The sequence below is a fragment of the Homalodisca vitripennis genome, chromosome 1, assembly GCF_021130785.1.
Source record: "Homalodisca vitripennis isolate AUS2020 chromosome 1, UT_GWSS_2.1, whole genome shotgun sequence".
NCBI classification, from domain to species: domain Eukaryota; kingdom Metazoa; phylum Arthropoda; class Insecta; order Hemiptera; family Cicadellidae; genus Homalodisca; species Homalodisca vitripennis.
The window spans coordinates 86,588,254-86,660,342 of NC_060207.1; the positions used below are offsets into that span (position 1 = coordinate 86,588,254).

A 72,089-nucleotide genomic window follows, 5' to 3' on the forward strand; every position below is an offset into this window, starting at 1 on the left:
AATGTATTTAATTCAAGAATAATTAGGTTTTATGTCAAGTATTGTTTGTTTCACTATATTATAAAAAACTTTAATTTTATGGTATTCCAGAATAATGAAATTTCACTATACAGTACTTTATTTGACTAAAAAAAAAAAAAAATAAAAACAGTTGTTACAAATGCACTGATGACATATAATCTACTTTAGTGCTTATGAATAAAATATTAGCAGCTGTTCTTATTTAAGAGGAAAAGAATTTGAGGTAATACAACTTCTTTGCAAAGTTAATAAATTAAACTACTACTATATATTATATAAGGCCACAAGACTAGTTAGGAAAAATCCATAACACAAATCTTGTAATGTTTATTCTATACAAAAATATTGTTTCAACCTCCATTTAGATACAAAATATATTTAAGTTTGTTAATTCTTATTTGTAATATACTAATATAAAAAATTGCCAGGACTGATGAAGATGTTTACCAACGTAAGGTTCACTACTAGGAGTAATGAATCCCTTAGATAAAAATTAAAATAAAGCAATAGAAAAAACATATAAATATTAGCTTTTTAGCTTTTTTGTAAAGGACCGTTAGTACAGCCTTAATGGCCAAAGTGATTTAGCAATGCAATAGCTTGTGCTCTTGCATTTTGTTAACAAAATAGAATTGATGACTGCTAATTGGTTAACCTATCAATAAAACACAACCACTGAGACAAGGAATGAAAATAGTTGTCTGTAACTTACATTGTCTGATAATAGGAGCAGAGGACTGGATAATATGACAGCAAGATTATGGCTAAGGGAGAAGGGTTAATATTTAATTAAGGAGCAATTAGGGAGTGGGATGCCTTTTTTAGTGATTTTGTACCAATTTAAGCAATAATTATCAAAAATATAGAGTAAATGAAAGGAAATAAAATTACACTAACAAAACAGAATATTTAATATTTTTTACGCTATTATGATATTTAGCTTCAACATGAAAATATCAAAAACAGCATTAGTACTTGCAATATTTTACAATAATTCTGTGTATCTTCTGAAGTAGCAAGCAATTGTATTTATGGTACAAATGCTTCTCCTCAACACAAATACTTGATCTCAAACCCCAGGTGGACAGTCCTATTTCCCTTAGCTTCTGACCTTACTTACAGAAAAACTCATTATTCATTAGAGTTACAGAAACATAACATCACACTTATTATTGGTATCAAATAATTTTACTATGCTCATGCTTTCAATTCACTTTCTTGTATTTTTAATAGGAATCAAATCAATCAAGAATTTTATTGCCATTGACAACTTTAGATTGAATAGGCAAAGTCAACTTATTAAATAAAGATGCTCTACTCTTATGGTTTTAAATTGTTTTGACGCTATAAGTGTTCAAGAGTTATAAGAACTTAAAGATAATGTTGTATTATATACTGATGATTTCATAATTTGTTCAATGATGACACCAACTAGGAAAATGCAGAATTATAGCAGTAGGATTATTACATGAAGAGGAAAGGGTCTGAAAATTGGTTTAACTGATGTCATAATTTACAAACAATCTCAAAGGTGCAGGTTTGAGAATCAATTGTATTTAAACATGAACAAATAGTCTTACAATGTAATTTTGGTGGTGTAATTGTGTGTACACAACATTAGAACATATTAACTTGTGTTGCAGAAAATGATTTTGTCACTCACAGGAAAATTATTTACTCAGGTGATGAAGATGGTATATCTCTAAACAACCTCTTAAAAATATTTAAAAAGAAATAAATTATATTATGGTAGATAGCACCTATCCTTGTCATGGACTTAATTTGTTGTTCTGAAACTAAATTATTATTGTCAAGGCATATCAGTAACTACGGTGAGCTATATATCTCTGCTTTCAACTATTATGTCATTTAATTCACTCAAACACAAAAATTATATTACAATATAAAGGTTATATCAAATGTTATCACAGCTCTTTAATAATTTAAATATTTACTCAATATATTACCAAGATTAACAATGGGTATTATAAAATTAATAATAACTAAACAAATGTGTAATGATTTCTAAGAAATCTAATACACTGTATGAAGGCACAGACGAAAGTCTATGAAAGTATGGCCTGAGTTACACTTGCATTAGTGCATTAGGCTCATAAAGTAATACACAGACATGTTTTCTTTGGAAGTGGTACCCAATGAATTATTTGCATGCATTGTAAAAACAAAAATGTTATATTTAAAAAACTATATACCGATTTTAAAAATTGTACATAACTTCTTCAGCAACCTACCTAGAATGCTGAATAAACTATAGAAAATTTTATTTTAAATCTACTATATCCATAACACTGAACCATTAGACCAATATGCTACTTGTATTTGTTATTCTTTAAATCATTACATGTTATAAAATATCAATACACAAAAACATGGTGTAATTTAATTAATAATGATGAAGGGAAATAACCAAAGAATTGATCTGTCATAAAGTTTTATTACAGAATGTATGTTCTTCTTAAATAGAAGTACGAGGCATGTTTTTAAAGTAAGTACCGTTTTTAAATTACGCCGCCGCAGCGCTGCAGTTGCCATTTAGCGCATGCACGTAGTGTAGCTACATCAGTTGGGAAGCCACAGACGCCATTACAACGCCGTTTGATCGAGTCTTCGTTTGTTTATTTTAAAATGCTGCCGACTATCGAGAATCCCGCCGACTCTGAAGTGCGTGCTGTGATTAGTTTTCTCTGTGCTAAAGGCTTAAAAGCAATTGACATTCATCGTCAAATCAGTAAAGTTTATGGTAAAAACATTATGAATGAAGGAATGGTGCGAAAATGGGTTAGGGCCTTCAAAGATGGCCGCACAAACGTTCATGATGAGGAACGAAGTGGGTGACCTTCAGTCATTACCGATGATCTCATTCAAAAAGTGGACTGTAAAGTGAAAGAGAACAGATGGTTCACAATTTGGTCCTTAGCTGAAAAATTTCCTGCTGTATCAAGAAGTGCTCTCTACAAAATTGTGTCTGAACGTTTAAATTATCGGAAACTGTGTTCACGGTGGGTACCGAAAATGTTGAATGATGAGCACAAAACCAAACGATTGGGTAGTTCATTGAGCTTTCTCGAGCGTTACAGTAACGTGGGCGATTATTTTTTAAGCCATATCGTTACAGGCGATGAAACGTGGGTAGCCTATGTTACACCAGAATCAAAACAACAGTCAATGGAATGGCGGCATTAAACATCTCCTAGGAAAGTCAAATTCAAGCAAGCAATTTCTGCCCAGAAAATCATGTGCACTGTCTTTTGGGACAGACAGGATGTGTTGTTGGTCAATTTTCTGCCTCGCGGTGAAACGATTAATGCAGCCGCGTACTGTAAAACTTTAAAAAAACTGTGCCGCACAATTCAAAACAAAAGGCTTGGCATGCTGAGTGCAGGCATCGTTTTGCTCCACGATAATGCTCGTCCAAATTCAGCAAATCGAATGCTAGAGCTCATCACTTCATTTGGCTGGGAACAATTGGACCATCCTCCATACAGTCCCAATCTAGCGCCTAGCGACTACCATTTGTTTCTGCACTTTTGACGCATTTGGCAGGGAAGTGTCATTCCAATGATAAAGAAGTAAAAACGTCTGTGCAACAGAGGTTGTCCAGTCAGACGGCAAGCTCCTTTGATGACGGCATACAAGAGCTGGTCCCAAGATACGACAAGTGCCTTAATAATAATGTAGAGAGAATGGAAATTATGTAGAGAAGTAGAGGAAAGAATTCTCTTTCAGGTAAATAAAGTTTTGTTTGAAAAATTTACTTGTTTTTTTTATATCAAAACCGTACTTACTTTAAAAACATGCCTCGTATTTAGTATGATTATGTAAGGTATTTTAACATTGCCAGGAATTTAATTGTAAATAAGCAGGGAGAAGGAAGAAAATTAGATAATAATGGAATGATATAGTAACAAGACTGAACCTTTTCAATAAAACAACTCCCAAATTAGAGGAGTACGGGCAACTCTGATAAATTGCAGTAAGTTTCTTCACCAATTTAAGTTCACACACCTACTAATGGATTGTTCTAAAACACTTTTAAATAGTTGTGTATGATAAAGTAAATAAGAAAGACCATTTTCAACTCGAAAAATATGTATTTTTGAATGCAACCAACAATAAAGAGGTATGAGTTACGTTTCATTTTTGTCATAATTCTAAAAACTGAATGAACAGCATGCATTGGTATATGTGCTACTTATGAAATGTTACAAACCATAATATGATTTAAGAATCTTAAGATCAGGTTTGCATAGTAGAGGGAGGATTTGAAAGCCCAAAAAACTTTTCAAATTGAAAAATGTTTCAAATTTTATTTTTATAAATACCCTATAATATATTCACTTTTATACAACTATGGCATATTTAATCAGAACCAGAAAGATGTGACATTATAGACTGCTGAAAGAAGTTACATACAATTTGTAAAAGGTATGTTCGCAATTCAAGGTATTAAAATGATTTTAACAAGACTTGTGAATTTTAATCTTAACTTGTGCTTGTAACAATAACATCAAGTACAAGTCATACCTAGAAAAAATATATAGAATGTTTTTAAAAAAACCTATATTTAATACTAAGCAACACATTTATATAAAGTGGCTAAAGCTTTTCTGGGTGTTTGACATATTCTGTAAGACTAAAAAAATACCTCTTTCATACATAATCAATTAAGACCAGTAACAGGGCCTTGTGATGGAATCTGCAGAAAAGATGGAGTTGATGGCACTATACGTGGAGAAGGTTCCCCCCACCACACCTACCACTATCAGCTCCCACATATACACCCTCATGTGCAGGGGGATCGTCCTGTCAACAGTACACAATCAATTACAACAGAGATAGTTTGTGTGATCAAATCTGTAGCAAATACGAACTTAACTATATTGTGATTGATTTTTATTCCAATGTCAAATATTTACAAAATTATACCAGTTATCCATGGTATTGCATGCAAATTCCTGCTTACTAACTGGAACATTATAGGCATACCGTTTTTAAATTACATGTCAAACACTCCTTATATAACTGATAGTCTCTGGAAGGTATTCCAACATATTGATCTGTTTTAGAATAAAATTGGCCTTGAACTTTAAGAAGGTATGTATGGGGCCTTGAAGTTGGAGAGTGAAACAGTTTTTATAATAACCAGTGAAATAAATTTAATTTCTCTGCAATATACTATGATATTAGGACTGAATAGCTACAATGATTTCAGTTACATGAACTATTTTAGGTCAATGTGAAGGAATACTAAATTCAAAGTTTGTAGCTATCTTGGTCAAAGCATTAATGGTGTTACATGATGGAGCCCTATGATCCGTTTTCAAATGGGAAAAGGCACATATCACATATATTAGGTACATACTAACATACTATTTCAGATTTTATAGTTAAGAGACATAAGTTAAGCAAAATTGTAACTGGCTTTTATTTTAGGATTGTCACATATAGGAATACTTCTGGTTCAAATTAATTATATTTCTGACACTACAGTTGAGTTTGCCTTTCATAACTGTTCAGGAAAATATATAACTTAGAATCCTACTTTAGTTAAAAAGCATCTACTTCCGGCACTTGTAAATCTGCTTCTAGTGTAAGGATTAGTGTAAAAATCTTGTGCCTATGCCTTATGAAACAATGAGAACACCTCTTCATCTATATTACACTGGATGGTTAATGTGTAAACAAGGCAGACTTCTTTTATAGTCTAGGTGTCTCTGATCTCAAAACAATACAAAGAATTTGTTTTGAACGTCTTTGTCTGCAACTTTTTCTTATTAAACATCCAAAATAAACCATATGGTTTGAATGCATCAGTGATACCATCTAAAGTATAATTGGATAACATTTTAAAATTAGTTTTAGAGTATTTATAGGTGGCATTTTGAGATAAAAATACGTCTATATTTTATATTTATATCTAATAGTGCAGGCGTCAAGACAAATCTAGTAGACAACTTTAAATCGATAACTGAAATTGACCCAAGATAGAAATATATCGTCAGGCACACGAGTTTTGTTGGAGGTTGAAATGGGAGGATCAAAATGGTTAAAAAGTTGAAATGGCTCTATTTCAGGAGGTTAACACTCATTACAGCACACTAATGGGCAAATGAGATTTATTCTAGACAAAAAAAAATCTATATACTTAACATGTAAGCGTTGTTTTAAAAATCATTAATATGAAAAAAAAATGCGGAAATTGTGGGAGGGAGAGGAAATAAATTATAATAAATCCTAATTATATTGTCACTTGCTAATTAGGATTTACTTTAGCAGGAAAAAATCCTGTGTGGTGAAAAACAACCTAATTAATACTACTTAAAATTACCTTTCAGGCCAATCCAAGCTTTTCTGGTCACAAAGTTTCATATAAAAATAGTTAGGCAACACAAATGTAGTGAGAGTGATGGTTGAGCCTCCCACCAAAGCTAGAATCTTGCCAAACTTAGGAATGGTTTCTCCCACCACAACCATGAGCAGGACCATCAGTGAACGTGCCACACACCTCTTCGTGCAGAACTCTGGAAACATTCAATACGGATCCAATAAGAAAAATGTAGTAGTGTGTAGCTTCCTCTTAGTCTCACAATTTTTCCCAAATTAGGAACGGTTTCTCCCATCACTAATGTGAGCAGGACCATCAGTGAACGTGCTATTAGTACAGTCTTATACCTGTGAAAAGTCCAGAAATAAGACTAGGAGCTAAATAATGAGTTAGGAGCTAGATCTTCCCATATCTTTTGTGTCAATTAGATAGCTAAATAGATTCACTAGGGCAGTGCATGTACTGAGGCTTTTCCTAAAGCCAGATTGTCTGTCTAGTAACACATTTTCATCTTTTATACAAGTTTCTATTTGGCACAAGGCATCTTTTTCCAAAATATTAGACATGGCTTGGAGTATCGATATGAGCCGAAACTGATGGACACTTTTAGGGATACTCACCTTTGGATATAGATGAACAATACTAGATGTATAGCTAGTACACAATACAGACTCACAGCTTTTACCATCTGTAGCGACAGATCATCAATACCAACTGCTGTCTTAATATCATTCACTGATACTGATGAAAGTTTAAAGAAAATGCCATGTGCATTTCTTATAGGTTTTGAAATTATTTATTATGGCTTCGTCAACTTTACATAAATTTCCCATTTCTATCAAATATTTATTTATATTATAATCTATTTTTAAATTATGTGGAACACATTCATTGTCTTAGACAAGCCCATAAGTATCTTAGATTTATATTTGAACTTATATTTTCTGCAAAGTAATTCTTTTTTGTAAGCCAAATAGTGGATTTTAATTGGTTTCTTATTATTCTATATTTATTCCTCTTCACTGCTCGCGGTGTTCCAGTACTTTCTTAAGAGTTTATTCTTAAGAATAATTTCTTCAATTATCAAAATAATTTTCTGAGGTGATGTCTTTCTAGTAATTCGTTCCCAAACAATTGGTGCATGTTCATCACAAATTTTATTTTTGAAGATTAGAACTGTTCAATTATATCCATATCTTGGACTTGTTTAATTGTACGCTACACCAAATGTAATACAGCAAATAATAAAATTTATGATCAAGTATAAAAGTATTTGAACAAGTACAGTCACTGCTAGTTCCATGTAAATCTATGCATTCCGATTAATTCAGGCTGTATTGCTATAAACAGTTAAAACTTCTTCAAATCAGTTCAGATATAAACCTAAAATTAACTAAATTAAAATTTGAAAAGTCATTGACTCTAAGAAAATATAGACAAGAATGTTACTAAAAGTCTAAAAACAAATACTTATAAAAGAACAATTAAGACAAACATTTACAAGTCAATTTATTAAATATTTTGGATAGACTTTTAAGAACTTAATTCTGAGAAATCTCTGCAGGTTATAAACTTCTCTACTGTTTTCTCTTTCTTGCACAGCACACTATGGTATATAAGCTTGTGGTCCATTATCTTCATCCCCCTATGGTCTAAGACGCTAGGGGCATCAATGACACTAGTCCTCGATCTCGCCTGTCAAAATGTGATCTAACAAGGAAGAATGCAATGACTCTCATTGATCATTCATACTGTGTTTGTCTCCTTCAAGAGTCAGTGTAGGTATTTACATTTACTACAGCCATTCAGTACAAAATTAATATTTTTCACCTAAAAGGATGACTGAATTGACTTCAACACCCAGATTTACAAAGAGAGAGTGGAACAGAGACAAGAGAGAAGTGTACCACTTGGAGATCTGTACACAATCCAAACCCTTTCCCTTTACTCTCGCAACTACACACAGAGTCTCTAAACCTGGGTTTAATTCATGAGTGAGCGAGTATTTTTAATGGGCAATGTCATCTTTTATGTACAAGGCCACACCCCTCCCGTGTATGACCCTGCCTGTTGACAACAGGTCTCCTTAACAATTTATACCCTCGTGTTATGTAGTACTATAGTCTGAAGTGGTTGGGATGGAGCCACGTCTCAGAAACTGCAAAGAAATCAAACTCACTCACAAGGGAGCTCGTTTCATTGAAACCCCGTGTTCAGTAACCTCATGTTAATGTGCGCGACTTTTAGATGTCTATTGCCGCCCTCATATTATTTCTTATAACTGGAATTCAAACCAGAACAATAACATGTTAACAATTATTCAATTGTACAGAAGTTAATTCAAACCTGTTTCTGAGTTTGGTTATTATTGGTTATTATGGGTATTATTGGTTATTATATGGTTGTTATATGTCAGTTCGTTTTTCCTATTTTTATAGTTCAACTTTTTTTGTGAAAAGATTTATTGTATTTACAAATTTTAAAAGATATTTAAGACACAGTTACTAAAAACATTCTATTGGTATCATGATTTTTGGGTGTTGGCGAAATCCAAACAAGGTCTGCGATGAGGTATCTGGGTGTGATGCTCGATTGCCACATGCAAGACTGGAAATACATCCAGATGGTGTGTGTGACCAGGCAGCAATGGTTGCAACGTCACTCAGCTGGTTGATAATGTACGCAACCCTATAATAAGCCAGAGACGACTCCTTATGACAACCGTAAATGCCACACTTCTGTATGGCGCACAATTGTGGGCAGGTGTCATGAGGACCAAAAGGTGTAGTAAGCGCATGCTGGGAGTCCCCTAAGTGGAGATCAGCACTTAGGGGCACCTGCACGTCTGTATGGTATAGGGAGCGACGGTCATGGTTGTGGTGCAGTCATTGCCCTCGCCGTTGAGACAAATGATCTTTTGTCTTGCCTCCGAGCGGGGGAGAAAAGGAATGTTGGGAACAATGAGGAGAGAAACCATGCAGGTTTGGCACCAAAAGTGGGACGAGAGTACTGATGGTCATTGGACCTTTTGTTTCATCAGAGACCTGAATGCCTGGATAAACTACGGCCATAGGAAGATTAACTTCTACCTGTGTCAGTTCCTGACAGGGAATGGCTACTTTAGGAAGTCACCAGATGGGAAAGGTCGGGTTCTCTGCTGTGTGTGTACTGTGGAAGGGATAATGCTGCGAAGCGAGGGCATGTGGAACGCCATTTCTCCGTTCGTCCATGTTGTCCTTAACGTGACATGACAAGAGGGAAGCCTGACTGATTCTTAGGCTACTGGAAAAGTGGCACGGCTCTACTAGGGCACAAGGCACATGGCCAGGCATGATGCAATCATGAGAAGTTTTATGGCTTGGATCCCCGTGGCCCTTAGGGGATTTAGTTAGTGGGTATTCCCCGTGTTGAACGGGACGAGTACCACACTCTGTGTGTAAATGCATTCCCCCGAAGTAAAAAATCATGACATTTTATTTAATTTTGGGATTACTCACAGGAAGAGATGATCAGTACAACTCATAAAACATATTACTAAAGACACAATGGAGTATTTATTCTGTAGCATATTTTGGTCAAAAGTTGGCGGAAACCAATAGTTAAATAACCTAAAATGAAATATCGTAGTATTATAATATTTTCCTTGAAATTTATATTTTTCATGTTTGTGCACAGCTGTGGATATGCTGTGTACATCAGATCTTCAGCAGTACAATCACTAATCTTTTGTTTGTTCTCTTAGTACAAGAAACTTAGAAATTGCACTTAGTCTTAAAAGGACCTTTGCACTGCTTCCAGAGTTACAGGATATTCTGGAAGGGTAAGGCAGGGAATAAGAGCCGTCTCCTGTCGAGAACCATGAGGAAGGATTTTGGGCATTAATCTCAGTTATGTGTATCACTTGTAAGAAGGGGAGGCCAGCACTGTACCAACCTCTCCAGTCAAAGCGGACAGGGATGGTACTTCCTTATGCTAAGGATGGTAGTTGCCTCGAACACTTACGGAGCCCCACTAACGCCAACAGTCATCTCCCACAGTAGACTAGACATCAATCTACCCTTGCACCTCAGAATCTCAACATTTGCTGTTAGTGATGTGTAGCTCCTGGACATCCATAGGGGTTGTCCAAATTTAAGTGACACATCAGCTTTTGCTGTACCCAGTGTAGGTTTTAACTAAAAGGTATAAACCAGCCAGAAGTGGCTACAATATAAATTTGATCAAATTTTACGAAAATTTCTAACTTACCTGGAATCTATGAAATTTTGAAATATTCTTAAGGAAATGCTCCTTAGATATTTTCAGAAATGTATCTTACCAACAATTTACATCAATAGGTGGGATATGATTTAGCAAGACAACTGACCGTGGGGAATCTGGAATATTTCCTCCACTTGCTGACACACAGGGTTCACAATTATGAAGAATGCGAAGATGAGATGGACAGCCATCAGAATGTTGGCGAATGAGACGATCATCCCTCGACTTAGCGAAATCACGACGTTGGCGTCGATGTTGTCTCCATAGACAAAGTAGCCGCCCACCACCACCGGCAAGTACAAGCCTAACACAACTGCAACAAACGCTCACTATTATTGTTGACCACTAAAACAATTTTTTAACAAGAAATTTTTTCTCATCAATCAAGCCTATTTAACTATGCAATCATTTTTTACATAAAAGTTTTTGTAGGATAGGAAGAGTTTAACTTTATCAGGTTGGAAAGTTATTCCTCTTCTTCTACGAAAAGTCATAATAATAAACACAAATAAATGGGATATTTCATGCCCACTTGGCCCTTTTTAAACGGAGATTCAATTTCAAGTGTCCAGTTTTATCTAATTGCAAATTACAATAAAGAGGTTGCAGACATAAAGAAGTCACACTTTCACTGAGTATTTTACATACTATGTTTTTTTTATATGATACAATACTGTGGCTCTCAACGTGAAAATAGATATGACTATTTTTTAATATCAAAACATCACTTGGTTTTTGCTCAAATCTTTTCCATGCGCAACACAAAATTTAAAATAAATTTCAATTGGTTTTTGGGTTTTATCAACAAAACCTAAACAGAATACATCACACAAATGGTAGGATGTTCTTTTGCAGCACAAAGATTAACATGTTATGGACAACAAAATAGGACGGGGTACAATCCGCAGACATATTGAATGTATAAACAATTTGATGCCACAATGGCGGCTCTAGCACTAGCCACAACCACGACTGGTGTATATGTCTGACAGACTACTTTCTGCATAAACCTAATAGAAGGTAGGATAAAACTTGAAGGTCAGATAACAGTAAACTGTGAACCTTTCTTCTCTTACCTACTCCAAGAATGCATTAGTAAAACAGATATTAGAGATTATTCTGTTTATTTTATTTATGGATGTCTCTAGAAGCTTCATTTAGATTAATCTTACTTGTTTCCTAAAGATCTGTCATAGAGAGTAATCAATATTTTAAGTCTACAATTAGTAATTTTTATATTTTGTCCTATTATAAGTTCGATAAAAGGGTAAATGTAACAGTTCAGCCCAGAAATTGTTTTGTTTCAAAGTTTTTATTAGAAAACAATCTGAAAGGAAATTGTGTTATCAGCACACAGCTCAGATTTAATATGCTACAACAATAATCCAGTATAATCAACATAGTATGTTTGTTGCTCAAACATGATAAAAGTTACAAATAGTATAACTAATATTTTATGATTCGATTTTTAAGGTATAATACATTAAAGTATATTCCATATAATCTAATGCTTGCTTTTATCCTATTTACTTTCACAACTAGATCTATTACATTATTTATTGCATTTATTATTAATTTTCCTGAACTGAAACCAAATTTGTTTAAAAATAAAACTGTTTCCTAGAAATGTTTAATCGATTCAGAAATAGATTTATAAAAATCATCCTCAAAATAAGAAGAATCGGTTGATTGATGTTGATTGTAATTTATTAAGCTCTCACCTTTCTTGAAAGAAGTTGAAAGTCATTTTACATATTTCAAGCGGTTGGGAAACACTACCACAAATATGTTTTTTATAAATACATAGTGAAAGGGTTCATACAAGCTAAAAGCTTATTCCAATCTTTTATCAGTCTTCTAGACACAGTGCCTTTATTGATTGTTTGGTTTTGTTTTTAATTTTGAGGTACTGAACTACAATAGAATCATATTGTTTGAAATTGTTATATTGCTTTACAAGTATTCTTTAAAGAAGCTGTTGAAAATAAGATTGACTGACTTTCTTGTAAGTTGTTTTGTAATTTTAAAAAATAAATTCAAGTTGACATAATGAAACCATTTCTTTATTTTAGTTGTAAACCAATGTAAATGAGTAAGTTATTAATTGTTCACATGATTTATATGTGTGAATCTACTTACCCATAAACCCAATGGTTGCACTGACCGAGAACTTGTCCCGGCGGACCATATCGTTCTGAATGGTGGGAAAGGTGGAGGCTCCTCCATAGGCAAACAGTATTGTGCCAAAGGAGAAGAAAAAGTCTTGGAATGTGTGAGGATTATGTGGTACTGGCTCAGTGAGACGGAGGCCATCCATTACTATCTGGGTGAAGATGAGAACACAAGCCAATGCAGTAGTAAGCAGAGCTCCTACCCCCACAATCCTGATGATACCATTAAGTCAATAAATGGGAGTCCATGACATGTATACAAATCAAATTCTGATATTATCTATACAGGAAATGTTGAAATTCTTACTTGGAACTGTAAGCAGAACATTTTGTAGATATTTACACTTTTTTTACCCTTGAATACGACAGTTTTCTCACAAGGGTTTTCATGGTTTGGTACTATTACTGTTTAAATGGCTTTTAACCCTTAAAAGCTATTATTATGGTCATGATATAATAATAAATTCCTTTCCAAACATAAGATATCACAAATTGAGTAGTTATTTTTAATAGTAAAAACAAAAATACAAACAGGTGTTTTGAGTCTAGTTGGGTAACTTTACCACAAACTAGTGACTCTTATAAATGTAAACCAGACAGACCGCAAAAACCCCAAACGTCGAGTTCAGGAATCAAACCTGTGACTCCAAAGGCCGACTTCCACGTCCTAGAAAAGCACCTTACTAGCAACCATCCTGACTTGATTTCACTATACCCTGATTCTCTGTCAAACCGCCACTGGTTCTATGGTTCAATGACATTGAGCATTAAAACCATTAGAAGGGTTAATGATTGAAGGGTGGTTGATGATCCGCCAACACTAATAAATATTTCTAGTATTCAAGAGACTATAACACAAAAGCATCTGGCAATTTATGCTGATCTGTAAGGTAATTCAAAACTACTACTATGTAGAAACATTCCCAATAGTTCTTTTTAATGTTTAAGTTAAATCAGTTAGAACATTTTCACTTCATTGCTGTTATTTTGAAAGAGACTCACACATTTTTACAACGAAAAATATTCTCATATGGTGATGACCCATACTTCCAACACCAGATATCACAGTTCTTTGAACCTTTAATAAAGTATCAGCTGTAAGTAGTAGTAAATCACACAATGATGCCAATGACCTTGAACCTGCAACTGCATAGCAGCTCAGCAATAATTTCTCCGCAACAATTCAGTTTATTTTATAATGCAATTTTAAATATCTTAACAAACCAATATTTTCAAAGAATAACAGAATCTGTGAGTTACAAGTACCACACATTTTAACTCAGTGAAGTGAATTAATAAGTTCTAATAATGTTATTTAAAGCCTGGAGTTATTGTGACTGGGAATGTTAAATTACAATATACGTACACACCACAACAATTTTATAACATTATAGACAAATAACGCAGAAATAGCATTTAAACACATACCAGAAGTCTTTAGGTGATCCAAGCCACATTGGAGGTGTGATGACAATCGCAAAGAGGAAGAACCAGAGGCAGTAGCCCACCTGCGGTAAGAGATCCTTCAGCAGCTCTTGTACTATTTGAGCTGAGAGCAGAAGATACACTATGGAGGCTCCAAACAGGGTGAACTGCATACACCCTGAGACCAGCAGACTGAAACAGCACTTGGTTAAGTGAGACTGAGTAGGGAATATGAACAACCATTAGAATCCTGCTTAATATTTTACTTGGACATACTGAATGTTGGATTAGGCCTACATTTGCTACTGGGGTTAAAAAGGAAGTATCTGATGTATCACTGAGCAACTTTATCATCAGTGATCAGATCAGGAGGCAGGAGTCCTGATACTGTGAGTCACAAAAACCATCTGAAAACTCTGATTCATTCAATGTGAAAAAGCTAGTGCTCAGGCCTCATAATCGTTAACATTTTATAGTTTTTCTTTTACAATGGAAGATAATTAAATGCCATACTTGCTGGAAAATATTTTACCTTTTAAAAGTATTAAAATAGCTTAGATTTTCTATTAACATTAAATTTTAAACCTTTTACAACCTTTTAGCAGGCAACTAACAGATGATTAGTATGTTTTCAATCAATCTGATGTGACAAATACGTGAGGAATATACAGTCAGCGGGATGGATTTTTTAATATAGCGACTGGTGGTGGGGATCAGCACTCCGTCCTGTACTATTTATATATAGTCTGGCTTTGATCTGATTAACCCTTACTTTCTGATTATTACGTCAGCTTAGGAGGAGAACTTGTTCTAAGTAACCCTTAAAAGAATCTATATAGTTAGAGTAATCTGGCTTGAAAAAAGTCTAGGACAAATAGCTGCCTGGAATTAAACTGATCGGTTAAAGATTCTATGAACCAGTGATTAAAGCGTACATATCCAGCTGTATAACGAAGCTGGGTAGAAGGGAAGTTCCTTTTGTGAAACAGTCACCTGGCAAGAATCCAACAAGTACTATAGAAACTATACAACAGAACCAAGAAAAATCAGGACCAGTGTAATTACAAAGAAGAATTAACTAAGAAAATAAGGAGAGGCAAAAAAGAAAGCTTTAGAAAATTCTGTGAGGAAATAATTTTTATCTCTACCACAGCCAGGTTACATAAGCCATTGATAGAGAAGGGGTAGAGGGGCCCATACACTTTGGAAACTGGAAGATTGGGGTTTACAGAGGATGAGAAGCAAAGAACTCTAATTCATCTGGAAACTCACTTTCTGAGAAGTAAACTCATCCTACTGGGAGAGCCTGGAATTAAAAGACCTCAAAACAAGATTGGGGATAGCAAAAACATAATGAAACCACAAATAGTGGAGTGTGAAATAGGAACTTCCACCTTATTATCAAGAGTTTAACTCAAGGCATATTTTGGGATTGACTCACAAGAAATGGCAGAGATATGGGACAGAGAGAGAATGCAGGATAATAAGGGAACTGGAGCAGCTGTGTTTCGGCTGTGAACCATGTATTGTTAATTATAGATTCACTGAATATTTGTTGGACAGAGGTAAAAGCCATAAAAAACATACTCACGTTTAAACTTTTATAAAATGAAAAACAGACATTACTAGATTGTTTGATAGTCAAGCAGCAATCAAGCATTAAATTCTTCTATCATTTACATGTTTTTTGTTTTTTTTTAAGGAAAGGCCAATCCTCTTTTAAGCCTTAATCTGCATGTCTTCATGAGCAACTGGCAAGTGTTAGGATCTATCAAACAGAAATGGTATGGAACTTTAGGTAGACCCCCAATGATGTGGATGAAACAATAAACTTTCTCCCCTGCATAATGGGACAAGTAGGAGTTACAGGGAATGAAGCTAACCAAATAGTCACAGAAAAAGAAGACAACCAAAGAATCTAACCTAAAGAGAAGACGACCTTTGTGACAGTAATCCAAGGTCAAGACAAGCCAAGAACCTACTCGGAAACTACAACCACGGGTGAGTTGAGAAGCTCATTAGACTCAACAGGACCAAGCTAAAAGTTTGATGGACTTCTTTACAGCGCATTATAATATATATATATATATATATATATATATATATATATATATATATATGGTGTTGTCAATAATTGTAGTTTTCTTTTAAAACTGCTCTAAGTGAATATATATATATATATATATATATATATATATATATATATATATATATATATATACATACATCAGATTTAAAACTTTAAAATTTTCCCATTTCTATTTTGATAATATACTCGTACCTCATTTTCAATACACATTAGCATCAAAGTCAAATGTTTCAACATAAGAAAGTGATTAGCTTACATACCTGCCCCATCTGCCTACAGCCTTGTTAGCTATAGTGGGGTAAGGATTTCGAGTCTGCCCTCGGAATTCCGGGTATCTCTCCTCGATTATAGCCCAGCAGTGACCCAGCCTAGTGCCACCGTAGCCAGCGTTCAGACAGAACACAACCACCAACACCAACCCTATCCACCCTGCAAAATCACAGCTGTGTAAGCTATAGGGGTAAGGGTTTCGAGTCTGCCCTCAGAATTCTGAGTTTTTTCTTCAGAATGGGGGCCTGTAAGATTCAATACCCCTAAGTTTGCTGATTATTAGCCTTTTTATTCTCCTCAACTTAGTTTAAACATTGTTAATAGGTGCGCAATACAACCGTGATGTTCGAGCCCATAAACTAATGTGAGATGGTTTAAGGAGAATTTAGTCTTTGTTCCTTAATAAAAACAGTGAAAAGCATAATAATGTATACCAAACGTATACGTGTAGGCTAATTGAACAAGTACAAGAAGAGCTTACGAACAAAGTGGATTTTGTAAGATATTATGATTTACTGTTTAAAAAAATGAGAAGCTATTTGATAAGTTTAGACATTTTAAATTCACAATCCAATAAGGACATTTTCAATCAAGTTTTTGGCACAGGAGTAACATATGGTATAAATGTTGCTTAATATTAAATGTGCTATTTGATACTGAATATGGCCTCTACTAAATGTAGAGAAAAACTGCAAAACAAATGCTTCCATATAGCTTTACTTTTAATCATGTAAATTAAGTTCAAGACTATGTGTTTAGTTTGGAAAACATGAAAAAAACTTCCCCAAAATGTTTAAAGAGCTTTTCTACCAGGATATGTCTCTCTGAAATGTCAGCGAAACAGTCAACAATATTGTAAGTGACCATGTCGTTTGAAACATATTCTCATAAGCTCCTCAAAAGTCCAGTGACGAGTTATAGCGATATCAGGCAACTCAAAAGCTTTACAAAAATGGTATTTTTTGTACACACCTCCTTCAAAATATGTTAATATTGCTATATTTGTTGAAGATTCCAAAGTTCCTAGTGACAAAAGTTTAATTATATCTTGAAAATTTAGTATCTTTACGATCAGTACACTAAAAAGGAACAATGAGTTTCATCAAACTGTACGAATACCAAAAATATAATTTCGATTCCATCCTTCCCCTTTTAGCCACAAAACCACTCACTACCAGATTTATTGCAACCTTGCAAAGGGAAGAAAATTGTAGTGGAATTTTTAAATTATATTCCTGTAGGATCAAAGAGGTGTAGTGCTAAGTAAGACAAAGGAGAAAAATAAACACATATTAAACCGTCTATTATCATTATTGAACATTTCAAACTCAATATTTTCAACTTTTAAAATTCATGTAAGCTAATCTTAAAAAAATATGTAGCCAAACGCCAAAAAACACTTTGATAGTTTTCCGTTGCTATTATTAAAACAATTACTGTTGGTGAATTAATTTAGCAATATACAGATAATAAAAATGTTATATAACTACAAGTTTACATGTATTTTGTATTGCAAACAGTAATATTTATTCATGGAGTTCCAATATAAAGTATGGATTGTTATAGAAGTAGGAGACATGTTATTCACACATTCTTAGCAAACCTACAGAGACCCCTTGCATGGGCATGGTGAATAGTGTTACATGAAATGAATACTTTTTATAACTCAAGTAAAATAAAATATTGCTTATAGATTTACTTTATATTGACTCAAAATATATCTATCAACAAATAAAGGTCATATTATTGGGTTGTGAATCACTTTAATACATTTTTCACCCTCTTACAGCTAATCTGCACTGCTGGTTTATTACATTTTGAATTTTTACATAATAGTTTACTATTAAAACCTTTTACTGAACATAAAATTTAGGTAGTATTATATTATCATTTACAATTTAAAAAATAGAGTATTGCTCTATCATGAATAATAAGCAAGATACATGCGGTAATCCGAACAATTTATGAATGTGTAACTAAATTAACATAATTCTTATAAAAGAATAAAATTTTAAAAATTAGAATTACTCCTATCTAAAACAGTTTGGGACACCAGTTTTTCCATGATGTTGTACCCCATATTCTGTTTGCGATTTTTAAGCATTTTCTTAAACAGATGCCATCAGTTTAACTATTACGAGTATTAAAATAAAATTTACTTTTTGTATTTACTTTTGTGATGTGTCTGAAGAAGATATCCTTGATATCGAAAGGCCTCACAAAATAATAAAAGTATTAAATATTGGTTTTATGTTTTAATGTAAGTAAGATGCCATCAGCCATAACGTCTTCTAGCTTACTTTTATGTAATCCAGCGCTTTCTCACATCAAGGCTCTAAGAATGAAGACATTTTTGTCCCCTTTCACTTTGTTTGGGTTGTCACATGACAATGTCATCTGTGATTTCTTACTCCATTCCCTGTATAACACCTACATGGTGACATGACTCATGCGCCGACTTTAAGACAGTAGGAGTAGTAGTAACACACATCTGCTGCAGTCAATGTCTTATAACAATCGTATTGTTTTTATATCACAGCACTAAAGAGAAATTTGGCATCATTTCCATCCTTCATACAATTTCCACAAAGGGTTCTACAAAAATAGTGTGGAAATAGTGAAATACAACGTCCAGTATCTGAAGTATCTATATACTTAAATATGGTTTTTCAGGAGAACCTACCAGGCACTAAATGTTCATAGAATATTCATCATTAAAACAAAATTTTCTTTTTTCAAGATGAGATTATAGTGCTCATCATGAATCTTTTGTTAAAATAGTTTTAAATGTATATTTATGTTGTCATACAGATGATATTAAACTGAAAAGTGTCAGGTTTACTAACACACACAACACTGTTAATCCACTGTTTGAAACATACTTTTTTATACTGGATTAAGTTCTAAGTGTCAATTTGATGAACGTCAAAAAAGCATTATACAATTTCATAAACATGTAAACCGTAGTACCTATTTGTATTTCTAACAAAATTTTAATTTTTTTCATTTTAAGATATTTAAATTCAACCCAATACAATACAATGTAACATAATTAAATGAAAATGTGATCAGATGTATATATTTCATTTCAAATAAACAAAATTTGTGAACATTTCAAATTTTACAACAATACTAATGTAAACCTACAAATTGAGAGGTTACCTAAGCATATACTTGTTTAATATTTGTTTTATCTTCCTGCCGTAATTGTTTTAAGAATGAAATCCAAAACTAAAGGAATAATTGAAAAGTTCATGGTAAACAGAATAATTCCAAGATATACTATCAGAATTATAAGAGGAAGTAGTGGAACATTTATTGTATAGAAAGTTTTCAGTTGGACTTTGATGCATGAGTGGTATTCTATGATAACTTACACAAGGCAATCTCTTGTTTCAATTTATAAAAGTATAATTTGTCTTGTGTACATGCAGTGATAAGACGTAGATTACACACTGCTTTCACTAAAAATAAGTTTTATTCACGTACACTGTGGAAGAAAGATATATGACCCCATGACCTTAGAATATTTTATAGTCCATATCAAGCAGCTACTTTTCAATACTTTTACACGAACAAATAGTAGATAGTAAAAACAGAAACCAGAAATTACAAAAAAAACTTATTTGTAACAGAACTTTACAATATTTGATTATTTTAAAATCTATTTATGATTAAATCATATTTACAAAATGATTATTTAATTTTAATATTCAAAATTTGATGACATACTACAGTTGAAAATCATCGTTTAAAAATAGGTATATAATTTATTACAATGAAAAGTATTATTTAAGATAATATTAGGCATTTTACTTTGTAAGTTGAAGCACGACAAATCCTTATAAACAATATTTTTAGCCCCTTGATCTAATAAAGAATGTTTTTCAACCTCTAATTACCCATAACATTATTGTAGATGAGTGGTAGGAGAGATTACTACTCACCATTCGGACATTCTATTCCTGCATTACAGTCTCTTCCACTCCCGAGCCCACTATACCATTCTACACAGAGCTGGAGGCATACAAACTTGACTACTTCAACTCATTCTCCCACCAAGTGCAAGTTGCCATGTATCATTCAGTTAGTTCAAGCACTATAGGTATAAATAATGTATCTGATCTTCATGGAAGGATGTGGTAAATGAGTGATATTTTGTTGAAATATCAACACATTATAAAAAACACATTAAATAAATTTTTTAAATACTGAACAAAATTTACTTGGTCTACTATTATATACATCACTGAGTTTGTCTAAAAGCTTTCTCTTTAATAAGCAAGTCCTTCCTTTCACTTTTTCTTACTCTCTTCCAAAAACTGAGTTTGTCTTTGCTTTTTTCAATACTTAGTGAAATTCAACATTTTTCGCACCGTCAAAAGTTGGTCGCTTTTTATCTAATCATTGTCTTAAGTTTGGTTCACCACTACTAATTAATAGATTGACATTTCACATATTACAAAATGCAATAAACTAAAGTTAAACCACTTGAGTGATTGCAGAAACAATAGACCAAGACATAACTGGGTTACTCTAGATCAGTACGGGGACGTGCAAAGCCACAAGTATTTGACATTATTTCATATATAAAAGTTATAATGATATTATATACAGGCCTACATACAGTTTTCTAATGGAGGACATCCTATGGAATATTTAAAAAATTACCCCAAAAAATTTTATTTTTACAATTAAAAATCCCCTTAGAGATGGTAAACACTCAAGACATTAATTGCACAGAGTTAAATTAGTAGAAGGATCCATTATTGTTCCTTATATAAAGTAATGGTCTACCAATATATCTGCAAGGATAATGTAAAACAATGATGTCAATGTTACTGCTATTACACTTACAGAGAAATCTAAGATGGAACAGACAATCAACAAAAAAGAAGCATTAGCTTAGTTGAAGTACTGTGTTCCAGATAACTTTGTCCTAAATGAAGAAAAACTGTCCACATGGTTTTTACCAAAAATGGTAAGAATACAAATATGAGAATAGCTAATCTTAATTACAAATCTTCAACCTTGGCATTTTAATTAACTCCAGTCTAACAAGGAAATCACATGCTGACCAGTTACGTAAAATGCTCTGACAAGAACCTTTCTCCTTTACTGAGACGAGAAAATCAGAGACTCAGAAGCAACTAGTACAACCTATTTTGTCTTCCTTATGTATTTAAAGTGCCCTCAGAAGGATTGACTACAAATCTAAAAAGAGTTCTAATTTCAGCTGCTAAGTAGCCTTTGTTTAACTTACAGTTCCAACAGTTATAGCAATTTACATTCAAGAGATCCAGTTTCCAATATTGAGGTAAAACATTTCATTTATTAATCCATGCAGTCTTCACAACTCAAATAGACATATAAAAACATATGCCATTACAAAACCATGAATGCAACAATCTTTGCCCTTCTATTCCATTATCTTGGTCTGTTGAGAAAGAATCCAACATATCTAGAACCAAAGTACTTGCCGCTGGAGAAACCATTCTAGGAAGTACCACATTGCTGGAGAGACCGTTTTCATATTGAAAGAATACCTAAAGAAGAAACACTGAAAGAAGACCTTACCTGATTCTACTTAAAACAGCTTATATATACCTGTATGTTCTAGGCAGAAATACCATATAGGTAACTTTGATGCTATTACTGATTTCCATGATTATGTAAATAAAGATACTGTCTAATAGTAGCTAATTGGGCTTGAATCACATATTAGTATCCTGAAAATATAACAATAACAAACAAGTTCTCACCCATTTCTGTAACCAAGTATCACTCATAATGTTTTTTCTACATACTTTACAGATTTGACGGTTAATATCACCTACTTTCACGCCTTTAGTGTTAACAAAACATTATATATCACACCGTGTATTTCAGGTGGAGGCATTTTAAACACTCGAAAACAACCTTAAACACAGTCATTTGGATCCTTAATGGTGACTGTGGCAGCGCTATAACAGCGGAATGCCAAAATAGTACTTACTTTAAGGCCTTGTATATTTTAAAATTAACTATATATGTATTTAGAATCACAAATTATCATAACAATCAGTAGCATTTCTTGAGTGAGGGTAGCAGTAACATCCGGGTGGCAATGTGAAGCATGTTCAATGCTCTTCTGGCAGTGTCAGTGAGGATTACTATGTCATTTTAAGCACTGTATACCAGTGTTCAAAACGGATACCAAACTCAACTCTCCCACCGACTGTGAAGTACTTAGTGTTATTAGATCACTGTTAGTAAAGAAAATCCAACATAATTCAAATGAAATTGGAATGGAAATCGATTGGGAACTGCGTTCTGTTTATGGAAATATTGAATTTAAAAACTGTGCCAATTGTTTCGTGAAAGACTAATGTTCACAACAAAAACCAAAGTGACCGGCCGTCTGTGGTTTACCGATGATCCCGAGATTAAGGAAAATTGAAGTTTCATAATCCCAAATATATAACAGTTTTTTCCACGAATATCAAGAACTCAAGTGTAAGATATAGTGAGTAAACAATTGGATATTGTAAATTTTTACTGATTAACTGAAAACAAAAAGAATCAGATCAACTCTAGTTTCATACCCGGTACCATGAAGTAGGTGACGAATTTCTTAAGCACCTAATCACTAAAAGGATAAAGGAATTCATTATGTAAATTTCAAACAAAAACAACAAATCACTGGAATGAGGATACACCTCATCGCCACTAAAATACAGCCACGATTATCGCCGTCGTCAACAATTAATTATATGCACACATGGCAAAAAATATAGGTATTTATGAACAAATGTGTGGTACCACAGTTAACAATTCAATAAACTTCTTTAAACATTTTTCCACAAAATAATTTTGAATGTTTGACACATTTTATTAGCTATCAAATCATTAATGTAAACTAATGACATGTTAACGTAAATTCAAAAACCAACAAAATTAGAAATTTGTAATCAGGTGAAAATAAATTTAATCCAATTTTCTAGGATCTACCAATGTTTGCCAGCCATATTTGTATCAACATTTTTAATTGTATGATTATGATGAAATTTCATGCTCAAAGTATTATTGTATACAAAAAAAGTTACTAATATTTTTTTTATTTTATGAATGTTATAATTTAAAAATTAGTAGGCTATACTTTTTTAATACGTATTTAAATGGTAAATTACAACAATATTTGAATTTTTCCTGAACAACCATAAATAGTTGAAAAAACTAAGCTTTGGATTAGCATATGTTTTATACATTTAAAATTAAACATCAACCACAGATATATATAAAAAAATACACTTGTAAAAGTGTTTGACGTCTAACATTAGTTCGTATAGAGCTAAAATCAAGATGGCTATCAGTAAAGCAGGATCTTAAGGAATTAAACTTTGGAAAGTGAAAGATTTAGAGAAAGTAAGAATAAATATAGCCTACTACTCTCAAGCATGGGAAGAACATAAAGCCGACACACTAAGAGTAAAAAGCTCTGTAAAAGCTGTGACAGAAGTCACCGAACAACTTGAGAGGTTCAGAGAAGAGCCGAAGTAAGAGAAAAGGCCAGCTCCAAATCTTTGGGTTGTCAGGATGTTTTTATACGTCCACAGAATGGATCTGTAATGTTTTGGCTGGTGAGAAATAACATATGTTCCAACAATATTCTAAAGTTAATAGTAATTTTGTCTTTAGCATTTATTTCCAGAAAGTTTTAACACAGAGTTGACTTATTATTATTTCGAAGCCTGAGAACATTTGTTTAAACTTTTATCACATATTCCTTACATGTATTTTTAATAATACAACAGGAACCATCTAATGTACGGGGTGTCTATAAAAGAACTCCGGGGTTTTAAGACAAAATATTTTAATAAAGTAAAAAACGTACATACATGTTTTATACATGATTAGGAAAGCTTACATTTTCAAGATTTTTTAACAACTTAGTAAAGTTCAATGTGAGCTCCGTTAGTGGCACGGCACACGTCGAAACGGTATTCTTCCTCTTCCCATGTCCTGGCGAGCATGTCTGGGGGAACGGACGCCACGCAATTCACTATTCGTTCCCTGAGATGGCGAACATTTCGAATTTTCTCCGCATAAACAAGATTCTTGATATGCCCCCAGAAGAAAAAGTCCAACGGAGTCATATCAGGGCTCCTTGGTGGCCATGGAATAGGTCCTTCCCTTCCAATCCACCTGTTACCGAAACGAGCGTCCAGTGACTCACGCACACGCAAACTGAAGTGTGGCGGCGCCCCATCTTGTTGGAAGTAAACTAAACCTTTCTCCGCCTCAATGTCATCCAACTGAGGATAAACATACTCCTCTAACATGTCACAATAGACATCACCATTGATATTCCTTTCGGCAAAAATGAAGGGACCTATGACTCTGTCATGCATAAGAGCACACCAAACATTCACTTTGGGCGTGTCACGTTCGTACTCAATAAACTCATGGCGCGGCTGTGAACCCCAAATTCTGCAATTATGCCTGTTTACAGTTCCGTTCACATAAAAAGTAGCTTCATCACTAAAAACCACACTTTAAAAAAAATCATTATCTTCATCAATTTTAGCCAGCATGGAAACAGAAAAGTCGAATCTCTTAACCTTGTCTGCCGGTTTGATATGATGTAAAAGTTGAATCTTATAGGCAGTTAAACGAAGTCTTTTATGAATTACCTTATGGACTGTTGATCTTGGTAACCCCAATTCCAGACTGCGTCTTGTTACCGATTTCTTAGGGCTTCGAGTGCATGAAGCTCGGATTCTGTCTACATTCTCTTGAGACACACGCGGCCTACCCGGCGACTTTTGCTTCAAAACACTTCCTGTTTCCTTTGAACGCACTTAACCACTGATGAATTGTTTTGTCTGTAGGCGGGTCAACACCATAGCTACGTCGAAAGTTTCTTTGTACAGTAACAACAGAATTAGTTTCTATGAGCCAAATAACACACTGAGCCTTTTGTTGAGGGGTCGCCATAGCGCGGCAGTCCAGACGACACTGACTGCCTGCCGCAGCCGCTACGTCATTTCAAGGTCAATGCTCCGCAGTGCTGCCAACTGTTGAGAGAAAAATTCCCAATTGGTATGAGTAAAACTCTTTGAGATGCTTGTTTCAAAGGAAATTGATCAAATGTTGCTATCTTTTATAGTTTTAAAAATATTAATTTTTTAAACCCCGGAGTTCTTTTATAGACACACTGTATATAATTTTTTTTAATTAGGTGAAAGTTTTTGTAAATCCTTCACCAGTAGAGTAAAGATTTTCTGGTAAGATTATTTGTATTTCAAATTGCTATGCATGTTGACAAGGTAATAGTGAAACATTTATAACATGGTTAATTTTTCCTTCCAATTCCAATAAAAATAAAAATTATAGTTATTGAGTGTTCAAAAACCAACGCCATGGCTTAAAATATAAAATGTGCTGTATGTTTTATTTAACAGTCAGTCATCATCGATTCAATCAACTTTATTATTATTTCTAGTGGAATATAATTGATGTCATAATATTAACTGATCTTTTATAGAACATAATCATTTATGATTGATCATAAGCTTGTGTTGGGAAGAAGGGTTAATGACAAGGGAATGCCCAATCTTGACAGATCTCGTAGAATAATCTGATTGATTAAAAAATCTAATGAATAACAAATAAATTTACAATATATGAGGTAGAGTAAAATAGTTTCTGGAATCAATTTAAATACATTTATTGAACAAAGGTATAAACTTATAAACCTATTTTCCTCTAAAATACTCTCCTTGGACAACACACTTGCTGTAATAATCGTAAAGTTGTACAAAATGCTTTTGGAACTCATTTAGTGAAATATCTTTCAATGCTTTTATCCCATTTTGTTTGGAAACCTCAGCATCTGTACATTTTTCAATAACATCAAACCATCATTTTTTGGGGGGGAGGGGGTGTTTTTTTTTCTCCCTTCAATAACATTTTCAGCTACATGAAGAGAAAGAAATCGACCCGGTGTGAGGTCGGGCGAGTACATTGGAAGCATTTGTCACATCAATTAACTCACCAGATGTCATCAGTTGTTCTTTATGGTCTGAAGTCATAAAACAAATTCAATGTACATTCAAACCATCATTAAGGGTAGTATGAATATTACCATATCATAAATTTACCTCAGATGCAATTTTTTCAATTGTTTTTCTTCTATTTGCGAGGACATGACAACTTGCCACAACCCCTCAATATTGCCATCAGTGGTTACAGTTAAATCTATAAGAGTTATCTTTAATGATTATGTGATCTTTATAAAAACAATTATGATATTTATAAACGCTTTCGTCATGGTTTTTTTTATTGCCTTGTCTTTGTACGCTTGAATTAGCAATCAAAGAGACTAACAAAATAACTCTTAAAACAACAAACAAATTATAATGACTGCTCACTGTTCACTGAATGCCATTTTTTTAAATCGACCATTTAAACACACAGCCATACAAAAAGCGCTCTCCACAGTTGTACAATGGCAAAAGAGTGACACTCGCACTACCGATATTCTCTTTCTATGAGTAATGCCAACTACTCCACCACAAACTTCTAATTGTGCGATTGGGCTTGGTGTCTCTAGACATTGATTCTGGGATTCTTTGACTCTACCTTGTATAACTTACTAACCACAGTCAACCACAGCCTTTGGTATGGCCAGCACTCCACTGCCAGCCATTTCTCCTGCCACAAAGATGGCCGCAGAAATGACATTGAGACCCCCATCAGGTCCCGATTGCTGACTCTTCTTTTCTCCCCGTGGCAGAGTTTCCTGCAGACAACAATACATCTAAGAGACTCTCAATGTCATGGTTTGAATTACATTTCTCCAGCCACAAATATCTAGAGATGATGTAACTCCAGTCAGATCCAGACCAAAATGTGCTTCCCCTTCCCTTTCAGAGCTTCCTACAGCCACGAAACATTTATACAATTCTATCTAACCACAAACTTTACATACCACAAGAAAAAGACAATACTTAGATATCCATTACTATCCTGGTTTCCATGTATCGGAAACTATAGACATATGTAACATAATACTGTAACAAACTAATGATACCATATCAAGTTTCATGATGTTGTATGTGGTAGAATGTTCAATATTTGTTGGATCGACTCTGGCAAAAGAGCAGAAATCCGACTCTGGTGAGGGAAACTGTATTCCAATATCTGGTCTGTGTATTATTGACAATCAGGTAATCAACCATGAGAAGAGCAGTTTCCATCAGTGGCCAAGCTTCAAACTGGTTTTATATCAGAACTGCTTATAACATCATCTTTTAAATGTGTACAATATGGTTGTCTCAGAATGCAGAATTATTAAAAGGTTTGGGTCATATATCTGAGACACTATTGGGAGACATCACTACTGACTAGGGTTCTCAGAGGATCCATCACGTCAACTCCAGTCTACGTAGAAGAAAAATCTCCTGATCTGTGTGAATTACTTAGTTTAACATGTACATAAATTACTTTATGAATTAATTTATATTCAACAAAGATTTTTGAACAAATACATTTTTATTAGAAACAAGGGGAGAGGCAAAGAATGTTTTTGTGATAGTTCTAAATATATACTTCAAATATAGTCAAAATTTTACAAATTTTATGTACTTTCAAAGTTAATATACATGTATTAAGTTTTAATTAAATGTTTTGGAAGGCATAAAAAAATCATTTGATTCAAAAATGCAAACAGTAAACGTGACTAATTTTGTTACAATAAATACAATCCTTTCAAAGATTCACATTACTTTTCTTATTAGATCTTTCCTCACTTTTCTCTTTAATATTGCTATCCTTCTTAACTCTTTTAAAGTATTTTCCATTTAAAAAATCAAAAAATCATGTGAAGTGGAACTTTTAAACATTTATCTGGATGAGTGTCAAATCTGTTTTTTCTTTTTTTAGGGAGAGGATGAAAAATGTTTTATGCACACAAATGGTGTGTAGTGTAGTACTTTATGTGCTGTTGAGGTATTAAGCTATACCTATAGCTTTAAACAAAATTCTGGGAACTCCCAAAAATATACATATACTATTTATTTATTATTATTTATAACATGGCAACCACAATTTACTACTGCATACTTCTACTACTACTGCCTCTTGAGTTGAGAAGCATTTGAAGACATGAAAAGATAGTACATGGCAGTGGTGAGTACATGGTAGTGATGTCAAATCCACTTGCTATCTGACTCACCAAGAGAGCAGGACTCAACTTGAAAGGTTTGTCTTTCAATACTGAACCTGCTCAGTGCCCAGATCTGACTGACTCTTGACATTGTCAGTTGCTAATCAGTTTTGTTGGAGTGAGCATCAGTGTTTAAGAAGTCGTTTTATATTGTGAATCGTGTTAGTAGTTTGTGTTAAAAAATATAATTAGTGAATTATTTTATTTTCTTCATATTAGTTTTTAATCCATTTTTTAATTCATTTGAATAAAACTTTTTGTATACAATGAAAATTTAGTCATTTTTTAAATGTCTAATTTAAATTCAAAACATGAAGAAGACTGCAGTGTAAGGCAGCATTGTGGAACAGAGTGCCACAAAAAATGCTACACAAAGTCAGTGAAAATAATAAATGTTGAAACATTAAGTGATACTGAAAAAAGGGTTGTCATACTAAGAAGTGATGTAAATACAGAAGGATTTGTAGATATCTATGCTCATCACAAAACATATCTTTTGAATAAGTTTGAAACATATCAAACCTTTAGTTTTGACCCATTCCAAACACACACAAAAAATAACAAAAAATTAAGACCTGTGACTGGAATTTTCTGATCAGACAAATAACATTTCTAAAAGCAAAGTAGGCTATGTAATTCTTGCAGAGAAGAATATTATAAGTGTAGAAATGAAGGTGACGTTAGTTTAGAAATTGAAAATCTCTCTGATGACCTTCCAGACATTGAAAATGATTTGGAGTAAGGAAGAAGCATTAGAAGAAATTAATTCATCTTTAGTTGATATTCGGGAATCTCAATTTAAATTTCATGCTATTCTTTCTCAAATGAAATCAAGTTATGCAAAAATAAAATTGAATTCTGCTTGCTCCACTATTAAATCGAAAGTATGTCGAGTTTAGAAATAAGAATTTTTACCTGGAAAAAATAGAAAATGTACCAAAACATATTCAACAAAAATCTGATGACTTGGATAGGCTTGTTGAATTATAGTCAAAGAAAACCTTGAAACACCAGTAACCCACAGTCAAAAAATTCAACTATTACACTCGCACCTGTTTCAAGGAGTCGCAAGAAGGTTTCTGAAAAATTCAAATTTAGAGAATATACAGTTTGTAAAGCACAAGAAATATTAAAGGAAAATATTGGCATTGCTTTACCTGAGCCAAGGAAAGGAAAAGTACTAGAACAAGCCACAGTTGATCTGGTCATGAGTTTCTATCAAAACAATGAATTTTCACAAACTATGCCAGGGAAGAAAAATAAAGTAAGCATATCCAAAAATATACATCAACAAAAAAGACTTACACTTTGTAACCTTAACACACTCTATGCTGCATTTAAATTTGAATATCCTGCAATAAAAATTGGTTTCTCAAAATTTTGTATGCTTCGCCCTAAGTGATGTGTATTAGCTAGATCCTCAGGTACCCATGCTGTATGCATAATATGTTCAATTCATCAAAATGTAAATTTACTTTTATAAGCATGTGCCATAAAGAACACATACCATGAGTTGATGAGTCACCTAGTTTGCTCTATGGATTACAGAGACTGTATGCTTTGGCACTGTTCTAACTGTACAACTAGTGAAAACCTTAAGCAAGTTTTGCAAAAAAAATTTGAAGAGTGGGACCAAGAAGACGAGGTGACATACAGTGCGTGGGTACAACCGACCATACTCAACCGGTTACATTGACAGTTTCACTTAAAGAATATTTGAATCACCTAATTAAAAGCCTTGTTGCTGCATTCTTTTATCAACAAGTCACAAACAAATTATCTAAAAAGAGTTAAAATGAACACTCAAGCCAGAAGAAGCAATTGTTTTGATCAACTTCAGTGAAAACTATTCATACATTATTCAAGATGAAGTGCAAGGTTACCCCACTGGGCACAAGATAGCTGTGCTCTACATTCTGTTGTGATGTATACTTGTGATGAACAATAAAATCTAACTGTATCCAGCATTTGCGTTGTCTCTGATGATTTAGAACATGATGTGGCTTTTATGCATGAAACCCAACGAATTGTTGATGAATTTTTGAAAGCCAAGTTTCCCCAGGTTAAACATTTGCACTATTCTAGTAATGGTGTGCAGGACAGTATAAGAGCTGTAAGAATGTTTTGAACCTGTGTAACCACCAAAAAGATTTCGACATAAATGGTTGTTGGTCTTTTTTGCGACAAGCCACGGCAAATCCCCTTGCGATAAGATTGGCAGGACAGTCAAACCCCTTTTAACAAGGGGGAGTTTGCAAACTGGATCTAATAATGCTATCACCAATGTAGAAAAAGTAATGGAATTTTGCCAATCTCAAATAGAAAAAATATCCTTTTACCTCTGGAGAAAAAAACATATATACATTTGTGGGTATACCTGGAATCCTGTTTTACTCCAGCCAAAACCGTACCTGGTACTCGAAGTTTCCATTGTTTTCTCCCACAATCAGAAATGGTGATAGCAAACAAAAGGATTAGTTCTGATACAAAAAAAGTATGATGTTTGATTTCTGTGAGAAACACTCTCGTCCTAAAGAGCAGCTAAATATGACGCAAATTTTCACAAATTCGTATGTGGCTTGTATTTATGAAGAACATTTGTTTGTTTTGTAAAGATGAAGAAGAGTGTGATGTAGAAATTAAATTTATGCACCCATTTGGACCCTCTACTTGATTTCATTGGCCATACCAAAAAGACAACATTTGTTTTGTCCCATTGCAGAACATTATAAGTGTTGTTGACTCCCCAACAACCAAAGGCAAGGGAAGAGTTTTTTACTTTCCAGAGACTGTTGTAAAAAAAGTTAATCTAAAATTCAAAAATTTTTAAGAAGAGGAATCAATGAAGGACATAAATCGGTTAAATGATTTACTTTTATCAAGCTACTTTTAATAAACTAATAAATAGCTATACAGGACTTAAAAATGAACTGTACTTCATTTATTTATATAAATAGTTAATTTGATGTTTAAAAAAGATATAAATATATATATTATTCATATGACTTTTTTCATTTTCATTTTATTATGTTAAGTTCACTTTATTACGTAAATTGCTTAGTGTAAATTTATTTGGTTTTAACTTGTTTGAAATAAAATAAACAGTTTTTTTTACAAGTCAGTTATTAAGGATGACATTTTAAATTTATTTTAATATACGAAAACAAGCTAAATGTATTATGCTGAAATTTATTATTTAAAAATCTAGGCAGTTTATTGTAGATAAATTATTTTAGTTTTAACAAAGGGAACATACTTGAAATCTTATTTTTAACAGTATACATTTTTCAATAAGCTAAGAAAAATACCTAACACATAATTCTATAAAATAAAGCAATAAAAAAGCCACAAGTATTATTGGTTCTTCAGATGGAACATTTTGCATAGATCAATGTAAAAAAATGGACTTATTATCATTCTGCCTTTAGGAAAAATATTTTTTTGAAAAATACCATTTTCGCCCAAAAGATGAGAAAAAAATTCAAAAAATATTTTTTATTTATTAATTGAATGAAAATAGAGTAATGTAATAACTTTTTCTTATAAACCGCATAGTTAATTTGACAATACTTTTTTCACGAGATTTAAACCAGAAATGCCTAAGATACAGATTATTTTTGATCTGACAATATTCACTGTTCTAAGTCTCAGATAGAGTGAAAACACCCATTTTTTTTTCAAAACTTTAGAATGCTATAAAGCAATAACAGTTTGTGATAAATAGTTGAAACTTGGAATGTTTTCATATCTTAGTAGGAAGATCATAACCTCCAAGTTTCATCAAAATCTGAGAGGTTGTTGACAATTTTTAATTTTTTGTAGATGATTTGATGTGTTATGATCCTAGATTCAGTTTTAGACTACAGCGATAACCACCACGCTGCTACCAAAACAATTGAATCATCGATATTCATGATTATCGAATCATCAATATTCACAAGTAACAAATCCCCAATATATCTACTGAAACAAAATTACGTTATGGATATTACAAATTACAGTATTAATAATTCAACTGTTTTTATATCTTAAAAAGTGATAATTTAGTGATGAATACAAAACTATAATTGTATATTTATGAAATGTATAAAACAAAATAGTGTAATATTAATATTTAGTTACTTTTTACTATTTTAAAGAATAAATGTGTCTGATACCTTGTTGTGACACAAATAACATACGTACATCGGCATTGTACTTGCGGCTGCTGGTCGTTACTGTAAATACCATACACATAATTGTAATTTGTTTGAATTAATTTGGAACAATAATGCAGAAACGAATTACGTTACAGAGTTTGAAGATTGTATTAAACAATATTGTTTCCCTCTAAAATAAAAACGGATAGCAATTCTTGGTTATAAATATCTATAGATCAAATGTTTTAATATATATTCAATAGTTTAGATATTTATAATCGATAGTTGATTTAATTGTCGTGGTGGCCGCTTATTATGCTGCAGCACTAATTTTAATGTTCTATAACTTCGTTATTCATCATTTTCATCCCTTGAAATCTCAGGATTACACTGTTTTTCTTAGGAGGATGATAGCAATAGGTTTATAACGTGAAATGTCTTTTGACACTCTTGCCACTCGTTGCTTTACTTAAGTTCCAGGTAATTCTAAGCAATATATGGGTCAACCTCGATTTTTCTCATATTACAATATAATGTTCCAATAGTCAATTAGAATAGGAAATGACTAGAATTTCTTGCCGGAAAGCAGTTATAGGGAGCAGGCAACCGCCAGCCAGACGGTCATATATTGCTTAGAGTTACCTATTAGTGATCAGGGGCACTGACGTGATCTGGGCTTCAAATTTGGAACTACTCGAGTTAATTTTTTTTTCTAAAAGAGCAAGCAGCGCGCAGCGGGCAGGCATCGTGCGTGATCCTTTTTTTTATTAAAAATTTCTGATAAATTGTTATTACATATTACAATATAATGTAGGTAATGTATGTAAAACAATTTTAAACACATAATTACATGCTGGAAAGCAAAGTAAACCAATATAATCCGCCCAATACAAAATCTCCGTAAAAATCTGGTAAAGGAATCTGTGTCATTCCTTTGGCCTGAATCAATTCAGTATAGACGAAGATCACACACGATGCTTGCCCGCTGCGCAGCGCTTCGCGCTGCTTGCTCTTTTAGGAAAAAAATTAACTCGAGTAGTTCCAAATTTGAAGCCCAGATCACGTCAGTGCCCCTGATCACTAATAGGTAATTCTCGCGGTTGCCTGCTCCCTATAACTGCTTTCTAGCAAGAAATTCGAGTCATTTCCTTTTCTAATTGACTATTGGAACATTATATTGTAATATGAGTTGCCTGCTCCCTATAACTGCTTTCCGGCAAGAAATTCTAGTCATTTCCTTTTCTAATTGACTATTGGAACATTATATTGTAATATGAGAAAAATCGAGGTTGACCCATATATTGCTTAGAATTACCAAGTTCCAAACACCAATATCTCAATTTTTAGTATTTACTCCACAGATTTTGTTTGTTGTTGATCCCGGTTAATAAAATATAAGCTCCTACTTACTGTCTGAAAATTTGTTTACTGTTGGTACAAATAATTTTAGTTATTGTTCAAATGATTATCAGTAGCCTATTGGCTGATTATGTAATTATGTGATATTTTGCTATCTGATAATATGAATATAAAAAAACCAGGTACCCTTACATTATTATGTCTAAACAATTTATAACGTAAGTTTGAGCATAAGCTATAGGCTAGGTATTTGTGTTACATAATTATGAGCCCACCAGTATAACATTAACCTGCATAAACAAAGAGCAAAAGACTACTTACAATCGAACCTCCATACGAAAATCTGTCTCCTTCAGGGTCACTAGAAACCCTAGTCCAAATCGGATCTCTTGAAGAACTCGTGGATTGATATCCAACGGATCCCTCACGGGAAATACTCATTGAAAACAGTAAGTGTTATTTATTGTTTGGCTGTCAGATCGGTAACTAGATAGGAAAGACAGCGTGTGTATTACGTAATACAATAAGAACTGTCATCGGGTTGCAATCATAAGGATTTTTTCATGGTAATGTTGGAAATAAATTAACTTATTACAGAGAGTATACACAAAATCAAAACAAATTTTTAAGGGTTTAAGGTTAACCTAATGTTAGCATGTTAGCTATATACATTACAAAAAAAGAATAAATAATGACATTCCGTGGATAACCTGAATATTTGACTTTTACTCTTAGTAATCAGGTGATATTTCAGCTGTTCCAGAGCGTAATACAGCGATAAAACTTCACAGTTAGCTTTGTTTCCAAGTATAAAAACACATATCTAAAACTGCATTCTGTATATATCTAAAATGTCGCAGTAATTGTTTATTTGAGTCTAGAAGCCTATGAAATCTAACATACTTGGTCCAGCCAAACTACACAGTTTTAGATAATGTCGAGATTGACAATGTGCGGTATACATTCAACACGCTCTACCATACTTATGCGGCTTTATATGTCCATATGCGATTCAAGTGGGTTGTCTTATTTGTTTATTGTTGACAATTAATAGCAAGAATGAGCTGTATTTCTAAAATTGTATTATGTAAACTGTGCTCATTGTCACTTTTATTGCGAACTGGTACTTCCAATAAATCTTGTTTTTGTTTACCTTATCATTCACTAATGTGTCATTAATATCCAGTTAACATTGAAATTATTGATTATTACTACCCTTTCAAAAATTCTTTTCGATTTACTGTAGTATGGATGATTTTAAAATAACGGTGTTTTCTGTGGAAACGTATTTTTATTGTCAGTCTATACGAAGAATTATCGTCTAAATAAAACTCTAATTGCCTTAATGTTAATCTTACCCTCTAGAATTTTCTTGCTACCTGATATGTACTATATCGAGAGACATGCTTCGTTCACCACTAGCAATGAAGGACAGCATTGAAAGTGCTCTCATTGGATTATTGGCTTTTCCGGTCAACGATATTACTCATAAACTAATTTTACTTTGAATTGGAAACCTTAAATACTAGATTGCTTCATAGTACAATATAGTGGACGTCACTAAGTACCTTGGTGATTGCAGTTAAGGTTCAATAATAATTTCCGGCCTTGTTGTAAAGAGACAAGTTTTCCTTTATTTTAAAACAATGACTGTGGCATGTATTTATATAAATCTTGAAGTTATTGTTCTAATAATCTTGATTGCTTTTATGATCAATGCTTAATACATAATCATAATACAACACAAAAAAGAAAATCTTAGCAAACCTTGCATTGCTGTTCAAAAAAATTACCAGAATCTGTAAAACAGTTACTATTCAGGAAATTTAACATAGTTATGTCTAACTGGCTTCAGTAAAAGGCTTTTTATACAATTAATTAATATCTGACTTTTAATAAAGATGAGTTAGAGATTTAAAATGTAAAACATAATTTTAGTTATGACAATGTCTATTGTAAACCTGTTTTATTAAATGGCAAACAAATCTTCTTGATTCTTGACCTATCCAATGACGTACGTAAGGGGATTGACGGAGCTTGCACCATCCCAATATTACTCTACATTAAAAAAGTATATTCTCGAGATTTGAAGCTAACCAATACTATTCAATAAAGTTACAATAACAAGAATTATTATTTCTTTATTGTCTAATTGTTCCTATTGAAGATGTAGTAAAGATATACTTACCGCACTCTACTTACTCCCTCACCCGTCGGCGTTGCCACATGTCATATAAGCTAATTCCCAGTATGAAGCTATGCGACGTGCACAGTCAGTCAAAACACCCTTAAAGTCGGCATAAATTTATATACCGTCAAACAGGCTAACTTGGGACAGTTTTCAACTTTTCCGCCGTTTTATGTCTACTACTCTTAATTTAGTGGAAAGTTTTGCTTTCTCATGTAAAACTTAGGTCTTAGTTAGAACTTTTAAAAAACATTTTCAAATTTTTGCTAAATTACCCAGGTTGACAAAAAAAAAATTAAAAACATTGTGTCCCAAGTTACCCTTGAAGGTTGGCTAACTTGGGACAGTCATATAAATTCTGTGTTAAAGAGTTGTTAAGGTCTCTGCAGGCTAACTTGGGACTGAGAACTTTGTGGTAAACATTGTTCATGCTAAAATAACATTGATTCAACCAATTTTACAGTATGTTAATGGTGTAAGTAATGAAGTACTATATTTTCCCTCATTGGGAAAAAAATGAAACGAACAAAGAACGTGTGGAAAAAATAAATTAAGACTCAAGTGTGAAATACATAATTATTTTAAATTTGAAAAAAAACAAAGTGTTCCATAGTACACATGGAATTAAAACTATATACTTAGTCCATTTCATATGGAAAAATATATCTTCCCCTCGACACATTGATGGGCTTAACTTCCTCCAAGATCTGTGAGAAATCCACGGTCCATAATGTCATCGATTTTCTGGAAAAATATACACATTCATGGCTTTGGTCGATCTTCTAAAAAACTTTACTTCAACATCAGAGTTTTTAACAGATAAAACCTTGCCGATAAACTTTTTTACACTTTCCTTTTTAGTTCCCTTGTCATAATACAAACACTTCAAACCACTACGAAAGAATCAAGAGTGAGATCTTGCAGTTTTTTTAGGCAGCGCACCACTACAACCTGGTCTTTTCAAGCTGCTTTTCTTCGCTGACATCTTCATCCTCAGAGGAAAAGCGCATCTCATCAGACATATCATGAAGAGAATAGTGTCCATCCGAATCCTCGTCACTGGATTCTTCAGCTGTAGGCTTTTTTCTCTTGATTGGTCTAGTAGTTTTTGCTTCTGTTGTTTCAGGTTCACTAGAGTTCTTATTTAAGTCATCCTGGATCACACTTTTTCCTGGAGCAACATCAATTTTTTTCTTCTTTTGTTTTCTTAGTGGAGTTGTTTCACTTTTTCGTGCCTCTTCAAGGTAAGCTTCAAAGCTGTTTACAATGACAGAGTGATTAGAACCACTGATTGCACTGTCTTTAGATTGCGGCTCTTTTTTTCTTAGCCAACCTCTTTAAAAACCTGATTCTCTGTTCAAAGGAACAACACACCTGATGCCTTTGAAACCTGACTTAACACATTGTTGACAGTTGCTTCCTGGCCCATAGAAACTAAACATTTATTCAGTAGACGAGGGTAAAACATCTTTTGAAACTCCTCCACGATTTTTGCTCTTCCATTCATCCAAAACCTCTCTCCACTTCACCTTTAGGGGGTTTTGAAAAATGCTACGTCAAGCGGCTGGCAAATACCTGTGTGCTGTTAGGTGGTAGAAAAACAAATCTTATTTTGTTCTTTACACACTCATCAATAACCCAAGGCGAAACATGACTCGCCAAATTGTCTCCCATCAGAACTTTAGGACTGTCTTTGAAGTTTTTGAAGTAGGGTAAAACTATTGTTTTAAACCAATCTTCAAAAATTTCCATAGTGAACCAACCACTTTTTTGATCTGTTGTACACAGTACCTTTTGGCCCATTTTCACACCAAGAGCTATATAAGTTCTCTGCTTTATATACACTATGTATGGTGGTAATAAGCTTCCATCTGAAGCCGCACTGAACATAACTGAGGTACTGGACTTTGACGAATCAATTATCCTCTCGCGGTGGCGTATTCCACGCCGTACTATAACATTTTTTCTTCCCGGGTCATCTGTCAAGTTTGTTTCATCATAATTAACAATTAGATGAGGGTCCACGTCTTTTAGTGTTGCTGTAAGTTCATCAAAGTACTGATTCACTGTTTTCAGCATTCACACCTGCTCTGGATCTTTTAACATTTTGACATAAGCGTTTTTGTCAGGGTATTTGAATATCTTTTAACAAAAGAAATAGCCCAATCTCTGCCTGGCATGTTGTTCTGAAAGCGTCTTTCACTTACACCTTGCCTGTCCAAAAATGATTTTCACAACTAGTCGAATATCAAAAATGGTAAAGGGAAATCACCAATCTCCAGCCAAAAGCTATATACACTCTGCTATTACTTCCTCACTTTCTTGATCAAACACATATGGACGGCCAACCTTCCCAGTGTTTTTTTTTTCATTTTTGTATCGGTTTAAAAGTTGACTTCGACACACCAAACTTTTCAGCAGCTTTACGAAAGGACATGCCTTTTCCAACTTCCGTAAGTGCTTTTTTCCATTTGTTCATGATCAAAGTCTTTATATTTTCTCTTTTTTAAGTTCTTTTCTTTCTTTATTCCATCCATTTTAGTCAATCTGGAACAATAAAACACATTATTAGTTATTATACACTTTTATACACATAAAAAGACAGAGCAGTGTAACTTGGGACCCACCATTAGCTCAATAAAGAATCATATTGACCATCATTAATGATATTTAAAAATATATGTTGGTCATACAATTCAACAACGAACTCTCATTGCGTTTTTTTTTGTGTGTCAGGCATGAGTACATTACCTAGAAAAATAATTTAAACATCTCCTTAAGATATTGTCGATATATTTTTTGGAACACGTCTCTAACTGATTACTAAAGGACCTGATGTGATTATTATCAAATTAAATATCCTGGTTCTAATTCTCCCGCAAAGTCTTCATGAAGTAACCTTTGCAATATATTTTGAAATTTTTATTTCAACGAGTAGCTTCTTCTAAAAACTGCACAATTCGAAGCAAATCAACATAAATCATCTCAGGCTCATAAATCGATCGTTTATGAATGATTGGACGCATGTAAAACTATGGATATAGAACTCACGACTATCTTTGCCGTATCAGCTCTGAATTTGTTATGTCGAAACCACTTTAAATTCATAGCAAAACTGCTTATATTCTGGTAATTAACTCTGCATTAACGTTAGTTATTTATGAAAGCAAATTAGAGTTCTAAAAATATCGCCTGTCTGTGTACTGCCCATCGGAATGAGTTTCCCAACTCTGGCTTCGGTTAATCCACAATCAACCACATTTTACCTCTGAATTATCTCTGTATTTTTATTTTGGATTATTACTTCATTATCTTCAGATCACACTTGCCATTTTCTTATTGGGAGTTGATAACGAACGTGGATAAATCACTCAATGGATATAATATAACAGTGCAGTGCAGATAAGCCTAATTTGAGGCAATTGAATTAACCTTTTTACTAGTATTTTATCGAGGCGGTCGAATTTCTTTGAACGAACCCCAGAAATGTAACATCTTAGGTAGATGTAGTCTCGGTTAACGAGTTGAACATTTTGCCATCAAATATCGTGAAACTAAGTTGTAAAAGATATTTCAATACTATTTTCGTCTATATTTAATAATTTGCTTGGCAAACTCGCTATTTCATTCATTCCTATTATTTTCATCTAGAGTAACGTCTGGATCCCTTAACAAACAGAATTTTTTGGCCGGATATACCATGGAGGGCGTACGTGATGATCGAGGATTTTGAGAAACCAATAGTTCATCCTTTATAGTAGGGTTCCTAACCACCAATCACAAAGGCAAAAATGATGATATAAACACACTGGAATTATCAGAGTTCGTTCTAAAGAATATTTGCTAGTAAAACCAACGACAAGAGCTGCCATGGAAGTCCACTTAAAAATCAAACTACTTAATTTATAACAAATTCTTCAAAATAAGTTTTTGATGCTATCAAGATTTTAAACACGCCTGAGAAATGTGTTCATAAAAAAATTTTATACAATATTTTCGTTTCTATGTATTTATTTTTTTTAATGCGTACTTATGCGCAATTAATTAAAATTCACTCACAGTGTACATAATTTATGCTACACAAATATAGCAAAATGTTAGCCGGGACACGTTGGAAAGCAAACCATGACCTTCATTTAATATTAAAAAAAAAAACATTTACAATTATGACTTTTGTAGTTTTTTTTAATACATTATACATCATGTTCTCTAAATAAGTGTTTATTTATTATTTTTAGAGTTCCCAAAGAGATCGGACACGTATTTGAACAATAATTTAAAGAAATGATTCCGATAAAATGCCCAACTTAAAACTAAGATAAGCATGACACTCATATTGAATAGGCTACTGAAGAAACACTAATGCAATATTAAATGAGTGTGTGCAAAGGATTTTGTGGGGTTAGCGGCGTCTCTATGGGATGTATGCTTTGGGTAATGGACTTAAGGGAAAACGATCCTATTTCGAGTAGGTTTACTGTTTATTTCTAACGTTTCTACCTAGGAAACCGGGATTTTCCCTAAGGTGCGTCTCGATTCATTCCGGTTGTTTTACATAAATTTCTGTTCGATTATTCTGCATGTTTTTATTTTATTATTATTTTTGCCCACGTTCTGTGTCATAGTGTAGACACGTGTTAATGTAAATCGTGATAGTAAAGGATTCAGGAAGATACAAGAGAAGCAGTATGAGCAGTAATCACTCGATTGTTGAATTTACTCAGTAGTTATGGAATCACTAGTTATTCTTCCGTTTAAAGCTGGGAACACAGCACCACAACCACTCTTCAAATTAATGTCTCGTACTATAGTTGACGTAGTTGAGTCAAAGGCGTAACATAACCTTGTGGTTCGGTAGAGTTGGAAGTGATATGATATAGCTACTTTGCTGATAAGATGCTGTTACTGTTTGGCGGTCATGATAACAAGCATTAATGACTGTTGCAATGTATTTTATTATTGAATAACAAGTGTGTTGTGTATTTTTCTGGGAGAGCGAAGAGTATGATGTTCGTTAGTCCTAGAATGTGAAAAAATTTTTTAAACATAAATAGCCTATATGGAATGTTGATACTGACTCTGTCATACACCAATAGCGTATTACCATTGCTGTCATTTTTAATGCAATACTTTTAAACTAAAGTGAAAATAGTTTTGAAATGGGACACAAAATCAATATTATGAATGGAAAAGTGTTATTGTATAGGTCAATATTATTTGTGAAATGCTTTAGTTGAACGTGAACTGAATTAGTTTCACACTGGTAATAAGGAACACCCTAATAAATAGCCTAAATGGTTTTTTCCATTGATTAAAAATTTATGTTTAGCTCTATTTTAAACTCTATGAAGTAGAAGTTAATAACATAATATCAAAGAAAAAAATATTGTTAGCTATTCATTTGGTTAATTTATCAAATATGTATAAACTGTAGGGTACGTAACGTAAAACCAATGTATGTGATAGTATAGGTTAGAAAACCTCTCAGCTAAATACAGCATATAAAATTTGTTGTCAATACTCAGTATCAGTATATTAATTCCACAGAATATGATAGGTTATAACAAAGTAGGATCATTTACACCATTCAATAATGAGAGTGATGTCAAGGAGTTTGTGACTCATTCATCGGAAAATGAGTTTAGACACCGGTTCCCAGAATACCACGGAGCAAAAGAAAACTTTGACTATTCCCTGTATGCAAAAGAAGTTTTTGAAGCAAAACTCAACCTAAGATGTGTGATTTCAGAAGTGTACACTACTAGGCAGTGTAGGCGAGCTTACAAAATTGGATTAGCACAACAACAAAGAAAATGGGCAGAAGCTATGTCTAGTATGGTAGAACCCACATATCACCTAGGATCAGAGAATTGTTACAGATGCATGTTGATAGAGCAAGGAAATGTCTTAATTTCAGATTTTGCAATATCTTCATGTAGCATTGCGGCACCAAGGGAAGGCGTAATTAAGGAAGAACAGTTAAGAAGAGATGAACACATAGACCATCCATCAGATCAAGCATACCAGCTCACAATGGCTGCCAGCACAACTTTCAGCTCAACAGAGACTGATTTTGCAATATGCAATGATGAACCTATAAAAAAAATAGTGGAAGGAAATCGTCTCACACTATTGAAAAAATTTGAACCAGTAAATCCTAAGCATAAATGTATAGCATCAAACAAGAGAATTAAAAATGAGAATGTCGCACTAGAGTTACTTAGTGAAGGGTGCACACAAGCTGAACATAAACTAGTATATGCACCTCCAGCATTCGGGAAAACCACTCTGCAGCATGCAGCAATGCGTAGAGGAGTTGCAATGCTCGAAACAGATGATACCCCTGGAACTACTAATTCAGTGTTGGAGTCAATGCTAAGAAAAACCACTGTCTTAACGAACAGATTAGACCTGGTAAGACAATCTTCAGTGCCAGTAATCTTTTTCACAACATCATCGTGGGAGAAGCTGAAGGAGAGAGCCAATTTACTAGACATCAATGATGAGGGTTGGAAGAATTTGTGGCAGACTACAGAGGAAGAAGCAAAGCGAGGACTAAAATGTGTGTCTGACACAAAATTTATAACAGATTGGTTTAAGTGGCAAGACAAACCACCAGTTGTACTTGGTGCTTGGGCAAAAGCTGAGACAACACCTAGCCAGCACAAGCCAGAGTAAGGATATTATGAAATGCTTCCATTTAACATAAAATTTGGTTCCAAAATGAGATTAGAAAACTTTTATAAGGCAACAAAGTGTTTTAAAAAACATAGTTTTGATAACAATATTTAAGTTTAATAAAATTTATTCAAGAATCAAGATGTTTATAACAACATAACATTCACAATTATACAATAAATAATGCTTTAGGCCCTAACTATTGCCTTTACTAAATGAACATTGAAATAAGTTAATCAGGCTTGAAGTCTCAATGTTACCATATTTAATTATTTACACCTAATTATAGAGAGACACATTTTTGGAGGAGAAACAAAAAATTCACCTCCTAATACAGAATTTTCACTACAAACCAATGTTACAGAACTCAAAAACTGCCTGATGCAGACAGTCTTTGAAACACAATATTGTACTGATTTGTTTTAGCCTACAAATTTCACAAGCTTATTGGGTTCATGTATGTATACAATCATTTTAACAGGTATATTTAGGTTGAGTCAGAAATTATTACAAACATTTCTTTATGAGGGTTGAAGTTAAAAAATCTTATTTAGCTTACTGTTATAAAAAATACAAAGGTAGCTTAAGGTATTGAGACGAAAACATACAGCAACTAGTTAAAATAAAATATAAGTACACTAGACATTATATTGTGTAACAGACTTTAGACCTCATATTGTGTGTCAGGCTTAAGTTTTTAGGTCCTTTCATTCTTGTGATATCCTGCGGATATACAGACAATTATATGCAGTATTGAGAGACCCAACAAAACGCAAAAAATTCAACAAAGTAAGCTCATTACATAGGTTACTCATATATTAAAGTAGCACGTGACTGTACTCAGTTTATTTACAAATTTATCTAGTCTATGATTTTCTCATAGTCATCAAGATTATCCATAAGACTGGTGTAAAAATGATCGCTAATGCTTGGGTCAAATCCCATGGAATGACAAGCACCAACATAAAAATTTCAAGTTTATAGGTGAGTTCGTTCTCAAGCTAGAGTAGCGTGGACTGACACACACACATAAAAGGAATTTTGCTAGCCTCCCTAAGTAATAAGGCTTTACTAATGACCAGTCAACTGTCACACACACATAAAAGGAATTTTGCTAGCCTCCCTAAGTAATAAGGCTTTACTAATGACCAGTCAACTGACACACACACACATAAAAGGAATTTTGCTAGCCTCCCTAAGTAATAAATAAGGCTTTACTAATGACCAGTCAACTGACACACACACATAAAAGGAATTTTGCTAGCCTCCCTAAGTAATAAATAAGGCTTTACTAATGACCAGTCAACTGACACACACACATAAAAGGAATTTTGCTAGCCTCCCTAAGTAATAAATAAGGCTTTACTAATGACCAGTCAACTGACACACACACATAAAAGGAATTTTGCTAGCCTCCCTAAGTAATAAATAAGGCTTTACTAATGACCAGTCAACTGACACACACACATAAAAGGAATTTTGCTAGCCTCCCTAAGTAATAAATAAGGCTTTACTAATTACCAGTCAATGTATCAGCAGAGAAAATAAATGTTATGATTTATTAAGAAGCGTAATTTTATTAAAAATCTTATTACAGTAAAATACAGATATAAATAAATTCATTTTATTGAACTGATTTAAATGCATTTAGATTAACAACTTAGTTAAAATATATATCTATATTTGTATGTATGAGTATATGTGTTTAAATATATGTGTGTATTTATAAATGTTCTTATTCAGTTTTTCTTTTAGTTAAGCTAAACATTTTAAGTTAAGTACTAAAATGTATATTTAGGTTTACCTGGTATATATATTTCCTCACATAAAGTCTTGATGCAATACCCACTTTATTTGAGAAATGAGTACATGTGTATAATATTGAACATTCTTTATAACTCCAAACACTTGACAAAATGTGAGATGGTGCACAACAAATTAAGTGTCATAATTTCATCATATTTTGCATATAGGCTTAAAAGGCTGTACATTTTTTTGTTTTATTGGAAAGCTATTAAAATTAATAGAGCAAAAGCAACATATTATAATATAGAGTCCTTAATTGGTAGTAAATAAATTAATAATTACGCTACAAAAGCTGTAATAAAGAGTTATCACAGTACAGATGTGTTAAGAACTAGGAACTAAGTGGATTAAAAATTAAACTTGTGAGCAATGTTGTACACAAACATAATTATAGAAATATGACAAAATCAATCACAACTACCTGACTTACCAGATATAATATTACAAAACAATGTTATTGGTTTACATTTTAAAATACGAAAGATTCAATTTAAAAAAATCCAAATTTAATGGTTGTTTTTGTATTTTAGAGTCCCCGAAGATCATTATTTAACTACTATGCTAAGAACACAAGTCTCGAATATTTTGAAAAGTTTAAATGTTTGCATTCATGAATAATTACAATCAAATTTGAGTGAACAAGCGAATTAAAAAAGTACAATTAGCTTGTAAAGAAACAAACTTCTAAATTTTGCGAGTAGGGCTCTTTTTAACCTCCCGGAAGTTTAATCCACCCTAAAATTTTTTCTATCTACGCCACTGTATGTAACGAGGTTACTTTGTTACATTAGACTTTTTACGTCTTGTTGGGTCTTTCGATACTCTATTGTATTGGTTTGTTTGTATGTAGACAACATTAATTACCTGTCATTAATTACGTTGTAAAATCAAGGTTTAATGAAATCAATTTAATTGTGCTGCATCCTGCAACATTCAGCTTGAAAGAGTAATTTAAATATATGTATGCTGTACCAAACTACTGAAAGGGGTTTAACTCTGTGTATAAGCTGAAAATACAGTAATACATTTTAATAGATTTGCCAGTGGTACTGAACTAAATTAAATCCAGAGGAATACAAGTGAGAACGTGCGGACTGCTCATTCCACTATTCAAATACAGGGGCTATCTGTAGTTGACAGGAGGGGCCCCTCCCATCCCCACTCTTTCTCTCTGCGGCGTGAGATCACCCCATCCAGGTGACTCATGAGGAGCTCGTTTACTGTTACTGCCACTATCACTGACAATGCCGCTGCTGTCCCCCTTGCGTTAATCGTACTCTAATCACAGACAATCATATTCACTTAGACTGGAGTTCGGTCTTAGGTTGTGTCGATATCAGTTCTTGCGCACAAAAATGTTGCTCACTTATCCAAAGTTCAACTAAAAAATCCAATACACCTTTTAAACATATTTCATCCTGTTTAAAAAAATTAAAACTATGGATAACGCCCAATCTGATACGCTCAATTTGAATTCAAGACAAACTAAGCAAATCAGTAAAAAAGCCATCTTTTAATGTAAACTTAACAAAATCACTACCGAAAATATAGATTAAAACTGAACCAAACCTTAAAAAATGTAAAAAGACAATATTATCGAACAAAGATGAGTGAAATTGAAGGAAATGTTATATTGTTTTGGAGTATAAAAGCGAATTATCTGGGAAGGTAAATAATAAAGATCCTTTTCCTATTGATAAATACTTTCTTGGTATTCCTTCCACCTTACCTTATTTGAAGTTAATAAAGAAATCAATGATGCCATCTCATGTAATGACCGTGCTACACTAATTTTCTTAAATTAAAAAAATTTTTAGATTCTGTCCACAAAGGTAAATTATTAGTTAAGTTGGAGGCGATATGGGTATGAGACAGGGCCCTCTCATGGTTTCAAAGTTATCTGAATAATGGGGCAACAGTATGTGACCATTTCTGGAGTAGAGAGCGAACGAACCCCTTTCAGTTAACTACGGTGTAATACAGAGCAGTACTCTGGGGCCAATTTTATTTTTAATATACATTAACAATATCTCTAAATTGAACTTAATGAGTAAAATTTTCTTAGTTGCAGATGACAGTTTACTGTTTGTTTGTTCAAAAACATGGGAAGAAACTCAAATAAAAGCTAAGAAAGATCTCCATATGCTAAAAAAATTGTTTGATCAAAATTTTCTTTCTTTGACCATTCATTTCTTTGAAAACTAAATTCATCCCACTCTCACTGTCTAAAAAATCAGATTACTTTCTCCAAGATCTTGTTATTCACAGCTGTGACAAATTATCTTGACATTACTTGTGGATATACATCTATAGAAAATGTGATTAATTACAAACTCCTAGGTGTTACATTTGACCGCCGGTTAAAATGGACAGAGCACGTAGAATTATCAAAAAAGAACCTCAGTAAATATATATTTGCATTTCGTTAGCTGAGTGATGATGTTCTAGGCAGGTGAGAAGTCAGATTGGTCTACTAATAGTATGTCCAATCGCTGATCTCTTTTGGAATAATCGCTTGGGGTGGTGCATACAAAACAATACTTGACAACACTAAAACAACACTCAATGTTGTTCAAAAATCTATATTAAAAATAGGATTTAAAAAGTCCTGGCAATTCCCAACTGACATGACACTATACAAAGAAACCCAAATATTTACCATTAGACAACTTTATGTCAAGAATCTCCTACTTTTTATTTACAACTCCAATAACATCTTTTCTCCAGTTCCACATTGATATAATACCCGCTATTCCAATAGTACTGGAATTCAATTTCTCAGATTGAATAAATTGATCTTAACTACTAATTGCTTTTACATCTCGCCAATTTTTTATCGAAATATTTCTTCAAATTTAAACAATACTAATATTTTTTCTGCACTTTCAAGTTTCATAAAAAAGAATAAAAGGCATAAATAACAATTTTTAACATAACTGTATCGGAGGCAGAGTCACTGATAGCGACCAACTATGGACAGTGTTTACCGCTCCGTCTTCCCTCTCCCCTCGGACACACTCCTTCACTGACTCCAGACATATACATTGTCATTGGTTGTAGTTTGGGGTTGTGGCTTTGATCAATTAGATCAAACAATAATAGTTCAAAGTCATCCTTTTTTGAATAATTATTGTAATTATTGTTTCTATCTTGAGCAACTCTATGGGTATATGCACAAGCCACATTGCCCATGTAGACCTATTTCCTTAGCAACCTTTCCTCAGGCAGATAAGATAATAATTTATTATAAGAAACATGTTTAGTTACTTTTATTTGTTCCTTTTGTATAATAATAATTATAACATGTATCTTTTCTGTTCCTGGACATATTATAAAATCTTGATGGAAATAAACTAATTAATTCATGGATTATATCCACACTTAGTATTGATATTGGCAACAGTGTTGCAACCCTGGGATTTGATCTTGCAAATGTTTAAATGTATACATGTGTGCAGTACTATGAAAAATTGAGGGAATAGGTTTAGTTTGTACGATAAAAATTGTCAATGCAATAAATACATTTTCTGTGTTTGCCAATCTTTTATACTTTTCCTTGATTTAGTAAGGTTTACTTTTTGCCTGTTAATTTGCAGTCTGTTATCTTACACCCATGTTTGGAAGCATCAATGGAAGTATTAAGGATGTAACTGTAGGGCTGTTTTTGTTGCGTTATTAATATACTGCATTACTAAGGAAATAAATGCTACCGAAAAATTGTGTCGGTAAAAAATAAGGCTAGGGTGTGTATGTCCAATTTTAAAAACACACTTAAAAACAAGTGTTGCACTGTTAAAAAGCTTTTAAACAATATAAACATTGCTTTAAAGAAATAGTTTTTATCTCAGAAATTAAATTTTCTGAAAATGTTTGAGTAAAAAATGAATGTAGCTATGGTAGGAAGGGTTGATTCAATTTAATTTTTAGTTAAGCTCCAGTTTAACTTTCTTTTTATTGCAGTGTATGGTATCTCAAGCTGCCTCAGACTCGACTCCTGGAATCTGGAGTCATGTTCATCTGAAGAGATCTAAAGAAAGTCGACAACGGAAAAGCTCAAATGAAGCATTTAAATCGTTTCGACATCAGACACACATATACATAGGTGATGTGGTAGGGAGACTACCACTTCACATTTCAGGAGTCAAGTCTGAGACAGTGTCAGATACCTGACGTTGCAATAAAAGGAAGGTGAACTGGAGCTAAACTCAAAATTCAATAAAAATTGAAGCTGGAATTTTCATGAGGTAATTATATGAAAGAACCTTCTTTTAGTGTGGAAATACAAGTAATTTATTGTAAAATCCCTGGGACTGCTTGTACTGGATTTGTAGGAAGTAGCATGTCGACAGTTGTTGATAGCAATTAGGCTGAAGATGAGCCCGATGTTATGTTAGCACTATATTAAACGGTGACTGAACATCAAAATTATTACTACATTAATAAAACATTCAACAAGAAATGGAAACCTTCTGTTGAAAATAAGGAGATCTCCAATATTACAATATGTGATCAATAGCATTTCTTGTTACTGGAACTAATAAAACTGATGTGAGTTCAGGCATAACGTGAACAAATCATGAAAGAATTGTAGAGAAGACCACTATAATAAGAAGAGAAGGAACATCAAAAATATGAAGGAAATCTTGTAGCTGTGGAAGAAGACAATGTTTTGAAGAATTTTTGTTTAAATAAATTCTTTCTTTATTTGTTTTTCTATGTTATTGTTAAGGAAACAAGGTGAAAAGTGAATATGGAATGTTTAAGCCTTGAATGAATCAGCCTTGGCTACTACAGTAGATTGATTTATCCCAATCCTGTAACTATCTTGACAAATAAACTTTTAATTGTTTTGCACTCAGTATTTTTTCCAACGTAATACGAACGCTACTTTGATGTTCTATGTCACTCATATATCTTAGAAATATTTCCATTTTCATAGCTACTAGCACTCCACCCTGATCTTGTTATTTCCATCAAGAATAATACATATTATCAACTTTTGCTCTCAAACCAAAGAAGTCTCTTAGATAAATTAGGTGAAATATTTAGACGAGCTCTGTAGTATTCAACAACAAGCACACTCGTAAATGCAAATAACAACAAGCATTAACAAATAACTCGAGACTCGTTTGATCAGTAAATAATTTTGACAAGCCCAAAATATATATATATATATATATATACAGTGGAGTCCCGCTAATCCGAACACGTGTAATCCGAACGTCGGTTAATCCGAACAGGTCCAGGAGGAATTATTTATAACGATAATGAACAGTTATAGGAACTAATTACATAAAAAAAAAAAAATGAAAATGGGTGCATCATTTCGTACATAAACAAAGAAAACTTTAATTAGATAGACATACAGTATTTTATTAAGACAAATTGTGTATACGGTACAGTACATAAATAATGAAGTTAAATACAGTACCAAATTGAAACTTATAGGTTAAGTATGAGTTAAATTACTGTATTAAGAAGTGAAATCAAACAAAAATTGGACGTACAGTACTGATATTATTATTGAGTACAATATTAATTGTTAAAAGACATAAATTCAGTTATTGTCTTCTGTCGCATTAAAGAGAGTCTATTGGATGACGCGTAGTTTCGTACAACTATTGAACGCGTGGACCCGTACAATATCCAGTACGCTCACATTGCTTAACAATAGAACTCTCACACTAAATACGGTAAATGTGCTTAGTATTCACAAACACGTTTATTTGTCAAGAAATACAATGCAACAGTCAGAAAACATGTTTTAATAAACAATGTTGATAATTCTATAACAAAATAGACCCATTCTCAAGTTTAAAAAAGTATTTTTCTGTAATTCTGGCTAATCCGAACAATCACATAATCCGAATAGGGCTCGGTCCCAATTAGGTCGGATTAACGGGACTCTACTGTATATATATATATATTTGTAATTTCAGCTGACTCAGGCTTGTCAAAATTATTTGATGATCAAACGAGTCATGAGTTATTACAGCTGGACTCAGTAAAAACACATTTCCAAAAATTAAAACTAAGTTACAACAATTAACTTTTCTTGGTAAGAACCATGTTTAATATACACAAGGTGGAAAGGAGATGTTTTGACTGAGATGTTTTGGATCACCTACCCTACTGACCTAACCTTGCACAAGCGATTTTCATCCATCTCAAAATCACTACAACAATGATCTTTTGTAAAAACGAGTGTGGTCTTGGTTATTGGAATAGGCGGCAAGTACTCTACATTTAATTTAAGAGTGTTGTAAATGTTTAAACAAACTTGGAAGCTATTTGAAAATTAGATAAACGTATTTAGAATTTGAATTAACTTATTTGAAAATTTTATTTAAAAAAATTTGTATATGACCCCTATTTAAAAACAACCCTCCAATAAATAGAAAAATTACTATACTCTAGAGTCATTGGCTAGTGGAAGGAATGGTGAGGTGAGGTGGGTGGTTCACAAAAAAATATTGTCACATGGGCGAACACAAAAAACAGGATTTGAAGCAGTTATGTTGAAAGATATAAAAAAAGACACACAATACATCTCCTTTCCTCCTTGTGTATAATAAACACGGTTCTTACCAGGAAAAGTTAATTGTTACAACTTGATTTCAATTTTTGAAAATGTGTTTTTAATGAGTCCACACTATTCAATCAAAGCATAATCCATATTGCTTTTTTGTGTAAAAATAGATTATTGTTCAGATTTTGCTTGATGTAGATCCATAAAGGCATGTTCAACACAAACTATTAGATTGAATATGGGCAAAATAAACAATTTAAAATCTGATTAACAATTTCATTATTAAGATTTTCCATTCTCTAGCATTTGAGCTTAGTTGACTATTCCATACATCTGGATTCTTAATTGTGTTCAAAATCATAAATGATCTAAAATAGATAAGTAGATTTTGTCACAGAGATAAGAATCAAAATGAAATAATATATCTCTTGTTCAGAGGATGTTAACAAAATTATGAGCTGGGTATATATTATTATATTCTCCATCCAATTTGAATAAAAAATATTAACTTTTGGGGAAATTCCTCTCAGTTACCAACTAACCATAATTTTATATCTTTTTATTTATAAAATTATATTTTCTGGACCAGTTATAACCAAATTTGGTAGATTCCATGAAAATAATACAGTAGAACCCCTTATATCCGGCCTCGGTTTATCCGGCCACTTCCCGGAAGCCAATATTGAAATTTATTTCCCACGGCTTGCAGACGTGCAGTTACACGCACTAGTCTCCCACGACTAGTGCGTTATCTTGGTGTATCTGTTTGTTTACATTTACTTGTGTTTACTTTTCAGTAGCTGTGTTGTCCTCAGTTGAGCTAGTAGGTTTAACCTCTAAACAGTTCGTTGATTATTTCCAGTGTGGTTTGTACAGTACAATTGTTTTGTTTCGTCAAGTGTTGTGTATTGTGTTGCAGTGTCGTTTTTATGTACAGTATTGAAAAAGGAAAAATGAGTGCGTCAAAACGAAAACGTAACGTGGTGACAGTGGAACAAAAACTTAATGCGATCGAACAAATTGATAAAGGCGAATCAGTGGCCAAAATATGTAGTGAACTAAACGTGGGAAAGGTTAATGACACACGGTTAATGACTGGCGTCGTAATCGAAAAACTTTGATGGACTATTGTACACAAATAGAGAGTGAAAAGGATTTATCCGAACGGCGGTATTTGAGAAAACCTTCCAATGAGATGGTTGATGACGCTTTGTGGCTTTAGTCTTTACAAGAGAGAAGGGGCACTCCTATTTCAGGACCAGTTTTAAAAGAGAAGGCTATGTTTTTACATACAAAATTGGGAGTAAAAACTGATTTCGTAGCCAGTAATGGCTGGCTAAAGACATGGAGTTACATTTGTAAATATTTGCGGCGAGAAAATGTCAGCAGATGCACCATCGGCGAGTGAATTTGTGGTCAAACTGGAAAAGATGATACAACAAGAGAAGCTTGTCCCAGATCAGGTCTATAACATCGACGAGACCGGGCTGAATTTCAAACGTTTGCCACAAAAGACATTCTCTGTTGGGTATTCAAGTTCAGCTTCAGGGTTTATACTAAACAAAGAGCGTATAACGGTTGCCCTGTGTTCAAATGCATCTGGGGAGCATAAACTCCCACTTTTGGTCATCGGTAAATCCAAGAAACCCAGAGCCTTCAAACACATTAATGTTTCTTCTCTTCCTGTGGTTTATCGTGCCCAGAAGTCAGCATGGATGGATTCATACATCTTTATTGACTGGTTCGTAAACGAATTCATTCCTAAAGTCAAGAAATTCTTAAAAGAGCATAAGTTGCCAGAAAAAGCTATTTTAGTACTTGATAACGCTGGAACCCATCCCCATGAACTAGAGTGTGAAGATGCTCCCGGAATAAAATTTTTTTTCTACTTGCCAATGTCACAAGTCTTATCCAACCTATGGACCAGGGTGTAATCGAATGTATGAAAAGGCGATATCGGCGCAAACTTCTGTCTGAGATTTAGGAAAAATGGACACTGACGGTGTGGATTTCGTCTCGGCTCGGAAGCAAATTAACATAAAGGATGTTATCTACATGACTGCTGAATCATATGATGAAATCCCCAGTACAACATTTGTCAAGTCTTGGCGGAAGGCCTGGCCAGATATTGAGAAATTGGTCAATGGCACAGTCAATAAAGATTTGATCCAGGTAGCAGATGAGCAGCAAGAGAATTGTAATGCAGAACTTATAAATGACCTGACGAAGTTAGCATTAACTGGCGGTGAAGAAATCTTAAATCAAGATGTTCAGGAATGGGTAACTGGTGATGATGATTTGGAAAACGAATATCTAAGTGATGAACAAATCGTGCAGAGTGCTGTAGAAGAGTATGAAAATGAAGAAGCAGAAAAATCAGATGATGACACTTCGGAAGAAGATAAAATAAGCCATGAGGAGGCGAGAAATGCACTTCAGACATCACTAGCCTACATAGAGCAACAGGACAAGTCAACAGCTGTTGACGTTATGTTATTCAAAAAGTGGAGAGACTATGCCTTCAAAAAAACAATGGACAACAAAGTTCAGCAGAAAATTACGGACTATTATAAGGCCTAATTTAATCTTCAAAACAAATTTATTGTGAGTAATTTTTATATCTCCATCTTTATTTAACATTAATTTATGTTATCTGAATTCACAATATGTACTGTATTTTTATGTTAATTATTTAACCACTTTTTCTTATACAATAAATGTTTTATTCGTTTTATAAACATGTGTATTTTTATAAAAAATAATCTCAAAAGAGACTTAAACACTACTTTTGACTATATTTATTAATTACATATTATTATTAGGTATAAATTATCGTTTTTATAATAGGTTGGTTTATCCGGTCATGGCCTCGGTCCCGTGGTGGCCGGTTATGAGGGGTTCTACTGTACTATATTTTGGTCATTCATTACAAACTTTAACAAAAATACAGAAGTATTTCACTGTAAAACCACTAATCCTAAAACCTCTGAATTAAAATTCATTAATGGAGATTTAGGTACTTTACTGCACATGACCATTAAGTAAAGCCTAGTGATGGTTACTGCATTCAGTTCAGCATGCAACAAAAGCAAACTTTTTAAAGTTTTGTTGTGAAATATTAATTATTTTTTTAGCTTGTTCAAAACAAAATTTGTTTGGTTTTAATTTTTTAACTTGTATAGGCCACTGTTTAGAAATGGAAAATATATTTACCAAGTTTCGTTGTAATAGGTCTAGAAATACGATTTTGTAAATAAAAAATTACGTTATTGGACACTGTAAGAGGAATGTTAATAAATATTCATGCAAAAATCTATTTTAAATTAGGGTTAAAACCTAAAAATATACAACCAGTCCAAAACTTTTGTAACATCCTAATCTTATAAATAGTCTATCAATGGTAGAAAAGTGATGTGATATTCTACATTTATTATTAAACATAAAACACATAATTTTCTTGGTTAGTTATAACACTTTAGTATAATGAAAATGTCTTTTTTATTTATATAAATGATTGTTTTATTGTAAAATTAAGTGTTTAGGTATCAGAAAGTACGTATATATCCTCGGACAATTTTGACATCATCTGTTGGCCGATCATTCTTGTCAGTCTCGACCAGACCTATCCTCTTCACAACAGTCATGCCGGAGTGGACACGGCCTAGAAATATGAAAAACTATAGCAATAACAATAAAGCATACATGATAAAGCCATTAAAACAACATTTTTCTTGGTTTCATTTATAGAAATCCATAAAATAATGTATCTGAGAACATATATTTTGATTACGTCTAGGTTCCTAATTTCTAGAAATATATGCTACAATTTTATGTTGAATTAGTTTTAAAGTCTGAATTTCTGGATTGTTTACACTAGGTGATGCTTAGTAGAATAAGTATACTCAATTGTGAGTTTTGGAACTCTTGACTTTCAATATTTTGATATAAACTTTTCAGGTAGTTGCGAAAATATGAAGTTGAGGGGTCTCTACATAGTAAAATAGTTCTGTAATTATTTAACACTTTCAGTGCCCAGCACTTGTGACGTGGTGACCTTGTCAGTGCCAAGCATTTATGACAGGTCACCTTCTCAGTGCCAAACACTCTTTTGATGTTTGTGTAGTGTTCAGCTAAATAATTTATAACTTTAAAAAAATTACCATAATGAGATGACTTTTGTTTTATTACGTAGAGGGGAACATAGTCTATAATTTGTAATATTTATTTGAATAATAAAACGTGTTACAATTTTTAAAATGCAAAACAAAAAATATAATTTTATGATCTTAATTTATTTGTATGCATCTTTTTTATTGTTCCTTATGTACATAGAAACAAACATACCAGTTTTGAATTTTGTATATTTGGAATTTGTGTAGTGCACACAAAATAATACACAACTATTCAAAAATAAACATCATGGGATAATTAATAGTTGTTTGTGTTAGGGGAAAAGTAGGATATGATATAATACTTGGATAATAAAATCTGTTGACATTTTTTAATTAAAAAATTATACACAAAATTTGAATTTGTTAAGTGTTGAGAAGCACTAAGAAAAATTGTAATTTTTTTAGCTTAATGCATTTGTATGCAACTATATTATTGTTCTCTATGTAAGTAAGTACAAGAATAACTTACCAACTTTCAAAAAAAGTAACAGGGTTTCCACTTAATCTTAATCATCAAATTCACAGTTCCTTTATGGTACAAAAATAGCAATTTCAGGGTTGATAGTTTTTATAAACATTAAGAATAAAAACAGGAAAAAATAGTGGCTGATTTCATTATCTAGTGCCAAAACGCGCCACAAGCAAATGCAGTGGTCTAGGCTTCGACACTTTGGCGTCTGTTCCTGGTTCTCAACTCAGCTTGAATAAAGCTGTGTTTTGTTTCTCAAACACGGCAAAATGGTGGAACTGTTTAAAACTTTTCCTTATCTCACTAACAAATGTCAATGATATTGGAGAAATGGGCGGATGCATCTAAAAATAGGAAATGATTTTAAGTCTTGGCTACAACACAAGCAGCAAGGGGAGGTATATTGCCAACGGTATGATTTGTTAAATAATGAGCATAAAAGGGGATAAAATTTGCTGCTTGCATCATACCAGAGCTCTTAATATTAACCGGTCTGTAGAAATGGTTCACACGAGCGAGAATTGCATAAGCCTAACCACGGCTACTCACGGTGATCGGTCCTGGTGTGATTTAAAGTGGTTAGCGGTTTCACACACATGCCACAAAACGCAGACAAAAGCTGTTGACTGGCAGCGATATAGTGGGACCCTTTTAGACGGCCATCACAAGTTTTTGCATTCTACTGCGACTCAAGTTTCCCTTCCCCGCCTCAATCAACAGTAGTCTCTTGATGAAACAGCATCAATGAAGAATATTTTTTATAATGCTTCGATATTTTCCCCCCCACCCCCCCCCCCCCCCACCCCCCCCCCCCCCCACCCCCCCCCCCCCCCACCCCCCCCCCCCCCCACCCCCCCCCCCCCCCACCCCCCCCCCCAACCTGGACGGTTTTTGTAGCTTGCGTCGTCTGATAGACTACGCGTTACCATTCTAGGGTTAAGTTAATTGTTCAAAATAATTAATCAGTAACAATTGGTTATATCGATGGTTATGATTCAGTAATATCGTTTGCCAATTTCGATATAAAAAAACCGGGTCCGCTTATCGTACCCTACCCCTTTGTTTAATTAAATAAGCTGGCATAGTGGCAATTGATTAACTTCATTATGTTTGGCTTTGTTAAATCTATCCATACTGCTAACAACAAAATGAAAAACAACTCATAAATTTTTGAGGTAGAAAGAAAGGGAAGACTTTAATAAGATTCGATATATTATCCAACTTCAATATGTAAAAATCGTTCACTGCAAGAGTTATAATAAATTACCATAACAAGATGAATCTCTTACATTACGATTTAAAAAAAATATATTTAACACTAACATTACAAAACAACAAAACCAATTAATTATGGTCTAGACATAGATATCAAAAAAACCGTACATTATTTATAACTTGCCCAGTTTGATATCAATGAGTACCTAACCGCTTTTGTGAAATGGAGGTAAGAATTCCCTTTATGGGTAACCAGGTGCCAAACCCACTTGTTGAAACCACTTAAACAAATCTCATCACTTGTGAGAAATATCCTTCATATATTTTTCATATTCATTGCCATTTTCAAAGGCTTAAAATAATAGTTACTTCTTGCTGTTTATTGGTACATTAAAATTATTGTAACTAATAAGTTTAAGGCATATGCTAAGTTAAATAAATTGTAATATTGAATTATTCCTTCGGATTAAAACATCGAACCATTTGATAAAAACAACCGAATAACGAGTGTAGGGCACTTATTAAAGTCTACCAGCATGAAATTAAGATCTATTACATGGAGATCACAAATACTGCCCCAGATTATGCCCAATGAGCAAACATTACCCTGGAGATAAAACAGCAGGTAACTAATGAAAATTAAAAAGTCTGATCATGACTTTACATTACTAGGAGGAAGAAAAATATTCCTTGAGATAATACCTACGTAATTGGTAATGTATTTTAGTCTAGAAGTGGCAGTCGGAATTTTACTAGGTGGGAGGCCAATTTTGCCTTTCTGCAGAGGTTCACTAAAATTTTTATAGCTTATAATTATGGTAAAACCCTAGAGTATTATATATTTTTGAAATATGTATATTCCGTAAATTATGAATATGGCAGGAAAAACTTTTTACAACTCATTTTTTAATAATCCTGATGTCAAAGTTTTTTTAGTGTTTATATCAAAGACAACAAAAATCTTGTTTTTCAAATGTCAAAATCAGGTGGCCATAAAAAATGGTAAAACATTTTTCTAACTAATTCTATGACACATAGACCTATAAGTTTAGAAATTTATTTGCTTCTATAGAAACACCGTTTTTTAATGCCCATATTAATTTTTTACTATGTGTACATTAATTGAAACATTACAAAATTACCAAAATGTCACTTTCATTTTGGAAAAAACTCTATTTTCATAAAATCTTAAATCATGTATATTGTTTCTAAATGAAGTATTTTTATGTAAGAAATTAAGAGGGCAACTTATATTCTTATAAATTACAAAAACTAAAAAAATTGTATTGGAAACTCGAATTATGGTATCAGCTCCAAAAAGCTCTAAAATAGTAGTAAATTCAATTATTTACATTTTCTGCTGAAAAAATACTTATATATACTTAATTTATAAACACAATGCAATAATTATGAAATTTTATTTTTGTGAGGCCTTTTGTGTACATGGAAGACATCATCAGACCAACATGAGCATTTGTTTATAAATGAAGTATTTGTTTCATTAAGAAGAAGCTGGTAGAATGTATGGGTAAGGTACGATAAGCGGACCGGGTTTTTTATATCGAAATTGGCAAATGATATTAATAACCATCGATATAACCAATCGATACTGGTTAATTATTTTGAACAATGAACTTAATCTATATAAACAGCTGTAAACACTTTCAAATAATACACGTAATCGTATTATTATTATTATATATACAATTACGTGTATATATATAACAATAATAATATTATTATACACACACGTAATAATATATAATTATGTGTGTATAAGTATAAACAATTCAATAATTATGACATAAACCATATGAATTGTGGCTCATAATTATTTATGAGTTTTCCTGTTTGATAGATTTTGTTCTGGTTCGTTTATTATTTATGTAATTTCTTATTTATTTATGAGTTTTATAAATTGATAGTCTATGATTCGAGATGCGAAGATTAGGTATCGATGATTATATTCTTCGATATAAAAAAAAACCGGGTCCGCTTATCCCTACCCGAAAGTATACTTGTTATATTTATTTCAACCAAAAAGGTACTATAAAATAAAATGTAAAAAGATACTGATTTTATTAACACCTTACTATAGAAGTAAGAAGAAAATCATAATAATTGATTTACTTATTGTAAAATTTAATGGACTTGTTGATTAGTACTGATACTTTAGTGGTCAACTTAGAATTAAATTAATTGATAAATTATGATGAATGAATTGATTGAAAACATAAACCATAACACTTGAAAACACACACAATTAGGTTATTTCACAATCACTTTAGGCTAGCTAACTGGTATATATATATTTTTTTTCTCATTTAAGCCTTTAGCGTCTTAGCTATGCCGGCTTCGATGTAACTGGTTTTTATTGTCAAAGTTCATGATTAGACCTTCCCGGGATTTCAACCCGTGATCTCTCTGTTGGAGAGCTGAGACTATAACCATTAGTCTACGGAGGAGGACTTTTAAGAACTGGTATAAATAATACGATAATCAATATTATATTTAATGTTGATTACTGTTTTATCACAACATCAACAGGTGTACCAAACAATAAACAACTCGGACCGACAGCACTTGGGAGTTCTTGTATTGAGTAACACAACAGCCAACAAAACAGTTGCTTTTGAAACAGCTGTCATGATGACTGCTGACTGTTAAAGATTACAAATTCTAGGCTTTCATGTAGTATAAATAACATTTCTAAAATGCTTGGATTCGTTCTCCGCTTCTCAAGACACTTAAATGACACAGCTGCCTTAAAGACAACCTATACTGTTTTGGAACGTTTCGTTGTTATTTAGTTTGTTAGTTATTAGCCATATACCATGAATTTGACACTAGTTATTCCTGAAAAATAGTTATGTTCTGAAAAATGTTTAAGAAATAAAGGCATTTTTTTTTATTTATTAAATGTAGGTTTAATAAAAATAAGACTATCCTAAACTCACCATTTTTTAAACAAATTCCCCTTTTGCTTCTGGGCATGCTTAATGTACATGTTTTTATACTGTCAGGTGTATTACCAAAACTGTCTTAAAACTGCCAACCCTGTTTTAGATACAGCAGTTTTGTGTAAAAACTCATACCATTTATTACGACCATAGGAAGCTAGATTTTGCTATTTTTTTTCAAGAAAATTATAAATTTTATTAAAATTGTTAAAATAAACTTAATTCGTTTTGTTCTATATTATATAACCTTTTTTGTTAACATGTATGCTATTTAGTTAACACACAATACATTTGTGAACGAAAGAATAACATGGAGATACCTTTATGAATAAAATTTTGGATGTTTTTATGAGTTATGCAATCATATACATACATACATAACTTTTAAAATGTATACATGATTTAGCAATTTCAGATGTTTATGGAATGTTGTTATAAAAGAATATATGCATTAAGCCCAACTTAGCTCTAAGAATAGTACTAACTTAAGCAGTGGCGTATATAGAAAAATATTTTGGGGGGGGGCTGAAATACTGGGGGGGTATGGAATACCCCCCAGTAGAAGGGGGGGTCCGGGGGTCCTCCCCCGGGAAAATTTTGCCAATTTAAGTCTTAAAAACACAGGTTTAAGGTTTTTGGCATGTATAAAACGCTAAAATGGAAAGAATGAAAATCACTCTTTCGGAGAGATTTTTTTAAGTTTTATCATGGCGAGTTTCCTTCTTTTCGAGCAGGTTTCACTTTTCCATTTTAGCGTTATTATGTTTATATAGAAGGACCTGTATCCTTTGTATATTATTTTTGTAATAAAATTAAAATTCAAAACTTAAGTGTCTGCTAGTTTGGTAGTTTTCAGTTGTTAAAATAGAAAATAATAGAGGCTATAAAGTCCTATTTTTAAAATCTTTGGTTTAAAATAGTTGTTATACAAAGAAATATATTGTCCTACGTATCTAAAACACAAACACACCACAATATTATAAGTTTGAAACTAATAAATGTTGACTATATACTATATTTATTTTAGCAATTGAATTGTTATTTTTAGTTTTTTTAATTTTACCTTAATGAAATCATAAATAGTAATTTCAGTATGCACACAATTCAAATATTTATATCGTTAAAAAAACTAAAATCTCAAACAGCCTTCCAAGCTACAATAACCAGTTATTGTAGGCCTACTTTATGAACTGTTACAAGGGAAGAAAATGAAATATAGCTAAAAGTATTCATGAAACACTGTTTATTGTCATTTTACCAAAACAAAATCCAAATTTCTAGACTTCAGTGAAAATTGTTTTAAAAACTTCCTCATCAGTTATGGTAATGTCTCTAAGAATAGATAAAAGTGCAAGACCATTCAACCTGTTTTCCGAAGTTGTGTTTCTCAGATACGTTTTAAGTCTTCGGAGAGATGAAAAGCTCCTTTCTGCAGAAGCCACTGAAACGGGTAAAAACCGCTAACAATTTCAAATATTAAACATGTTTGGGAAATAGTCTTTATCACATTTTTCAAGAGCAGAAATTGCAGTTTTTGGCAAACTTTCTTTTTCTTCACGATTCCACTTTTGTTTCCACAGTAGAAATTCACTTCGTACCTCATCTCTGAAAGATAGATCTTTTTCATAAAACGTCAGGGCAGGTTCCAGGGATGAAAATTCCGTTTTAATGCAGTGCTCAGGAAGAACATTCTGTAGTGAGTCGATTACTTCCCTGTGGTTTTTTTAAAAACGCTCCTGAAGTGAACAGCAGAAATCGTCAAGGGTATGGTATATACACTACACGCCGGTAGTATTCTTCCACGTTTGTATAAGGATAATTGCAGCGATTAGTTTGCTTGCGACATGTACGGGGGGTTTCCTCTTTGATACCTAATTTGTCAGTGCTTACTTTTAGCTCACTGAACAAAGCCTGGAATGTCTCTTCTCTGCTTTGCTTCGCCTTTCCTTTACTAGTTCCAATACATTGGAAATCTGTTTGTTGGCTTGAGCAAGATCTATATCTTTCTTTTGGAGCATCTCAGAAAGGCGGATAGTCAAAGAAAGCAAGTTGTTCAAAATAAAAAGACATGCAACAAACTGAAAACTGGTCACGGAGGCAATTAGTGTGTGTGCTTTTACAGAAGCTTCTGCAGTCGATTCTTCTTCAATAGTTGATAGAGCGGTAATTATAGGCTCCAAAGCTTCTTTAAACATTATAACTGAATCGTGGCGTTGCACCCAGCGAGTCTCACACAGACATATAAGTTTTTTTTCTTTTCATCTCAGGGCAGCATTCAGAAATACTTGACTTAAGTATCGCAGTTCTCTTAGCTGACTTGTGAAAGAAACTACACACCTCACTGATGACACCATCATACAATTCCTTATCATAGGGATTTTGATGCATCAGATAGACATAAGTTAAGAGAGTGAGAGGAACAATGTGTGTATATGGCTGAGGGTACTTTTTCACTTATGTATGCTTGTACCCCTCTGAACTGACTGGCCACTCATGACAGAAGCCCCATCATATCCTTGACCACGTAAATTGTTTAAATCAAGTCCAAGACTGGTTAGACTTGACATTAATGTATTGGCTAAACCTTGACCTTACATCAGTACACGGGTACAAAAGCCAGAAAATCTTCCCTAATTTTAAACAATTCCTCGTCAACATATCGGACACAGAGGGAAAATTGTTCAATTTGGCTAATGTCTGTTGTCTCATCTGCTAATACTGAATAAAATACAGATTTTCTCACGTTGGATACAATTTTTTTGACTGTATTTGGGAACCAAAAATACCTATAATTTCATTTGGATAACAGAACTAGTATACATAGTTTTGCCACCACCAGTTTCTAGCTGTGTTTTAAGATTATTGTCCCCGTAATTAGCCCTGTACCTTAATAAAGAGCGAAAATTACCATCATTTTGTATAGGCTCGTCAAGATCCACTCTTCCACCATCACGATGCCCTCTAAGAGCAATTTGTTGCCTTCACAAAATCTAATTGTCTGGATTATCGGTATAATTCTATTTTTGTTTTCCTGAACATTCATTTTTCCTCTGCATGTTGATACTGTTTATCACACTTTCTGTTTTTTCCATGTACTAAGGATTTTACGTCTTCAGCCATTAACATTGCAGTTTTATGATATTGTTTATTTTCATGTTGCATGAAAAACCTCCCTAGCTTTCTTAAGCTTTGTAGTAAGTGGTTTTGATACTAATACTCCTAAACTCTGATGGTTTTCCTTTCCCACCTGTGTTGTGTGAGAAAAAAACACAATATTTACACAGGGCCCCTTCCTTTGCTTCCGAATAAGCTAACCATTTGAAGTCTTCCAACCACTTATATTGAAAACTTCTGTTATTTTCAACTTTAGGAAATTCGTAACTACGTTGAGGCTTCCAACAGTTCTCAATAATTGAAATTTTCTCTTCATTTTGAAGTGAAAAGGAAGTTGAGGAGCAGTAATGACCAATATCATTGATATTGTGAACTAACAAAGTGTGATTACTCTCGTTAAGGTTATGTTCAATTTCACCTGTGTGATCCTTGATCTCAACAACGCTGCCATGTTTGATGTAGCACAAGTGGAGGGACTCGGTGTTATTTCAAACGATGTCTGCTCGTCGATCTCTAGACGAAACACGTTTTTTTCATCACGAAAAAAGCTTGAATCGAACTCTGTCTCTTTCATTTTAAATGTTTAATGTAGCCTATGTACTTCACACGTAAACTGTCAACTATAAAGTAATCAATCATGTTTTAAATAACGCGACAACAAAACATATCACTTGATAACAGTCACTACAATCACAGCACATATGCATACAGCATTTAAAATGTCACCACGGGTGATACGCACTAGACAACAGCAGACAATGGCGTGGTAGTGCGGAATGAGGTCAGGTGTGGTGGGAGTGGGTGGGGGGTTTGTAGGAGGAGGAGGGTTGCTAGGCCAGCGGGCCGCGGCGACACGTCATCGTCAATATACGCATGCCTGGCGCTGGCACTACACGAGCGGCCGACGCGGACAGTCAGGAGCGTCAGGCTACCTCGCACTCTTTACAGTTGCAAACGCTTATTTGCATGCTTACAAAATATTAGTAATTTAAACCTCTGAAAAAAATAAATATTGAATATTGTTAGGTATCATAATGTATTCTTAAAATTCCACTATAAACTATAATTACTAATGTAGTCGAAAGTATAGAAGCACAGCTTATTGAAAATAAAAATAAATTATCGTATATAAGTTATAATATTTTTTTTGTGTTTCAAATTTCGGGGGGGGCTCAAGCCCCCTGAGCCCCCCCCTTATATACGCCCTTGAACTTAAGATAAATATATGAATGTATAACAATAACATTTCATATTAAACAATTCTTAGTTGTTTTATTGGTTGTTCCTTTTAAAAATTATGTATTTAAACTAACATAATTGTGATTCCAGGATGGGAGAAATTGTAATAGAGCTTTACTGGAGACATGCACCATCCACTTGCAGGAACTTTGCTGAACTATGCCGGAGAGGTTATTTCAATGGCACAAAGTTCCATAGAATAATCAGAGATTTTATGATTCAAGGTAATAAGTTATCAAGAAAATATAAATAAATCACTTTAATAGTTTTAGATTTTCAATGTTAAAAAGGCTATGTAACGTTTATAAAAATTGTAATGGTTTATAGGGGAAGACAGTGTATTTTGCAAACCAATTATTATAATCAATTTTTAAAAATTATTCTTCTCAGCATTAACTAAAGAACAATAATACAAGGTCTGTACGAAAAGTATCCAGCCTGCGTTTATGTCTTTGCACCATAGCACCCAAGCGGCATCTTCAGGGTATGAGCGTAACTAGTAATTCCTCACAAACTACCTGAATGCTGTAGTTTCTGCCTGAACACCTTGGGTCACACACAGTGTATTTTAATGTCACGTTTTTTCTGTTTGTTGCATTCGTGAACTGTTGAAAATTACAGAATTAACTGATCTTATATATCAAAACCTATTACAGGTCAAATGTGTATATATCGTCTGAGTTTACTTACTTTTAGTTTTTACTTTTAGTTTAGTAGTTTTCAACCCACCTAAACAATATTTTATAAATAATTTTTTTTCTTCTAGGAGGGGATCCTACCGGCACAGGCAAAGGAGGCTCCTCAATATATGGACGCACATTTGCTGATGAAATACATGAAGACCTCAAACACACTGGTATGTAACATATTACATTTTATTATTTGCTATGTAATGGTTAAATATTATAATAATTGGTTTTGAATTCATTCATACTATTTGTGATATGATCAAATAAATTGTTTAACAGGAATATTCAGTACACTACCTCCTATTTTCATATCTACTCCTTTGACCTAATACGCTTATAGCATTTTTAGATAATTTTTTATGTTGAGCTCTTTTGGCTGTTTCTTTTATGTAGTAAGATCTCCTAGTGGTTTGGGCTAGGTAACAACCATGTTATTGTTTTAAGTCACACAGGGGGCTGATGGAGCAGTTCTTGTGCCTCCCTTGATTGAGTTGTGAAGTACTTTGCAGGTATGAGAAGCAAAACTCATTTCTTAGCCCTGTACAAAGGTGGGTTTCTCGTAATTATTTTTGGTTTGTGCTTAGTTGTGAGGTTTACCTTATTTAATTGTAAATTTTACATATTGTTGTAAAATGCTCTTGTTTGATATGGTATTTATTTTAGTCATAATTAGAACCAAGGACATTTAGCCAAGCTTTGTGCTGTTTGTGAAGATAAGATCTACGGTAATCAAACGATCTTTGTCTGTAGTTTTTGTGATAACCGTACACATGTTATAATGCCTTGGATTTACAGAGTTCTAATATGAATGCTTTCAAATGCCGTTTGGTGTTCTGAGCGTCCCAAGCTTAGGAATGGGACTTAAGTCAGTATTAAGAAACAAGTCTGTAGTCTGGATGAAAAACCTAATGGCTTATTGAGTTCTGACACAATTGCTAAAGTACTTTTTGCAAGTGCTAGCATCTAACATTCTCTCTGATATTCGAATATCGTCAATGAAACAATTACCAAGATTCTTACGTCCTTTGATAAGGAATTTTGAAAAAGTTATTCAATATAGAAAGATTTACTAAATAAAACATAGATATGAAGATCTTGGTTTGTATTGAATATTTTGTTCAGTGTACAGATCCCACTAATATTATAAATGCGAAAGTTTGAATGTTTGGAGGTTTGTCCTCAAATCACACTGACACTGCTATATAGATTGTGCTGAAATTTGGAACAGGTATAGCTTTTGGTCTGAATTAACATTTAGAGTGCTTTTTACCACCCATAACACATTCATTTCACCAAATAAAGTTGAATTCAAATTGAAAAATTAGTTTGTTTACATTCGAATGTTATGATAAGAACGAAACGTATTTTAACAGCTATAGTTTGACAAACTTTCTGAAACATCTGTTTACATTTGAATTTTATCAATAATAAGTAAACAGTGCTTGATCGGTAGTGTAATGCAGATAGTAAATAAAACATTAATATATAAATTTTACTCCAGATTGCGCCAGTGACGAATTAAAATCATCTAATGCATTAAATACTGTAATAAAACTAACCTTAATGAACTAAGTTATGAATGTTTTCACACAGGTTACTTTAAACTGGTGGGCTTCCTTGACATTATGATATTGCATTTTAACAATGGCTTACGGAAAAACAGAGAAATTAATACTAACATACCTTAACGATTCATTCTTTCCCTGGCTACAGTCCAAAAAAACAAGTGTAACGCAAAACTTTAATAACGATTATTTTGGAATGTTGCATAACCTTAATAAGGATTTCCCCCTTATACCAGAAGTACAAGGGGGATTTTTTTTTTTATTTGCTCACTGTTTGACTGAGCTTATGTGTGTGACAACAAGTGCCAATTATATACTGTGTTAATCAAGTTCATTGTAGTGTTTTAGAAAGAAAAGTGTAAAGGGTGTTTTGGCTAAGTATTTAAATAATTTTGAGATAGTAAATTTTACTCCATAAATTTAAGTATTAGGGATAAATAACATTGTAAAAAACTCACCTATACAGTTCACTCAATCACATGTTTTGTGACTGTTGGATTAACTGTGGTTTATTATTTAAAAAGCTTAGGGTTGTGAAAATCACTGCAAGTAGTCAAGATTTTATTAAAAACTAACACTCCTTCCAGTGTCTTCAATAAGGAAATAGTAATATTAACAATCTCTTAGTTTTATTTTTGACAAGAAGTTATAACCTGCATTTGATAACTGTGGTAGTTTCCTGTCTGAGACTATTCCATCCCCAACCACAGCACAACCGAACTTTGACATTGACAATTGATAAAGCTTTGACTATTATCTTGATTGTGTTGACCTTGAAACTTGACTGAGGTTGTTTAATGCATCTTGTGTTATCTGATAACGAACAAGTTTGATTACTTGCAATCCTTAACTGTTATTCCTAACTAACTTAATATTTATTCCCAAGTATTTATTTTCTGACAGAAATATTATGCAAATAATATATCAATAACTCTTCAATATCTTCAATAACTTGACATCCTTCACAATCAGAGCACCAGACTACTACCACTCTAAGCTAAAGAGCAAACACTCACTGGTGCCTGCATCTCAGCGACGCAACACGACTACAACAGTGTACTGCTTGAATCACATCCAAGAATCCGAAGGCAACTGGCTCAGTACATTTTTAGTTTAGGAAGTGGACTGTATTATTTACCAAGAGGACTGAGCCAATCTAATATCAACCACATCTGTCAGTGCCTGCTGATTTAAGAATGCAACCAGACAACAACAGTGTATTGCAATAGGATTCTGTCAAAACTGAAGGCTGTAAAAACTGACCCACTTCAGTTTTGAGCCTATTAGATATGGCTTGCAATAAACAACAATTCTCAGAGGGGGACATAGTTTTCGCTAAACTAAAAGGAATACGTCACTGGCCTGCCACAATAACAGAAATAGTAAAACATGAAAACAAAGCTTCAACATTTTATGTAACATTTTCTGTCACATTTTTTGGCGACAGTACAACAGCCACAGTGAAAGAGTCCTGTCTATCTTTATATTCTACAAACGTTCATATTCACAGTATACCACAAACAGAAAATTTCAAAAATGGAAAATTTAACAAAGCCCTAGCTGAAGCAGAAGTGGCATATAAAGCTAGCTCTTCCAAAAGCCCAGATGTCTTGTATACCTCATTAGATGAACTCGAACGCAGTCTGAATGAGAGTAACGTTCTACACAATCTAGAAGATAATGATGAAAAATTAAAAATGGCCGCAAAGATAGGAGCAGCTCTTCTAGAAGAAAATAACTTCCTGAAGGAGAAAAATATTAGACTAGAAGCTACAATAGAAACTCTGGAAGAAAAGATTGAGAAGATGGAAAGTGAAGAAAATAAGTTCATCAATAAAATAGAAAGGCTATTACAGAATATTTCTGAAATGCAAGTCCAATTGGAAAAAGAAAAGAAACTTCGCTTAGACACACAAGCCTTTTTTGAAGAGCACGACAATAAACAAGGACAATTTATCGATGACTATGTAAAGACAATTAGTAACTTAAAGAATACAATTAGAAATCTTGAAAAGAACATTACCTCAAATCGAGATACAAGAAATAAAAAAATTGGAGTAAGTAAAAATGTGGAAACGCAAACTTTAAGTGCTGACCTACACACCAAGGTGATAGAATTTACTTCTCCAGAAGCGCAAACTACTGGTACAGACTTGCACAAGCAAGGCAATCTTGCTCTGGTACTGTACCAACTCACTCAGCTAACTACCCGTCAAGACCAAGTGGAACATCAGTTACAGATGCTACACCAACAAATGCAAAATCAAAATAAGCCGGAACCAAACACATCTGTGAAAGTAACACAAAACACACCTATTATTAGGAAAGGGTCTTTTTCAAAAATAACTAGCTTAGCATCAAGTAAAATAAGACCAGTTCAGCGCCAAAACCAGTTCAGCATTTCTCTCCAGGTAGCAAAAAACAAAAAAACATGTAAAAGAAAAAAGCAATACTGTCACAAATGCAATGCATTACAATACACACTCAAACTATGAGGAAGTCACGGCTACTAGACCACCAAGAAACAACACTCTGACAGTGCAGAAAGTTAAAGACAGGAAGCCACCAATGACTGCTACTAAACTGGAAAAAGAAGAAACATATGAAGACTTTCTGAACAAATATATAGATAGCCTAGGGACAATATCCCCTGCCTGTAAACAAGTTGAACATGTTTTGTCAAAAACCGCAGGGCAGGACTCTCGACACAATCTTAACATAGATATCTCGCACACAGCATCCAAAGAATCAGACCATACCTCACTATTAAATGATTCTCATTTTTTAGGTACAATCCACAAGAGAGAAAAATACAAACCGATCACAAACAAACCAAACACCAGAACCTTTTGGAACACAGCACAAAAACAAACCAAACCACCTCAATCACTATCCTACACCAAAATGTTAGAGGACTAAAAAATAAGGTGGAAAGAATAAATCACCTTTTGAACGACTTACATCCAACACTTGTAGTCCTTACAGAGCACGGTCTCAGCCAAGATAGATTGTCACTTACCAACATCATTGGGTACAATCTTGTAACAGAATATAGCAGGGAAGACCACAGATTGGGGGGAGTTGCTATCTATATCCGTGAAACATCAATTATAGAGGTAGAAGCCATTGACATAGCAGACAAATGTCTAGAACTAACTTTTGAAGCTGCATTAGCAAAATGTAACATCAAGAACAAGTCCTTCTACTTACTAGGTGTATATCGTTCACCAGCTGGACAAACGAAGTTAGGCGTTGACTTTCTATCAAATATACTTACCTCAATCCAACCTGAAACCAAACCCTTTGTTTTAATAGGAGACATAAATATGGATCGCCTAACAGTAAATTCAGACAGCACACTTCTAGAAAACGAACTGCTGACCTTCGGTATTAGACGGCTACCCCTTCCAGCTACAAGAATAACTAACCTATCAACAACCTTCATCGATTGTATTTGTACAAACATCTCACAAGACACTATTGACTTTACAATTTTTCAAGCTGGTATTTCAGACCATACTGGTCAGATCTGCTTTCTGAAAGTGGAATTCGAACAACCTTCCAAGAAACCTGCTTGTGAAAAGAGAAATTTTTCTACTCAGAACCTCAACTGTCTGAGAAGTGAATTTGCAGAAGAAAACTGGGAAAGTGTGTTTGAAACTCATGACACAGAGAAGGCCTATGACTGCTTTCAACAAATTGTAAGGTACACATTAGATAAAGTATGCCCCAAAAAACAGGTTAGAATAAAAACAAGAAATAAACTGAGAGTCCACTACGACGAAGAGACAGCTATGCTCAAAGAAGAATTTTTAACCACTCTACGCAGGTACAAACTTACTGGAAGCGAAAACAACAGAATACTTATGATAACAAAAAAGAAAGCTTATGATTTAAAGCTAAGAAATCTTAAGCGAAATGTCACTGCTGAATATATCTCTAACTCAGACAACAAACCCAAAGCCTTGTGGAATATTATAAATTCAGAAAAGCAGTCTAAACTAAAAAGAAGAACCCAAACTCATGCTTGAAGTAGAAGGGAATATGCTAAGTAATCCTTCCCAAATAGCTAACTTCTTCAACCACCATTTTTCAACAATAGCAGATTCCACACTAAAAGAAAATAGAAAAAAACTGGATAACATAACCATAACCAAACCACTCACCTTTCCAGACTTTAACGAACAGCTATTGAATCTTACACCAACAACCATAAAAGAAGTCCTATCAGTGATATCCTCCCTCAAATCTAAGCTTTCTTGTGGACTGGATGAAGTCCCTTCAAAAGTTGTAAAGCACTGTGCTAAAATGCTAAACAATTAGCACCACCATTGGTAAACATTATAAATAAATCCTTCAAATCTGGTCATTTTCCATCTTCTTTGAAAATTGCCAAAATATATCCGAAGCATAAAAAAGATCCAGTTACAAAAGTAGAAAACTATCGCCCGATTTCATTGACATCAACCTTTTCAAAAATAGCAGAAAAAATAGCACTTTCACATATTTCAAAACACCTTGAACAAAACAGCCTGATATCAAATAACCAGCACGGTTTTCTTAAAGGAAGGTCAACAACCACAGCTCTCACAAGTCTGATTGAACAAATAACTGATCACCTGGAAGATGGGAAGCTTGTATCAGCCGTTTTGCTGGATTATAGTAAAGCATTCGATTGTCTTGACCATGATCTCATTTTGAGAAAACTACCAACTTTGGGGATAAAAGGTTTATCAAAAGATTGGCTGGGCAGCTATTTAACTGGTCGAAGGCAAAATTGTTGAAATTCAACAAATTGCAAACAAGAAAAAATGTGTGTATAGATCTACACAACTTCCAGTAAGTAGAGGAGTACCCCAAGGGTCAGTCCTGGGTCCTTTTCTATATATACTCTTTACCAATGACTTTTCTAATTACATTAATGACCCCAGGGTTCAACCCATTTTATATGCAGATGACACAACTCTACTTTTTACAAATGACACACCTCTCGGACTACACATGGACATTTTAACATCAACTGACAATGCAATGCAATACTGTCTTCAAAACGATCTCGCAATAAATCCGTCTAAAACCACTCAGATCAACTTCAGCAGAAGACATGAGCAAATCCCGGAAACTCCCAATATTATAGTTGACAATACAACAAAGCTACTGGGTGTAACTATAGATAG

General features: G+C 33.4%; 2 protein-coding genes across 2 annotated transcripts in view; one reads left to right on the forward strand and one right to left on the reverse strand.

Moving 5' to 3' along the window:
* Positions 1–908: 908 nt before the first annotated feature.
* On the reverse strand, positions 909–35,012 carry LOC124366061 (amino acid transporter AVT1A-like). Its single transcript, XM_046822274.1, has 8 exons — positions 34,610–35,012; positions 27,224–27,365; positions 16,573–16,741; positions 14,227–14,415; positions 12,767–13,011; positions 10,734–10,940; positions 6,371–6,563; positions 909–4,845 (listed from the first exon to the last, which is right to left on the reverse strand). The coding sequence occupies exons 1-8, from the start codon at positions 34,727–34,729 to the stop codon at positions 4,707–4,709; spliced, it is 1,404 nt and encodes a 467-aa protein (XP_046678230.1). The 5' UTR covers positions 34,730–35,012; the 3' UTR covers positions 909–4,706.
* A 29,712-nt stretch (positions 35,013–64,724) lies between these two features.
* The window catches only part of LOC124366067 (peptidyl-prolyl cis-trans isomerase-like 1), a 16,608-nt gene continuing 9,243 nt past the window's right edge, over positions 64,725–72,089 (forward strand). The window contains exons 1-2 of the mRNA XM_046822288.1: positions 64,725–64,882; positions 65,425–65,514. Coding sequence (XP_046678244.1) covers positions 64,750–64,882; positions 65,425–65,514 — 223 coding nt within the window. The 5' untranslated portion in view covers positions 64,725–64,749. The remainder of the gene's footprint in view (positions 64,883–65,424; positions 65,515–72,089) is intronic.

Excerpts from the sequence above, each read along its gene's own strand:
- LOC124366061 (XM_046822274.1), bottom strand. The coding sequence starts at position 34,729 with ATGAGTATTTCCCGTGAGGGATCCGTTGGATATCAATCCACGAGTTCT. Across the intron at positions 27,366-34,609 it reads TTTCGTATGGAGGTTCGATT|GAAACTCTGCCACGGGGAGA; the intron begins GTAAGTAGTCTT and ends TGTTGTCTGCAG. Across the intron at positions 4,846-6,370 it reads AGCTTGGATTGGCCTGAAAG|GACGATCCCCCTGCACATGA; the intron begins GTAATTTTAAGT and ends TACTGTTGACAG.